At 50.2% G+C, this 71,571-nt stretch overlaps 1 long non-coding RNA gene across 5 annotated transcripts; it reads right to left on the bottom strand.

Moving 5' to 3' along the window:
• Window positions 1–22,454: 22,454 nt before the first annotated feature.
• LOC114015409 (uncharacterized) lies at window positions 22,455–50,492 on the bottom strand. 5 transcript variants are annotated; one of them, XR_008733314.1, is made up of 8 exons: window positions 50,310–50,492; window positions 41,935–42,101; window positions 34,571–36,083; window positions 33,523–33,656; window positions 33,406–33,437; window positions 32,796–32,928; window positions 31,908–32,226; window positions 22,455–31,811 (listed from the first exon to the last, which is right to left on the bottom strand). It is a non-coding gene; the product is annotated as an uncharacterized LOC114015409 (long non-coding RNA). The 5 variants fall into 5 exon arrangements; XR_008733310.1 differs by having other exon boundaries at window positions 22,455–32,226; XR_008733311.1 differs by having other exon boundaries at window positions 22,455–32,226; window positions 33,528–33,656.
• Window positions 50,493–71,571: the final 21,079 nt, after the last annotated feature.

Below are 71,571 nucleotides of genomic sequence, written 5' to 3'. Positions count from 1 at the left end.
CTAAGCTGGGGAAATCCGTCACATTCCTCGAGGTGAAACTAAAGTCCATGAAGCTTTCCACCATCACAAACCTTCCCAAAGGGCATCTCCTCCGATCTCCTGAGCCTGGCCACCACCACAGTCCCCAAGTGCAAGCCAGCCCTTGCTGGGGGATAACGCTTACCCCCAGACAGGGAGGATGGAGTGGACATCTCCAGGGGCATCACCCTCAGCAGCTCGGGGCTCCTTTTCCAGCCTTCCCGTGCTCCCACAGTTGCAGCCGGGTTGGATTTGTGGGCAGTGAAGATCTTCACCCAGGAGCCCAGGGAGAGATGTGCTCTGCACAGGGTGGGCAGAGGCTCCGAAGTATCCATTAGCTGCTGGGGAAAAAAAAAAAAAAGGCGTTAAAGTTTTCTTTGGGAAGTAGGGAGGGGTTTTCTCTGGTGTATTCCCACTGGGAGGCATGGAAGCAGCCATGGGTGCACGGTTGGGTCTGACCGGGCTGCCTGCACCCGGCCGCGCAGGGGAGGCACCCCAGTCACAGCCAGCTAGCAAAGTCCTGCAGGAGGCTTGGTACCTTCATAGCATTGCTCTTTTGATTTCCACAAGGTAAAACCAAACGTTTCCCCCACCCCCATTCCCCTCCACCAAGGCACCGGAATCATTAATCACAACCAGCATTGCAGCACCCAGGGACTGAACACCCCCAGCCAGCCCTCCCCGGCCCTGTTACCCCCAGCAGCCAAATAACACCTGAAAATAACACAAACCCACTATTCCCATGGGTAAATTATATTTTTTAAATTATTGTTAAATGTTAATGCAAGCATCGAGGGTTTCCCTGACCAGAAGAGGTGACCCCAGGTGGCTCAGCTGTCCCAGCATCAGCAGATGGCAGCCTCGGCAGCCTAAAAACCACCCACCCTTGTCTCGCATCCCTGCAGCATCGGCTGGGGGGTCTCAGTATCCCCCCTGGGGGTCTTACCCCCTCCAAGGGGTCCCAGTACCGCCCCCCCCGCCGCGGTCCCAGCCTGGCACACATGCAGGGTACCCTGCAGGCTTCACTCATGGATGGCAGGAGATGGAATTAATTAGGAAGGCAGAGTGGATAATAACATGTTTTTTAAAGCATGTTGTTTGCAGCAGACTTCTCTGGAGTGGGTTATTTATAGGATGTGTCTATAACCTAAATAAAGCAGCTGCATTTTGCCACGCTGCTCCGGGGGATGATGCTGGCTGGGTCCCGAGGGGGTGCAGACCCTCCCACTGATGCTCCCCAGGCACCCCCAGCCCCTCCGTGGGTGCAGTAGCACGTTTCAAAGCAAGTCACCAGCTTGAGGACCCTGAGCATCTCCCTCTCAGCAGTAACACTGGTGAAATGAGCCGGTTTAACCAGCAGACCCTCATTAGGGTACTGTGGCCCCCTATGCCTCATCCCCCCCCCTTGGGACCCTGAGGAGGAGGATGCAATGCTCACTGCAGGCTGGACCAGCTGCTTCACTGTGGCTTCATCCCAGCCCTGGGCTGCTGCAAACAGGGAGCAGGAGCCAGAGCCATATCCTGAGCAGGGCAGAGACAGGGCAAAGCTGTCCCACAGCCCCAGTGGTCCCAGCCACAGCCCAGATGGGAACCGGGGCAGTCTCAGATACCTCAGCCCCAGCTCACCCCAAGGGACCCTCACATCATCTGGCAGGGATGCTACAGCCACATCCTCACACCAGGAGCAATGAACCTCCTGCCACAACCCTCTCTGGGGTGGTGGTGCCACCTCCTTCTTCTCCTTCCTCCTTCTCCTCACCCTTTATTCCTTCTGGCTGCCCTCAGGTTTTAATATGTCCCCCAGGTTTAACCCATCGCTGCCCTCCTGCCTGCATCTGCTCTGGCTCCCCTGGGCAGGCTGGGACAGCGGTGGCAGCTGCCACCAGCAGATGATTGTCCCTAAACCTTGCCAGAAGGGCACATGCTTGCAATGGTGTCCCCCAAAACTCTCATTTAATTCACCAGACACAGTCAATAGTGGGGTTGTGACCATGCTCCCCTGTGCCTCAGTTTCCCCCCTTGCCTGGGAGAGGCTCCAAGCCACCAGTGGGAAGCTTGAGCTGATGGCAGGGAGGATAAATAAACCCCAACATGTCCCTTGTCTTTCCTACAGCTGCTTTAAAAGGAGAAACACCACCCACAGCTGTGACAAATGTCTTTGTCTGGCTCACAAGTGGAATAGCTAACACCCAAAGAGCGGTGGCTGCTTATGTTCTGGAGTGGTAGGTGTATAAATATATAGTGAATAAAATGAATAGTTTTGTTTGTTCTGCTCTTATCTAATTTAATAGCTTCTGGGTGAGCAATTACTCTCTGTAACAAGAGCAAATAAGCAGCATTAGCGTAATTGGTTGAATATTACCTTGCTTTATGCTATATAATGCAACATTAGGACCTTAGCACTTACACTTAAAAGAAGGTTTTCTGCTCCAGTCAAGGCTGGAGAGATGCTCAGTGTGAGTTAGCCCTGTTTTCACCCCCAAACTAGCTCCTTTTTGCCATTTCTGGCTAGGAAGAACTGCTTGCTTTCCTTGCTATCTGCTGCAGAAGGTCTGCAGCATGAAATCTCTCCTGGAGGAAGGGATGAGAGATCTTGGTACGGGTCTGGATGCATCTCACCATGATGCTCATCCTCTCCCTCCACCAAAACATGACTGAAGCTGGCCTGGGCAGCCTGAAAACCTCAGCCCTGCTTGTGGCTGGGTTTAAAAGAGAAGGAAAAAAAAAATATCTGTCAGAAAAGCAAGAGAAATCAGCCCATCATCCTGGGCTGGACCAACTATGTACACAGGTTTAAATGGTCATTAATGCATCTCTTCTCGCTTGAAATCATATCTGGGTTAATGTCCTCGCCCGCATGCTCCATGATGGACATCTCCATTAGGAGCAATTGAGAAAGTGACAAGAACTGTCTGGGGAAAAAAAGAGAAATTGGCTTTTGAGTTGGGGAGAGGTGGAAATTTCATATAAATCTGCTTATTTGCTTTGTTGCTGATGAGTAAATGGAAGCAGCAGCTCTGGATCCAGGTGTGTGCCTAGAAGGAACTGGGACATGGTAGCTAAAAAACCCAAATCAGAACAGTTTTGGGATTTTGCTGGAGTGAGAACAAGCACCGTATATTCTCCAACAACCCCAAATGCTTCTCCCCACACCCCTCAGGAGCTGCCACATCTCTGCCCCATGGAGGAGGTGTTCATCCCTGGGAAGCAGAAGTAAAGCCCAATTCTTCCAGGTGCCCCTGTTCCCCTTTGAAAAAGTCCCAGCAGCTCCCAGTCTTTCCAGTTGCTTCACTGGTCTTGGAAGAAGGAACTGGAAAGCTGAAGGGCTCTTGTTCTGGCTGCGCCTCAGTTTCCCTCCCTGTGGGAAAGAAAGAGGGAGGAAAAGTGGACATGTAGACACCTTGAGTTTACCCAGAAGGACAGGGATGTAGCATCCATCCTGTCCCTTTGTCCACACACCACCTCTGGGTGTGGAGCACCCTCAGCCACTCTCATCTCATCTTATCCCATCATCTCTGCTCATTTCACCTCAGCATCCCATCCCATCCCATCCCACCCCACCCCAGGGACCCACTTCCCTGCGCAGGGATGGGCTGAGCCTGGCTGTATGCCTGGTGTCACCCCTGGAGAGAAGGAACCAAGACAATCTCTGTGCCCCCCAGCCAGCCTTGCCCCTCATCAAGGAGGCAGCAGCCAGCTGGGGGAAATAAAACAGAGGATGAGGAGGAGCTGGGAAGGCTGGTTTAACCCCATCAATGTCCATCTGCAGGAAGGGTGGCTTGTCCCCGGGTCCTACGGCAAGAGAGAGATCGCTTGTAAGCAGATATATTGGTCTGCTAAGGGCAGTGTGGAGTGAACTGGTGCAAACTGGTCCCCAGCAGCATTTGACACAGCCCTGAAGATGCAGAGCTCAAGTGTGAGCAGTTAGTTGCTGGAGCGAGGTGTTGGATATCTCTCAGGTGCAAAGAAACATGAAGCTGTGGCTCCTGTTACCTGCGCTGGGAGCAGGTGGGGTGGCTCAAAGAAAGCCATCACCCCCCACCTCTCCAAAAAAAACCCTGCACCTCACAAAAAGGCCTTTTGCAGGCAAAACACTTGTCCCCTTTAAACGTTTAGCAGGGTTACCTCCCAGCTGGTACAAGGCTGATTATCAATACACTTTCATTTATCCTGCAAAAGCCGCCTCATGCCGTGAAGCCACACGTCCGCCCGTGCCACGGCATCTAAACCTGGCCCAGAATAGCATCAAGCCCAAATCGGCTCACACTAATTGACTAACCTTGTTAATCTTACCGAGAAAAAAAAACACAAACCAGCCTAGTAGGTTGGAGAATTCCTGCTGCAAGCCCAAAGCCAGCTTCATTTCGATAAAAGCAATTTATACTCTGCTAAATACCCAGAAGCATCCAATGAGGTGGGCAGAAAGAGGTTTGAAACAGCCAGAACGGTGAGGTGGGGTTTGCTGGGTGGGATGCTGTGGGCACAGCCAGGTTGATGCAGCTCCATCATGGACTAGATGGATGCAGAAATCACTTCATTCAAGATAAGAAATGCAAGATTTGCAGAGAGAGGGGTGGGGGTAGCTGAAGAATGGATACAACAGGGGAAAACACATAATCCAGAGCAAGAAAGTGAGGTTTCAGGTATGGAGCAAGTGCTTCAGCAGCAAACTTCTGGCAAGGAGATGGGTCATGAGCACCCCACACCTGGGATAATGCTTCTACAAACAGAGAGCTTCCCCTTCGGTGCTGTGTTTGTCTGGATGCTGAGGTTCCACAATGGTGCCAAATCACCCCAAAACGTGGCCAGCACCTCATTACCCACGTGGCAGAGCCCACCATCTCTTGGGGCTTTCCCAGAGCAACCTGTCTGCCCCGTCTCATGCTGGAGCAAAGCACCATCATGACCTTCTCCACCTACAAACCCCATCCATCCCACCCTGCTCCTTCCCCTCCATCCCACCCCAGCTGTGGGTGCTTCCCCCGCCACGGCATGTGGGCTCCTCACCGCTGCCACCCCAGAGAAATCAAGGCAGCTGTTTTCTCCATCGCTGCACGAACACAGTCAATCACTTGCAGCACATGAACATTAAAATGCCTCTCAGCGCTGGAGAAAAACCTGCTGCCAAGATGTTTTTGATCTCCCCCAACAAGTTCCCAGCTCCAGCTGAGGTTTTGCTCCTTTCCAAGCACAACGATGCCTCCTCTTGCATCTGCCCATGCCAGGAGGCTGCACAGGGTGGGACAGCAAGCACAGGCACAGGGAGAACCCAAACCAACTCAGTGCCACCCTGGAGAGTCTCAGGTCAGGGCTTGGGCCATTGAGATGGATCAGCATCCTTCTCGGGAATCAGATGAGAAAGGACCAGCAGCCTCCATCCCTCCTGCCCAGCACAGAGGGAATTTGCTTCCGCAGCAGAAAAAAAGCCACCAAACACCAGCTCCACCTCTACAGAGCAGGTCCCACTACCATCTCCAGTGGGTTCCACCTTCCCACCCTCGTGGTGAAACCAGAGGCAGCACTGCCCAGGGAAAAGCAACCTCTTGAGCCCAGTACAGGAGCTGAAGCATGGTCCAGGGAAGGGCAATTCCCCAGGGACTCATTTGCCCAAGCCTCAGCCTGGGGTGACATCCCCCATGATGGAACTGCTGCTGCTGTTCCCTCCCTCCTCACCAGCATCCTGGCGGGGGGTGGGGGGGGGGGAAGAAAAACAACCCCAAAACCAAATCCTGCTGCATGCAATGTGGTTTGAAAAGGGAAGGAAAGAGGAGGAGGAGAAAGTGAAGCAGTGAGTCTTGGGAAGCATAATCTTGTTAAAAATCTCAGCAGGGATGCAGTGTAATTAATCCTAACAAATTCATCGCAGAATGATCCCTCGGTCAGTTTGGCATAAATTGGGAGCTGGCTCCTATGGCGTCATCACGAGGAGGTAGCAGGTACCTCTGGGTACTTTACAGCAAGTGAAGCAGGATGAATCCTTCCCTTTCTGCTGCTGCTGGGGCTGCTCTCACTGCCGAAGAGGTGGCTGCTTGCTCAGAAGGGTTTTTGCCAGGTTATCAGGTGGCAACAGGGACAGGGACCCTGCGGGCTCCCGGGTACCCAAATCCCCCCAAACAGAAATGGGGAGTGGGATGGGGATGCTCAAGCGGGCACAGCCAGTCCTTCTCCTCTGCAATTACATTTAGGAAAACAAGGCTAGGATGTTCCCAGATTTTAGCGGCAGAGTGAAATGAATTGAGTAAATAAATACATGTTGATTTGCTCTGGATTTCTGCAGGAATAGCCTTTTGTCCCTCATTTTGCAGAGGCACCATCACAAACTAAGCCAGCACTGACACGACTGCACTGCTCGACCTCCCCACCTCCTCTCACCCTCAGCAGAAGCAATGGATACCCTCTGTCAGACAAGTTTTGCCCTAATAAATGCCCCATCCATCTAAAATAAGAAGCATTAAAAATCTCTCCTGTTTCAGCTGGAAAACAATGTTTGGCTTAAAATATACAGGGATAAATGTGCTTTGATGTCTCATGAAGACAGAGAGGGACGTCTGTGCTTCATCATCATGTGCTGTCTTGTAAGATGTCCCAGGCCAATGAAATAATAAAGAAACACCCTCAACTTGCTGGAGCCAGGGAACCACTGCTTTTAGCATTCCGTTCAGCCCTGGACTGGGATGTTGGGTTTTGGGTATCACCGGCACCCCAACGCCCTTGTACTACCCTTCCCAGCGTGGGAGGGCTTTCCTCCCCAGAGGCTTTCCCAGCTTTCTTCTCCTCCTCCCCACCTCGCCTTATCTCCTAAACGAAGTATGTCAGGCAGCATTAGCTCATCCTTCCCCTGATCCCTGCCCAGGGAGCATCCCCTGCAAAACAAATAGCTCCGTGTCAGCAGAAGTGTCTGGAGTGATAAAAGCCATTCAGCGGCGGCAGGCAGCTCCGTATGACCAACCACTGGACACTCCCAAACTTATTAGGACCTTGAGTATATCGGCAGGTTTTCTGCCTCACCCCTCCAGCCTGGCTGAGGATGAATGAATTCCTCACTAGCTGAAGTCTCTTGCTTCTTCTTTAACCCTCATGGAGATTTACATTTCTTCGGGCTTTCATCTTTCTGGGGAGATGACAAAGTCCGATGCTTCCTTGTTCCACAGCAAGGTGCACGGTGGCTGCTTGCCTCAGTTTCCCCCTCTGTAAAAAAAAAAAAAATAAATTGGTAATTTTTAGCAGTTTTGAATCTGTTTATCTGTTGCCGACATCCTTGGTGCTGGCATGACATGCTTGACTGCAAGAAGACAGAAAAAGCAGGAGGGTCCTGGGAGATGCTGCCCAGCGTCGTGTAGGGTGAGGTACCTGGATGGCTTCAAGCCAGGGGGCTGACACGTGGGCAGCACACGGAGCTCCCCTCTGAGACAAGCATCTCCCTCTGAGGCATCAGGCACGGTTCAGCACATCACCATGCTCTGTTTCAGGAGCAATTTTCCTCCCTGTGCTTGTTTAGTTTGTTGTGAACTTGTCTGGTGATGGGGAAGGTAAGCCCATCCAGCTCTTTGCAATGTGAAGCAGAAGGGCTTCCCTCCCACCACCACATTTTTCCCTCCCCCCTCCCTTTTTTTTTTCCCTTTTTTCTCCCTTCTTTTCCTTCCCCCTCCCCCCACCCCCGGCCCTTCCTTGCCCCCCCCCCCCCCCACACACCCCCTTTTCCCTCTCCTGCCACTCACTGTCAGGATGTTGTTCCTGCTCCTGTTCTCCCATGGGACCTGCTCCCATACCACCAAGGCCACAAGCATGTAGGAATTTTATTTTGGTAGGGCTTCCCCAACAGGACAGCCTGGGGGGGCAGGTGGGAGAGGGGCACGGAGGGAGTTAACATCAGGGGAAGCCTGCAGGCAAAATCTCCAAACCCAGATAACCAGACCCTCAAATATGATGGGTTAAACTCCCTGATAAGCTACAGAATAAAGCAACAAACCAAATTCCTTGATGTTCCTTCTGAAAAGACCCCAAATTTATCCCCTGCATTATGGTTGAGGGTCTTACAGACCTGGGACAGACCACAATGGTCGGAGGGACACACATAACACCCATGCACACAGGTAGGTTTGGGCGCCCCATGTTTTGGTTTTGGTGTTTGCCTCCCCCTGCCAAAGAAAAAACAAAAAACCAAAAAAAGCAATTTATGGTTCAGGGACCTCCTGAGTCATGGGTGCCTCTGAAGAGGTGATCCCCAAGCAGCCAGAGGATAATGAGAACAAACACATGCCACATGGGCTTCACCAAGACAGAAAGAGTCTGTGCAAATATTAATTTGAGATAATCAAAGCTACCAGGAAGTGGGGCCAAAGGATGAGCTGCAAGGAGAAAGACCTCTCTCCTTCCCATGGACCAGGAGCTGCTGATACGTGGGGCTGGCTGGATTGATGCAGGGTGCTTGGGGTGCCTGGACAGATGGATGCAGGATGCTTGGGGTGCCTGGACAAATGGATGCAGGATGCTTGGAGTGTCTGGACAGATGGATGCAGGATGCTCAGGGTACCTGGGCAGACAGATGCAGGATGCTCAAGTTGCCTGGGCAGATGCAGGACAGGTAGGGATGACCAAGGATGGGATCTTAACACACACTCACCTCCCACAGCCTCCAGATATTGTCAAAGGAGTTGAACATTTGCTGGAAGGAGAAGCAAAAGCAGGGGACCAATGAGTGAATAACTTGAAGGCCTTTTCCTTCTGAAGATGAGAAAAGCAAACCCTAGGGCAGAAACAACGCTGTATTTTAAGGGCAAACAGGAGCAGCTGAGAGCCATGGAGATGGGAGGTAAAAGCCAATGTGGCCAGCGAAAATCAGGCTGTTAAACCTGGAGGAGAAGGAACATTTTCCACCCAAGCAGCATAAGGACTGGCCCATGGCAGGACAGCTCGGGAGAGGTCTACAGCTGCAGCTTCGTCTCCTTCTTCATGCAGCTCACAGGGTAAAGGAGATAAATTCAGAGGAGTGAGTGTAAAGGGCTAAGGGCTTCCAGAGTCTTGCCATGGAGCCATCTCAGGAGAGCCAAGACACATAACCCCTGCTCGGTGGCCTTGACCCATGCCCTCAGCATATTTAGCAGGTTTAGGTGACACCAATTGCTGTGCAAATATTTAAATCCTTTGCTGGCCCCCTCCCTAAATGCTGCTGCTGGATAAGAACATATGGGGGTGTTTCCCGCTGGATCTGTGGAGGTGCTGACAGGTTTGGGACTCACCCAGGGGTTTTGCAAAGGTGGGATCCGTAAATCCAACCAAAGTCTTCAGCATGATGAAGCTCTTCCCCATACCTATGTTCATCACACACCTGTGCTTCTGGTGGACAGGGAAAGCAGGAACCCAGGGCAGGGAAAGCTCCTGTGGCCCAGCTTGTCCATAGCCATAAAGGCCCCATAAGAGAGGATTCAGCCCCTTTTTACCAAAATTCCATCCCCTACAGGAATCAGCACTGCCTGGGCAAGGTGGATGAAGGCCACCCCAAAGTGATGCTCACGGAGAGGTGGCCGGGAGGAGGGACCTGGCCTGGGGGGGTGGGGGGGTGGCAGCAAAGGTGAGCTGAAGGCTGTAGGTGGCTGTTTCATCCACAGTGGGAGGACATCAGGCCAGGAGCAGTGATGGACTTTCACCACCTGGTCTGTTTGATCCAAGGAAAAAGCACCCAGAAACTTATTGTTTCCTGGAGGAAGAACTGGAAGAGCCAATAGAGCCCATGATCCCTCTTGACCAGGAGATGGAAGAGCAGGAACATCTCACTAAAGCCTTGCTGGTACACTGCCAATGGAGGGGCCATCCAGACACGCTTGATATACCAGGGGGCAGAGATGAGATTGTCACCACTGGATACCAACGGGAAAGGTACTCCCCGAAAAAGCCCCTTGGGGCCACGTGGGACATGCTGCCCCCCTGCCTGCTCTCCGTCCTCTGCATTGCACACACAGCTCAGCAAAAAGGTCTTCTCCAGCTGCTGCTTCTCCACCACACTTCGGCCTCATCTCATGTATAGTCTCTGCAGGTCCAAGCCCGGAGGGAGAGACATCCACCCACGCTGGACATTTGGAGTGGGGTGTTCATACCAGGCTGTTCACACCATCACATCCTGCACACATAAATACCTTGGGGAAAAAACTTCATGGGCAAAACAAGCCTGAGAGAGGGCAAAGCTAATTTCCTTACCTGGAGGACTCAAGGGGGCTCCAAGACAGCTTTCCTACCCTGATTTTGACCACAGTTTTCCTCCTGATCCAGGAGTCCCACCATTCCTGCTGCCCCAAGTTTTGCCTGCACTCTTGCCTACATCCACAAGAAGTTTGAGCTCTGAGCAATGTGTGTAACCTCCAGCAGCTCTCTAAGCAGTCCACACAGAAGGTTGGAGAGTGATTCCTTCTTCACCCAGCCATGGGAAAGAAAGGGAGCAGAAAGATGTATCTGGCTGAAGGTGTGACAATTTTTCTAAGATCTTCTCCAGCTGGATGCAGCACCTTTCATTTCTAAAGCAACTTTGTCACAGCAAGGCACTTGGAAGAAAAAAACCCAAACCTTACCTTCTTGCTTTGGCTGGGTTGATTTATGCAGGTTACATTGATTTGTAACATAAATTTTGCAAGATCATTTAATATTCCTTTTGTTGTACAACTTGGAGAAGCCTAAATGGGAATCTGAATATAATAACACGTTCCACTGAAGTAAGATCCTTTCATCCACCAAAAAAAAATGGACCCAGAGGTTCTTCCTTGGCTCCCAGCTTTGCTCTAATGACATCTCTATATCCTGTCTTTCTATATATAATTCCCTTTCTCTGGGTCACTCGACCCATTGCTGCAAAGCTGATGGCTCCAGGTGATGCAGTAGCAGGTGCCAGATCCAGCAGTCAAATGCTGCAGCTCACAGTGAGAAAAATGGTAGAAAAATTCCATGAACTGGAGAGGCTGTGGGGATTTTGAGGTGTTCAGAAACATAATGACGTGATGGGGCTGGGGCAGCCAGGGGGTAGCACAGGTGGTTGCCATCCCTCCCTCTGTCACCACCATGGGGCAAAGACACTCAGCCTGTTATTTCAGCTGGGTAAAAATCCAGCATAGATAGCCACAGTCCTGCTGCAGCTGATGAAGAGGAGGGAGGGTTTCATCGCAGCCTCCCCCCCAAGCCCCAGCACACAATTTCAAAATCATCTTAAGGTGATGCAAGATCTTCGCATGGTCTTTGGTGGCATTGACCCCATCCCTCCCGCAAGGACTAGTTGCCAGCCAGATTAGGGATCTGATCAGGCTTGCAGCTAGCTCTGTGCACATCTGCAGGGTTAGTTACCCTGCAGGGAGCTGGACACTGACATTCAAGTCACCGTAACCTCACTGGGGACCCCACGTTCCCCTCCCCACTGCCATCAGAACTTACCAATGAAGCTGTGGACATAGGAGAAACCCCTGTGCTGTGTCTCCAGAAGCAGTTGGATCTTGTCGTACATCTTGTACAGCCTCTCCTAATCCTGCCTGCTAGGAGGGGCATGGCTGAAAAACTACCCCAGGGTTTGGATCAGAATGGGATTTTTTATTATTTTACCCCAGTTTGGATCCAGAGGGCTGTGCAGGATCGGGGAACGGGCTGGCAGACAGACGTATCTCCACGTACTGTCAACCACAAGCATCTCATGAACTTCCCAGTGAGACATTTCCACACCTGTGGCTGCGTGAAGGATGCCAGAACCTGGGGATGACAACCTGGCACCTCAGGCACCCCATCCATGCCCCCAGGAGTGGCTTTGTGGCCATTGTCTGCTTTTGTGGCCAAACAGACCCTTGTGAAGGTGGCAATGTCCCAAACCATGCTACTTGGGCAAGCAGTTTCAGGGTTTCCTGCTAAAGCAGTCCCAGTTTACAAGCTCATTTAAACCTAAACAGCTCAGCAGAAGATCCCAGATTTAGTCATTCCCAGATGCACTGGGGCTCCCTGGTGTCAGGAGAAGGGAGAGGGCTCAGGGGATGCTGCAGGGGCACGGATGGCAGCTACACCCCCTTGTACGGGGGGGATGCCTGGCACTTTTGCAAGATCAACCACATGTCATGACCCCTCTTGGACCACACAACTCCATTTCCAAGGAGGCAGAGGCATCCTCTCCCTCACCTCCCCATCCCTGGGTCCCAGAGCTGTAGGTCTGTACACCAGCTGGACAGATTCTGAGAAGTCACTCGGCCAAAAAGCACTGTCCCCAGCCTCCACGCCACCACCAAGCCAGCCCTGAACACCCCAGCTGCTTCCCAGACTCTGCTTTTAATCCCAGACAGGAAAATTTCTCACTACCAGCCCAGCAAGAGGGAAGCAGATTGTTTTTGCAGCTTTCTGCAAGTGTGACAAGGTGTCTGGGTTCATCTCGGAGCTCTTCCCGACTGCTTTCAGAGGAATGAAAAGCTGTTTTTAGAGGCTTAAGAAAAGGAGGGAATTAAAAAAAAAGGTGTTTCACTGTAAGAATCAATTCTCCCTCACTGGGCAAAGCTGACTAATTTGTAAACTGTGAGAAAAGAATAAAAAGAAGCCAGCGAGCAGGAAACGCCAGATGAGGATAAGTGCAGAGCATCTCTAGGCAAAGGGATGCCGGTTCCTCAAGGACTTATCCTCCTAGAAAAACAGGGAGGAAAAAGTAAACTTTCTGTGGTGGTTTCCCCTTCAGATGGCACCTAGGTGGGCCTCCCAGTGAGGTTGGGGACCCCCTGGAGCCACCCTCTCTGCTGTGCAGCTTGCTTACCCTGTTGATGGGTACCTTCTTGGCTCTCTACAAGCAAGAGGAGAGTAGTGCCAGCCAGGGAAGGGTAGCAAAGGCTCCCCTGGCTCAACACCATCCTAAAGGTCATAAACTACATCAGCAACCTGCTTGGCTCCAGCACAGCTCCTATTGATCATGTACCCCAACTCCCTTGGTGGGAAAATGCAGCCCCAAGCCTACATCACTGCATTTAATTCCAGTCCAAGCCCACTTTTAGAGGATAAAAGGCAAGTGCAGTGTGGGTTAGCATCACTAATTAGAAACAACCAGAGAGGAGGAATTAAGGAGATGAAAACCAGGGGTGGAAATGGTATTGGAATCTGAAATTTCTGCATCCAGCAGAAGAAACACTTAATGACACGACTCCTGGGGTCCAAAGGCAGGTCCTGAAGGAGGGGCTGTGCAGACCGCAAGGCATGGGAACACCACCGATGCTGCTGCCCAGCTCTCTGAAGGGAAGGGGAGCAGGGAAATTCGCTTTTTCTTAAACCCAGCACCAAACCAAAGGGAAGCAAGAGTGAATTTGTGCTCCTTGTGCTTCTGCTCCCTCCTTACAAAAGAGTGGGCTTCAGCAGAAGTGTGGCCATCCTGGGAACAGACAGGCCATGTCACCATCACCAGCACCCACGTAGCAGTTCTGCCACCTTGGGGCTATGGGACTGGAGAAATGGTGCAGAAAACCTGGGCTGGCTCTGGGTGAGCCAGGTCAAGGTGTATTCCCAAACCAGGAGACCTAAACTGGAACATGCCCCAGGTCCTGAGTGATGCCAGCTCAGCCAGTGCTTATTGAGGCACAAGTCCGAGACGACCGACCTTTCAGATCCTGTCTCCGAAACATCTTTATGGCTCCTTTCAATCACCCTGTGTACATACAGTTGGACTTTCACCTCCCAAAGAAATCCCCTGGGCTGGAAACAGCATCTGGAGAGAGTTATGAAGAGGTACGGTGTAGGCTTGCCCGGTTTTTACTCCTCTCCAAGTGGAGTAACAGACAGGGACCAGGAGAGCTGCCCAGACCTGGGGAGCCCCATGTACCAGCAGGGAGAAAAAGGAGAGTCTGAGCTGAGGGATGTTGGTTTGGGAGGAGGCACTCTGCAGCGATGCTGATGCATCACCCACTTATAAGAGGAGAAGAGGGGAGGGGATCACAAGCCTGCAGGGCAGAGATGTGCTGATGGATGCTGTGAGGTCACAGGGACAGGAGTTTGCTGAGATACGAGGTCACGCGGCATTTTCAGCCAGCAACTCCTCTCCAATCCGAATCCGAGCCCCTCAGCAAAGAGCTAAAGGTGCCCAAGTCATTTAGCATCTCTTGGGTTTGCTGATGACCCATTTACAATGGCTTTGGTAGATCTCAGTCTACATCCCATGTATAATGTGATTACAAGGCTGTATAATTGCTGCATAATTGTCCTTCTTCCTGAGGCTGGTGCACCCTGGGGTTCCAGCTTCTCAATCTTAATTAAAAAGAATAAATCTTAATCAATCTCAATCGTAATTTCAGAGCCGGGAGGGGTGGGGGGGGGTAGGGGGAGCATCCCCCAGCATACAACCAACCTTTGGGATGAAAGGGGAACATGAACCCATGTGCAGAAATCAACCTGACAAAGGTCTCAGAGGTGCCATGCCCCATCATTAGGGGTCTAATTGAGGACTCTCTTCAACAGTGCTTTAACTCCTCAGTGGCTGCTCATTTGGCAGAGCAAAGCCTCAGGAAGATCCACCTCCCAGCTACAGAGCATTTCCAAGCAGCCAGGTATCCTCTTCCCTGCATTTTACAGGGAAGGAAAGCAGGGCATAAGCAGAGCTGCCTGCCATCCTCCGACTACTGGGAGGCAGGATGGAGCAGATCAGCCTCTTCATGTCCTTGAATCAAAGGGAGTGATGCCACATCTCATTTTTCTCAACAGAAGTTTGCAACAGGAGCTTGAGACTTCCAGTTCCCCTTTCACCCATCTACTGACAGCCCTTTTGGTTGCAGAAATGCACTGACCTGTGGGGCCAGGTCCTGCCTGCCAAGCAAGAAGCCACGTTAGTGATGGGGCAGAGCTAATAAAGGCTTGCCAGGATGTGGCTGCCAAGGTGCTGGGACCCAGGGAACCCGGGGATGAGGAGAAAGGGCTTTCCAAGAGAAGGGTTTTCCAGGGCAGGAATCTGGAAAGAACTGCTGAAGGGGAAGGTAGGAGTGAAGGCAGAACTTAAGGGCAGTGTGATGGGGAGGAAGCCACCCCAAAGGCTTTGCAGACGCCTGCTGAACATGAGCTGCCCCATGCAGAGAGCCTGCTCCTGGAAACAAAGCCTGTGCCTTGGCCTCATACCTGCTGAAGCGGTGGGTCAGACATCCCGATGATGGCTGGGGTAGTTGAACAAAAAAACAGGGAGAAAACAAACAGGAACTAGGGTAAGAGAAGCAAAAAGGAAAAGGAAAACAACTAGAAAGGCAGATAGACATAGTTAGGGTCTGTCTCCTCCAGTGCAGACCCTGGGTACGTGGCGGGAGCCTGCAATGCCTGGCTGGCTCAGCTGCAGACAGCTGTAAATCAACCTGTCAGCCCCCGTTATTGCAAGCGAACCACCAGTCACCTGAGAAACACAGCTGCTAACAGCCAGGAGGGCATGAGAGAGATGCTCGGGCAAGTACCGCTCAGGGGAAGGTGTGCCCGCAGCCCCCACCGTGCTCCTGCATCCTCCTATCCAGGGCCAGGAAAGCGGCACCATTAGCCCTGATGCTTTGAGAGGAAAGCCACCCAGAGAGCAGGGTTTGCACTTGGAGGGCTGTCATGGTGTTAGATGATGCAGCACACAAAAGAAGAGAGGTCTAGATATGCAGAAATGTTCTCTCAGAACTGTCTCATCGAGGAGTAACTGGGCCAGCTCTCATCTCCTGTATTAACTACTTTGCCTTCGCTTCTGTCTGAGACCAGCAAGGATCTGCCCCACTTGGTGTCCAGGGAAACCTCAGTAAGCTGCAAAAGGGCTAAGACAGAGTGAAATGAGAGGAAAAGAAAAAAAGAGAGATCCCAAGAAGCTTTGGAAAGAGCTGATAGAGGAGGAGAACTCAGCTAATTACATCCTCAAAAACCTCGCTGCTTCCAAATGAATTTTTAATGAAAAAAATAATTCTCTTTTACAGTTATTTAACATAGAAAGGAAAATCTCTGGAGATTGCCACACCATCCCCCAATATCTACTGCATCTGGGCATCTCAAGACTACATGGACTGGTGAACTAGAGCCGTTTCCAGACAGATCCTGACCTTGGGAGGCAGGACCAGATATTAATCCAGTCTCACACAGACTGAGAAAATGCTCTTTAAAGTAGAGGCAGGGAGATGGGAACTCACCGGGGTTGGGTGGCGATGACAGCCCTGGAAGGAGACTTCCTACAGAGGCCCCACTTGGAGGCTGAAGTAGAGTTTTCTATTTAGCACAGAATGCACCTCAGTTCCCCAGGGCTCTGAAAGCAGCGATAAAGTCCTGCCTAGGACAGGACTGCAGGAAGGTAGATGATGCCACAAACCGAGAGCAGCCAGTACCCCAAAACACCTCCTCCATTCCTCAGGGGAACCCCCAGGATGGACTTCATCTCCACACCCATGTCACGCACTGGCATGGCATGGAGAGGGGCATTAAGCATCACAGTACATGGCTTCTACCTCCCTGCAGCCTGCCCTCACGGTCTGACCTCCCCCTCTGAACCAGTGCTTTATTCCGAGGACAGGGTACCACAGCTGGGGTCTCAGCATTGCAGTTCAGCTCCTTCCCAAGCCCTGAGCGAGGTCTGCCTGGAGCCAGACGAGGAGATAATCCCTCATGAGCCATAAGCCATGAAAAACTTTGCTCCCCTTTGGAGATAAAGCGAAAACTGAGTATAGATACAGTGAGCAAACCCCACTGTGATTGGTTCAAAAAGGTGGAAAGAAATTCTAAAACTCCAGCTTCAAGAGGGAATCATTCCACACCATTTCAAAACATCTGGACCCATCATCACCGGGTCCTGGCTGAGATGCTGCTCCTCTGTGTTAATGCAATGGACCTGAATGAGGGGTTGTGCAAATAAATCCTGTCTTTGTTTTAAAACTTCTTTCAGCTGATGTCTTCTGCTTCTCACCTTGTGAAGAAGAGCAATCATTCCCTGCCGCTCAGGTTTTTATAGACCTCTGTCACCAACCCCATCCGTCATCCCTTCCCTGTGCCAATGAGAGTTGGCTTATTTAAGCTTTCCTCACACATAAGCAGTTCCACCCTGCTGGTCTCCCTCACACCCCTCACAACTGCTGCCTAAGGGGCTCCGACTCCCCCACAGCAGCTAGGAGCCATGAGACACACCTGAGAGGGGTGCAGGCACTGTGGTACACCTGGGTGGAACCTCTAAAAATAAAAATGTGATTCTTTCCACCTTAACCATCTCACATCCACTTAAGACCACTTTCAAGCAGCATTCAGACCCATGATCTGGAAGCCTGATGTCCTAAATTGCGTGTCTGCAGTCACTGAGCAACTCCTAACTACTCTGCCTGGTGAGTTCAGCTCAGCCGTTGTGCCCTCTGGTCTTCTGGTTCCCAGCAGCCATAAAATTTTAAGGGGAAAAAAAACATTAATAAGAATTTATAAGGGATTTCCAAGAAGCTCTTGTCTCCTTCTTGAGTGGGTCAAAGGTGGACCCTCAGAAACGAGCAGGGAAAGGAGGGGAGCTGTTCTTTGACCGAGCCAAGATCTCACTAAGCAAGATAGTCTTGAAAGACACTGAAGGCAGGGGAACTTTGTGAGGCAGAACAGGGCAGTGGGATGGAGGAGCCCCTTTGGGCAGCAAAGCCACCATCAGGCAAACAGCTGTTTAGCTTCTCTGACAGCATCTTCCAATGACCCATTCATCTTTTATGGATGGAGGGCTGCAAACTCTCCCTCTCTGTCCCCAGTTTTGTTCTTAAAAACTGTTCTATCAAAGAGATCTATGAAAGGCTCCGCTCCCAGCTGACAAGCTATCTATTTAAAGTTTATATGCCCGGGAACATTCACAAAGACTTATTAATGGGAAACTGCTGAAGGGAGCAAGCCCACATGCAGCCACTACACAAATATGTCTCCATTATCATTTAATGCTCCCCAGACTGGCGAAGCAGCACGTTCTCACTTCTCATCCCATCCTCTCCCTGCTTCAGTAATTGGGACTCATTCACCACCAGCAAGAGCAGGTAGCTCCGAGGGTCTGACAGAGTGGGACCAGATGGCACATGGAGGTCCACCTCACTGAGAGGGTGAAGCTGGACACAACCTGCCCCAGTGTCCCAGCTGCAATGACAAGAAGGAGCCTCCTCTAGGAGGTGCCTGCAGTGGATGGCTGCCATTGAGGACTGCATCTCCATCATGGACCACGTTGCTTCAGTCTGTGTGGAAGGAGAGTGGCGGCCATGGGAATGACAAAGTCACATCTCCTGGGGATCAAAGCAGCAGGCAAGTTTAAGATGAGACAAGATGAAACCATCTCCAACACATGCTGACAACTTAGAGTATTATAACCCTTTCTGCCGAGATCCCAGAAGACATATGGGGGGTCTGGGTGGAGAAGGAGGTTTGGGGTAGAAAGGGCTGGGGGCTTGCAGAGCCAGGGGCTCCCCGCTGCCCCAGGAGGCTGCTGCAGGGCGTCCTGCACCTCAAGGTCAAGGCCCACGGGGAAAGTCCAGGCACCTTGCTGCCATTGTGTGGCATGGGGAAGAAGAAAGCAGCAGAAAGGTTGAGTTGTGGCCCGTGCCTCCTCTCAGGGCTGCTTGCTGAGCTAATCACAAAGAAATGCCCTTGCTCTGGCAGCTCCACAAACCTAGAGAGGGTCCTTTCACCCCTTCTGAGCACTTGCTGCCTGGGGAAGACCACCTTCTCCAACACTGGCTTCATTCAAGCTAGGAAAAGAAAGAAATGAAATAAAAGTGTCCTTCCCAACCAACCCATATCAGCTAAGAAATGTGATTGCATTCATGTATGCGTGCCCTGGGTGGTGTTTTCCTCCAGGCATGCTGAGAAGCAGAGCATGACCTTGGCTTCTTGAAATCAAAGATTTATCAGCAAACGCCTGCAAAGCTCATCAAACCAGGCAAGGAGTGGAGCAGAGATGAATGGACAATAAGGGCATCACTCTTTCCTCTTCCCAACGCACATGTAAATAAATACAGGGTTTCCAGCCAGGCGATGACATATCAAATGTGGCCGATCCAAGGTAATTGCTTGTGCTTTTTCTGGCTTAAGATTTCCAGCCTTGGGGTTTTCCACCTGGAAGAAATGCCCCGCTCTTTTGATAAATACCTCTGGCCATGCAGCTGGTGTTTAGTTTGACAAGAAGACAAACCAATAAAGGTCTTGAAATGAGGAGCTAAAAAATGGATACTAAGCATGAGAAGAATTCCTTTGTGGTGAAGGACGGAAAATCCTGGGGCTGTGAAGCCCAGGTTGCTGAGACTGATGGAGATAGAACAACGTATGTTGGAGAGGGTCAGTAGGGAGCTGCCGGTCCCCCTATCTCTGACCACGACCTTATGCTGAGCTCCCTCCACAGACCAACATCACCAAGAACATTTCACCCTGACATCTCCATCACTCCTGCTTGCTGCAGGCTCTTCATTCCTGCATCACCCATGACCATTTCCAAGATGGTCCAAATGCCCCCGTGCCTATCTCCAAGCACCTGGTAGATGTTCTGAAGCAATGAGGCAGCAGAGACCGGAATTTCTGCTCTTATCCTTATTCAGACTTGCACCGCTGCTCTGAGCATTTCCATCTCAGAGGATGGAGCCACACACCTCTCCTGGCAGCAAGAGAGATGCTTTTGTAGGCAGACGAAAGCTCTGCTATAGGCAGGCAGTGCCTGAGGTGGTGCTTAAACCCATCTCTAAGCCTGTGAAGAGGCTATATAAATGGACAGCAATGCCAAACCTCCTTCTTCCCCCGCAGCCAGGTGGTAAAGGCCATCACAGCTAGAAAAAGGCATTCCCCAATGCCCACAAATCCAACTAATGCAGCAGCCTCACATATTGATCACCTGATGTGGCCAAATTAAGCAGCTGCTGGGAATTCCCACCTAAATTTACAGATGCTGCTTTGCGGCACATGGATTTTTGTGAGGACACAAAGGATGTCATTTTTGTTATCATTCCATTTGTTCATGATATTACTTCTTTTTAGAGGTCCAATAAATTTTTAAAAAAGCACTTTTATTGAGCCATTTCCTAATGAACAACGCTGCCAACTGGCTTCTTGAAAGAAGTCAAGGTAATATTGACACTTTATGTCAATGTAGTAAAAAGCAAAATAATGTTGTTAACTCCTCAAAGCTCACAGGTCCTAACCTGCGTGGAAATGCCTTGAGACACAAAGAATAGATCTACCATAAATATATTATCATGAGGCACTTAATACTGCATACCAGCACCTTCTATGGAGCCCAGGCTTGGATTTCGGTGGGAATTAGCCTTATATATAAGCTCAGCCCAGCATTTACTGCAAGGTTCCCCATCTATTGGGAAAGGTTTCTGCTGTCTCAGGCTCTGTGGACAGGTTGGGTGTTGTGTTGGGGCATCTCAGCCTGGAGGTCACTACAGGGAGAAGGGATCAGTGCTGGTTCTCACCTAAAGGCAACCTGAAGAAGCAAGCAGGCCTGGAGAAGGAGGGCCAGATTTCATGAGGACCAAAGGAAGAGATGCAAAATGGGGTCAGGCATAGCAAGCGCGGATCAAAAACCAGCAGGAGAGAGTGGAAAAGGAGAGTCAGAGAGGCAGACAGCCTTCCAATTTCGTTGCTTCACCTTGCAGCATCGCCGACAGACAGCCCATCTGGCTCAGCCCCCGGCGACGGGGCTGGGAGAAGATGCTCCAGTCCAGAAAAGCAGTCAGGGACTGGGAATAGACAAGAACAACTGTCCTCAGTTCGGCTTACGAGCTCAAAAATAGCCACCCACTGCAATTAAATCATTGGCAGGTTATTCACCAACATTGCAAGCCCAGCACAGACTCCTCGTTTGGAGGTTTCAGTCATTGGAAATAAGGTTTGTTCGGGGTGAGCTGGAAAATTACAGGGGGCAAGGAGACAAATCACACTGAGATCACCTATCCTGTTGTTTGCTCGGAGTGAATTACACTGGTTTAAATTCAGACATGAGGTTATACCCAGGACATATTTCCTAGATAAATAAGCCACTAGCCTTTTCTACTTGTAACCAGGCAACATGCAGACATGTGGGTGTAGGACGCCAATGAATGTTTATATTGGGTATTATAACCTTTATTTACTGTTGGACCGTCTCTATTCTCTCATTCTGAAGAAGAAAGGAAGGTTTATTGCCAAGCTGAGTGGATATGGACTCCTGCCTTATAGTCAAGCCCTACATGGGGAAAAAAAAAAAAAAAAAAAAAAAAGGTATTAGACCTCCATCCTTCCCCAAGCATCAGAACAAGGGTCCTGCCACAGCTCCTGGCATGGGGAGCAGCTCTTTAAACATTTAACATGCTAAAAATCAGCAGCGAGTGAGATGGAAAAATAAAAAAAAACCACCCCGAGCAGCTTAATTTTCAGCCTTTAGAGACATAGAGTCATTAAGCTTTCATGTCCACCCTTCACCGCCTCCCTGCCTGGCCCCGATCTGCTTTAGCAAACACACGGTCCCAAGGACCGGGGCCTGCTTTAAGGTGAGGGACGGAAGGTAGGGCACCAGCACCTGGACACGGGATACTGAAACACAGCATCCTCAGGGAAAGGTGGTTTCTAGGGTTAGTCTGTCCAGGATGACTTTCTTTCTGTGCCCAGAGATCTCCCTTCCACCAACCCTGCAAGACTGCCAGGGATACAGGGGACATCCCTGGTGGTATTAGAAAGGTAACCAGTATGGGCATATATATATATATATATATATATACACATATAAAATATATAAATGTATAAACAAAAATATAGTAAAAATTTATTAAATATATATATAACACATATCCTTTTCTATTTTAGTGAAGTTTTCTCAAAAGGATCTCATGGGAATGATTAATAATAAACTTCTTATGAAGCTAGACACTGCAATAATACAAAACATATCAAGGAAAAAAAATAATCTCCAGAATGGTTCAAATTAAGGTCCTGTACTTTTTTCCTCCCCCATGCCTTGTGTTATGCGGAAGCTGTCCCAAATTCCCCATTTCACCCAGGTTTCTGACACAGGACAGCAAATTCAGGCTTTCCCTTCTGTGGAGTAAACCCACATGAGATGAGCAGATATGTTTTCTGTAGGTTTACACCAACCAGCAGTGTGACCGGGTCACCCACGTGAAACAGGAACCCCCAAAGCCATGCTGCTGGCTGTCCTCTCTGCTCCACACCCCATCGATGCACGGCAGCCTTGGGCTTCTGTGCACTCGTACAACAAACCCAAGGTCATTTAAGCCCTTAACAAGGTGGGGGTCTCCTGTCCCCAGCACCCATGGGCATCCTGGCCCATGACAGAGAGCCTGAGAGGTGCAGAATGGTGCCCAAAGGGGAATGCATGCTGGATGCGGACTTTCAACATGCTGAGGTCCACCTCCACACACACCCCCCCACCCCACCCCCCAACCCCCCCACCCCCCCCCGACACTGTCCCTCCCTTTTACTCCATCTTAGTTAAAAAGCGTCTTTGGGGATTTTTCTCCACTCCAGGAAAAAAACCCCGAACAATTCCCATATGAGCAATTCCAAGCAAAACAAGGCCAAACTATCCAGCAAAATTTATTTCCAGATGAAGTGATGGCTTTATGGTAAACAAGGTGCCTCCAGCCCCTGGCGCAACCTGATCTCCAGGTCCCACCACGAGAAGGATGCTCCCCCCATCACTGCAGGGGTAACCCCCAGACACTATAGCAGGTACCAGCACCCCCACCTCTGCACAGCATCACTGCAAAACCCAGGTCTTGGCCATGCTGGGACCCACAAGGAGATACTCCTGTGCACAAGTATTCACCGTGGTCGGAAAGTGACACCCCCACTGCTCCTCCTGACCCAGCTGAGCCACCAAGCAGGTGTTAACCACCAGTCTCAAGCTGCTGACAGCCCACTATGGCATCCATGCAATAAATCCATAGATATAGTTGTATACTGAAGCATTAGTGAAGTCCTCAAGCTGCCCAGCTGGTGGGGACAATGCGCACCAGCTCACCCATGGTTCTTCCCTTTCCACAGCAGCACAGCTGCTCCGTGCCCTGGTGACACCACACTGGGATGACCACAGCATCAGGCTCCACACTTGGAAACGGCTGTCACATGTGTGCTGCCCCCATCTCATACCTGATTTTTTTGTGCAGCGTAGCAAGCCTGTAAACACGGGAATCCCTCCTGAAGCAGCAAACAGACAGGAGATGGAGATGCTGATGGCACCAGCAACAAATCCAGGGGAGGTTTCAGCATCTCCCAGTCAGATGGGTACTGCCATAGGATGCCCTCTTAGGGTGATGCCCTTCAAACAGATGATCCTCATGAACACCAATCAAGCATCTTTACATGCTGATGGGGAAGACCTGCCAGCCCAGCTACCCAGGGGGAGCATTTGGAGGATGGATAGGAACAAACCCATACTCAGAGGATCTCCTGGAGCCCTGCAGTCTCTGCAGGCAGGCTGGGGACAGCTAGGGTGGAGATCATGTACCCAATGCATTTATAGCAGCTTTAAGGGGTTTAATTTTGTACCACCTTGACTCAAAATTTTGGTTCATTTCTTCGCCTGCTGTTTATCCACTTTAAATATGTTTGGTCTGCTTCTGCAGAGACCTTTCTGGGACACTTTCCAACCTTCTGTCTCTGTTTATCTTGCACCCTTGATAGAGAAAGGGAAAAGAAACCACAACCCAACCTCCAGGCAGGCAATCTGGTCTCTTCACTGCACACCGCTTCTTCCTTCCCTTTCTTGCTGACCTGCTCTTGTCTTTATTCCCCCTCCCCTCCCCTTTGTCCCTTAATCTGCTCTAATAGAAACTAGTCTTTGGGAGACTGAGGGAAGAGATGGATTCATTTTGCTGCAGCCCTGAAAGACAATCTACCTGTCTTTAGTCCACTTAGATGTACTGCTTGACCTCTGCGGCATCCTCTGCCCAATTAATATTAGGCTAAAAATTGCTGTGTGTGCGTATTTGGAAAAAAATAAGTAGCATTTTTTTGTAGGAAGGATTTGCTTTCAGCCAGGGATGCAAATTAGGGTGGTGATGCAGGGAGAGAAACTGCTTTATGCTCGGACCAATTGTTTTTTCCCCCTGTTGTTTCTGACAGTCCAGAGATCAAACTTCTTCCAGTTCTTCCAAATTCCATGATTTTTTTTGGATGTCAAAATGGGTTTGCTGCAAGAAGTTGATGTCTCCCTTCAAAGCGTTCAAGAACAAGTGAAAAAAAAAAATCCCTTTTTTTCGAAAAGGAAATGTCAAAATAATGGACATTGATGAGCACAAGACACTCTGCTCCTGGGTGTTTCCATCCCAAGGGTGCAGCTCACCAGCAAGCTGCAAAGCTCGAGGGTGCCCAAGGACCCCAAAAACACTGGGTAGGGAGCAGGGCAGCAGACCCCAGCCCACAGTGGTGGGTCACAGGCTGTTTGCCTTCCTTCAGAGGCTGTTTTCCATCTGATAGCTCTGCAGAGAGATGCAAAAAACAGAGCAGAGTCTTGCCAAAGTCTGTCTGGGAAGGGATGGAGCCATGTGCCAGGCGGCGAGGGGGGGACCGTCTCACCAAGGGGACATCCCATTTTGGGGATAGGGACTATAAGTAATCCCCAAAACAAGAGGAACTAACTTATTTATGCTTGAATTTAATACTTCAAAAGCAATCGCCCTGCAAATTCACAGGGTGGGCAGCCCCGTGCAGAGGAAGAGCTCTGGGGGCTGCAGCAATGCCCTGAGGGGTCACAGGGGCATCTCTTACCACCGGCAGCTGCCTGCGCCTCTGCCCAGGGAATTGCCCAGAGCTGGGGACTTGCAGAGCTGTTCCCACTCCTGCCTATCCCGCTTCTTCCCTGGGCACAGAGCTAAACCAGAGCCTCTTGGGCTGGCATGGCAGAGGGGAGCAGGAGAGGGGAAATAGCAACACAAAGAAGACAGGGGGATAAATAGCATCAAAGGAGCACAAATAACATCGCCCAGGCCACCAGGTACAGGGGACAGGGAGGGTTTCCACCTTGGCGTGTCCCTCAGGGACATCAGAGGCACAGGGTGACACAGGGAGGTGGGGCAGCTCCATCCCTCAGGGATTATTCAGAGGCAACTCACAACATCACCCCAGGATGAAGCAGCAGCTCATGGTGAAACCTCCATTGACCAAGGGAGCTCCCAGCAACCTGTCCCGACAGGGGGTAAACACCTCCTCTACTTGCATGACCCCCTGCTGCCTAAACACCTCCCTCTCTCCACTCCTTGTTATCTAATTTATTGAAGTAATTAAGCTGAGCCTGAAGGAACTGCTGCTTTGGTACTGGGAGGGACCCTGGGTGATAAAACAGGCTCAGAGACAAGAAGCTTATGAAGTACAATGCTCAAAGCTAAGTTGCCTTCTGTAGGGTTCAGAGTGAACAACTTATGCCATCACAAAAAAAAAAAAAAAAATCTCCAGGAAAAGGGGTGCCATATCCCAAAATGAAGATGTCTCTTAGCTTAGCACTGCTGGAATGCATTTTAGGTCCTGTAGGAAATTCCAAAAGGGAATTTAATTTTGATAAATAACAACATTCCACTGGGATAACATCTGAACAGTGTAATGCAACATATAATATGAAGCTCACATATAAGTGAAACCAGTAGAAAAGTCCTTATGAAATTGAAGTGATAACATCTCAATGAAACATTCTGCCTATCAAAGTGAAATGAGATTGAAAAGATCCATTACAACACTTGCAATAATGGGATTGGGGTTTTTTTTAGTATTCATATGCTTCTAGGAATTTTTCCAGTTCAATAAAACTGCATGTTCTGCAAGAAAACTCCTGTAGCAGCAACACTGCAGAGTTCCCCTTGGGGAGATTCCCTGAATATCCTAGAGGCTTAGGGATTATTTTCATTCCTCCAGGGAGTACTGGCACAGCCAGCCTGGCACAGCCCTGGCACTGGTGAGGGATTCATCAGCTCATCCCAGGGCCACAGCCTCCTTCCCCACCCCAGGGCTCCCCAGCTGGGCCAGGCATGCTGGGCTTCACTGCCCTGGAGAAAGAAAAGTGAGAGGGGGAATATATATCCCAAGAGCCCTCCCAGAAACAGGGAGGAAAGTGGGATTTTTGAGAAGAGGCAAGAGATTTTCTGGGTGCAGACATGGGCAGGAGAGATGCTGGGCTGTGCTGAGCCCATGCCTATAGCTCCCTTTTGTCCATCTGTCCATCGTCATGGCCTCATCAGGTCTGTTATGGCAGTGGGAAGCCCTCCCTAGGGACAAACACAGAGAAAAGAAATACATCCATCCAAATGCATCTGGCCAGTGGACATGTGGCACCAGCTCACCAAGATGCCCCCCAGCTGGTGATGCTCCTCTGCCTGCCAAGTGGTCCCCACTGCTTGAGCACACCGTAATTTATCCAAGCTCCAAGGGCATGGAAAGAAGGGGGGAACAAAAAGAGTGAGAAATCCCTGATGTATTTATTAAAGATCATTTTGGTCATAGCAGAAAATTGCTGGCAGCTCCAGCCCCATCATCTCAGCAGCTGCCATGTGGCCTCCAACCCTTCCCTGCTGGAAGCCAGCCTGGAAATGAGCTGGCCTCAGTACCAGAGTCCTACCCAAAGGATGGGAGATTTGTTCCTTGAAATCAAACCCAGTGAATATCCTGCCTGACTTTACATGGGGAAATTGATGCACACAGGGTGTCCCAGACAGGGAGCAGAGTCCTTCGGGGCCAGCCTGAGCTTGCACAGCTATCCTCAAGGGCATCAGGGTCCTCTGGCAGGGCGAGGACATGCTGGAGGAACAAGAGAAAAAACAGCATGCCTAGTGCAATTGTACCAGCCTGGAAACATGGAGGAAGCATCATCTGGTGCATGGTCCCTGCAAACGAGCACAGCAACAAGAGCCAAGGTGGGAGAGGATCGCCTCTTCCATCCTCACCATCTGTCCAGCCCGACCTTCCGCTGCACCCCACCAGAGAAGAAACCAGCAGCCAGAGCTCAAGTGATGCCCAAATGCTTCCCAATGCTTCAAGGCATCACACTCATCAAAGACAAATGACCTGGATGGCTGCAAAATTGTTATGCAAATGGTCAAGCCAGAGCTGCCAGCCTCCCATTGGCGCCCGGGCAGAGGGAAGGGTTGGGGTACATCTGCCTGGGCTAAGCCCCTGGTCTCCATGGTGGCATGGTGGCTCCCCATGGGAGCCTTGTAGCTGGCTCGGCGCTAACCAGCGTGGGCAGCATCACCGTCCTGCTTCATCCCCAGCACCTGTCAACATCATCAGCAGCACTGGCAATGCGGCAAGATGCCACAACCCAGCTGGAGCTGTGTCCCCTGCCCCTCAGCCACCAAACTCCCCCTCTGCTCCCTGGCTCCATCAGCCAAGGGTGGCCCTGGGGAAGGGGCACCTTGTAGACCCAACCTGTGCTCTGCCATCCTGCTCCTGCCCTGGAGCCCCAGCCAGGGGACATGCTGGCCGGTGTGCAGCAGGACAGATGCCCTGAGCCTGTAGCACCGGCACTGTCAAGGTAAGTCTCACGCAGATGGTGCAGTGAACCATCTCCCAGCAGGAAACCTTCGTCTTTCATCAGACCAGCTCCCAGGGATGACTTTCAAAGGAAAAGCGAGCCTACACCACAGAATTCAAGATCCCTCTTTCACAGTAGGAGACACGACAGTCTCCCTCCCTCTCCCTGCCTTCCTCCTTCACCTCCACCTCGCTAAAACAAAATTTAAAAGTCACGGCGTGCCAGCCTGCTATCCCAAGGGGGAGGTGAGGAGCAATTTCCTCTCCTTCGCACACTTCAAAGGTGCTCGTGATCTGAGAGCGTCTCCCTCTGGTTCCCTTCCCCTGCAGCTTGTTTCCTTGTCTGGCAGGCTCTGTACTCCCAGCTCCTCTTGCTCTCTCCCTCACCCACGTAGCTGGAAGAGAGCTGCACACGAATGGCAGCTCCGTTCAGCTTTCAGAGGCGCCAGGTTAGCAACCCTTAAGGACTTTCCTTTAATTTTTCTCCATTTTTTCTCTTTTTTTGAGCTTCTTCCCCTCCTGTTAACTCATTTCAGCTCCAACAGGCTGGACGTGTGCCTAGCTAATGCCTGGAGAAGACGAATCCCTGCTGGGTACCACATAAATGGTGGATCCTTTATGATTTGTCATAGGAGCATATGGATTCAGGCTTCAGTCTCCACCTGTTTCTGCAAGGAGACCACATCCCGTTCCCCAAGGACCGGATGAGGCCCAAGGTCAGGCAGGGACGTCATTGCACGCCGACCCCAAGAAGATGCACTGAAGCTGGAGGTGAAGCAGAACATCTCCCTAGGGCCCTATCCCCCAACATCACAGGAGAACCAGTTCAGATCTACCTCACAGAGGGGATCTAACAAAGAGACAAACTTGGATGTCCCACACCCAGAAGGCAGTTTGGAGTGAGGTGCACCTTGGGGGCAAGTTTGGGCTGAGGACAAGTGATTGCTCCTCAGACTGCTCTCATGCCCTGGAGCCCAACCAGCAGGAAACTTTACTTATATGTTTGTGGTCATTTTTGAGTCCAAATTGGATGAAATGGAAACGGTGAAAAAACAGTGGTCCACCGTCTGACAAAACTGCTTCTCCTATTTCTTCTGGCAGGGGGATAACGGGTGCAGGCGCAGCCCAGGGAGGGGGACCGCCTCAAAGAACCCCAGCATGGGCAGCCCATGACTTTCTAAAGAGTGCCCTCCTTGCTGGCACAGGTTTCTGGCAGAGGGATGAAATATTTGACAAAAGGTGCATTCCAGCATCAACAGGGCTATTAATCAGCTTGCAGAGAAACTAAATCCTTTCCTGGTGGCAGGAGGGAGGTATGTGTCCTACCACCCTGGGGAAGACTGATGGGAGAGGAAACCACCCAAAACTAGTGGGATCAGAACAAGTTTGGTTCCCCAGCTCATCCTGGAATTTCCTTCTATGTCAGGACCGAACAACTTGTCCTGCCGCTGTCTTTCATCCCTCCAGACTGTGTTAACCAATGGACTAGGTTAAATCTCGTGCATTAACTGAAAAAGGTAGGAATCAAAAAGCCAAATAAATCATAGATGCAGATTGATTTATATGGTCTAAATAAAGCCTTTAAAATGGAGACATTATCCACTGGAAACTCTTAATGAAAAGTTAGCAATGTTCTCAGAAGCAGAAATATTCTCAGCATGAAGGCAGGACATCTATTAAAGCCAGTAAAATTAGATGAATGGCGCTCAAAGCTAGTGATTTTTAATACACCAGTTGGACACTGTGAATTTAAGGTAATGCCATTTGGAATTAGTTCTGCTCCCAAGGTATTTCAAAGAGTAATTTAGCAGATATTTGAGGGATTAGGAGGTGCTGAAGTTACAGCAGATGATATTTTAATTTGGACTGTGGAACCTCAACGAACGTCATGAAAGACAGAGGTGACTTCTGCAGACAAGTGAGAGGAAGAAAGTCATATCTGCATGTTTAAGAAGTTCAGATGCCATGGGTATAATTGGCCTCAGGTGAATCGTGTTAGCTGTGGTGTTCTCCAGAATAAACGCCAAGTGACTGATGAAATGACCTTCAAAACTATTTGAACACCAAGGCCAAGATGCTGTAAGTCAGCAGTCAGCAAGCTGGGCACTGAAGACTTCTGGAAAGGTGCCCTTCATGTGCTGCCCAAATAGCCTTTGGAGATTCAGCTACTGGAAACTCTCTGCCAAGGCTGCTTCAGCCTCTCTTCCCGAGATCTCCTCAACCCTGATGGGCACATTGAGCCATGACGTGATTTCTAAATCCAAACATGTTTCTTAGAGGCATTAAGATTAAAAAATGAGTCATAAATTTAAAAGGTCAGTGGGAAGAAGCTGGAGAAACCACTTGCAATAAGACATGTGCCCATGCTGGTGTCCCCATAGAGTGTCCTTAAAGCAACCTCCAAAACATAAATGAGCTGAACGGCATTGGAGGGCTCTCAGCTGCTATGGAAATACTCCATGCCATTATATGTGAGGTTCCCATTAAAAGAAAAGCTTTAATAAGTCTAAACTTTAACATTTCCAATAACCATTCACCCTCCACGGAGCCACTGAGCCATGTCACCTACCTGAGAGCCCAGGGCTGAAGACAGCCATGGCCACCTCCAACCCACCTGGCTGGAGGGCTGTAGAGAGCATCAGCAGGGACAGGGGACAAGCCCCACAGGAAGACTGAAATGTCCCCACTGAGCAGTGACACTAACAGCTGCTGTTTTTCTTTTGCTGCTTACCAAAAAAAGAAAGAAAAAGGAGAAAAAAAAGTATTTGCCCTGTTTATAATATTGCTCTGGATCAACATATTAATTATTGATACAACTAGAGATGAAAACAGTCTCCAGACACCTCCCATTGCATCAAACTCATGTGAGAGGTTTCTATACATCAAAATCTTAGGAAGGAAACGGCTTAAGAGCAACTCTTCGGGTGGAGAAAGCAAAGGGAGCAGGCAGACCACCCTGCCAGGAGAGCAGTCCCAATGCCCAAACCAACTTCAGGAGCAACAGAGCAAGGAGCTGCTCCTCTGAGACTGACCGCGGGACACGACTTTGAGGGAGGGGTGAAACGACCCTCTCCATGGGCACATGCAAATTAATATGGGGGGTTGAAGGTGACGATATAGATACAGGCTCCCGATGGCTGCAGTAAATCGGCTCTGCAGCAGGTGTCCCAGAACCAGGCAGGGTGCTGCTCCGAGAGAGGCTGGCTATGAATTAATAATTCACGCTCAAATGCTGAGCCACACGCCTTGATGCGAGTTTGCAGCCTCCCTCCCTGAGCCAGGTGGGACGGACAACCTGGTGCCACCCTGGCCACCACACCTCCTCCTTGGAGAGGTGCCTGGGCTGGGAAAAGAAGGAAAACCTCCCATGGCAAATAGGAAAAAAACCCCAACAACTCATTTTTAAGCCAGGGGGGCACTGCGGTAGGGGGATCTAGTGTTTCCTCCCAGAGTCACTCAGACAAGGAGGGGAAGCAAGGAACACCGATCCTGACAGAAACTCCAGGGAAGGAGCAGGGAGACATTGCTCCATGGCACAATTACCCACACTGGACTGCAGCCAGGACGCAGCCCAATACCAGCACCGGGTCCAGCTGTGCAGCTTCATTACAGCTGGAGCACAGCCGTGGCATTTCGCTCATCCCTTCCTTTGAGGGCAATGAAAGGCCAATTTGAGCAGTGGGGTGAGAAAGTGCCAGAGCAATTCTCATGCTCGAGAGCAGCCGTGCCATAGTAGTTGGACGGGAAGGGCCCACACCACAGGAGCTCTCTGCTCACCATCGTGTGACTGGGGCTGCTGCTCCCTCCTGCCTGCACATCCCCCGGTGCAGCAGACCCCAAGCATCAGTGGTGATGAGGCTCATCCCAGACCAGCTTTGTGGTGGTGGTGGGAAGGGGGGCCACATCACCCCAGGATGGCTGTGCAGGGGGCACAGGGATACCTTATCTGTCTGTTAAGCTTAAGAGCATGCCACCAGCAAAGCAGACAAGAAATGTTTTGTTTTCCACAGTACAGTTGGAGAACTGAGCACGCATGGGTGTCGCAGCTCATGCCGCAAGGAACGAGGCAGGCAGAAGATGTGCTGTTTTGTCTTGTCCATTCAGAGGCAGCAGCCCACGTGCTGCTCTGATACCCAGCCACCCTCTCCCCAGGGACAAGATGCCTCAGTTTCCTTTCATCACTGGTGATGGGGAGGCAGGCAGAGCACACTGCAGTCAGGTGCTGCCCTCGTTCCACTGACTCCCAGTGGGGCTGGATTGGATCCTGTTATCCCACCTCTTGTGAGATCTTTACCCAATCCTTGGTGCCTCCAGATCTAGATACTGCAGCCCCATGAGTCCAAACCTTCCTTTGTCACCTGGAAACAAACCAGCTCGCATTTAGTAAATGCAGCCAAAAAAATTGTGAAAATAGGTAGACAACTCCAAGGCATCCAATCGGTTTTGGTAGTTACCTCCCAGGGTCTGAGAGGCATTTTTCAGTGCTTGGGGTGGCCAGGCTTTCTCGTTTGCCTCCAGCTGCAGAACTCTGGACAAAAACTGTCCAAACTTTTCTGATGGATGTTGGCGAAGTGCTTGTAACCATTGAAGTGATGAAGGGCTTCTTATGGTCATTCAAGAGGCTCCCTGAATCTGGGGTGGCATGCTCACTCCAGAGAGGGGTTGTCTTTGCAACTGCATGGGGCTGGCCAGGAGGTCTCACCACTTTCTCGGAGAGGAGGTGGCATCTGCCCATGGCTGTAAGACCGGTGGGTCCATCAGCTGTGAAGGGATCTGACACCACCGAACCACCAAGGACCAAGGGAGGAAACCAGAAGCAGAGGGGGAAGGTTAAGTAAGATTAAGTAAGGGAAGAAAGGCAAAGGTGTCTTCCCCATGGTGTGAAGCTTTTCAGTTGAGATTTTCATTAGAAAGGGCTCCTGCACCCTGAGGACCTCCAAGCAGAGGGCCCATGTGGGGAGGATCTCCATGAGATTGAGAAGAGGCTTCCTCCTGCAAAGAGCTCTCCCGCATACAAGCAAAGAGCTTTGCAGGGAGGAGCTGTATGGGGGCAGGGGAAGCAACTGGGGAAGGACATGCCACAAGGGGAGATGTCCTCCTGTGAGGGTCCCCCTCGGTGCAAGCAAGGCTGCAGGCACAGCCTTGCACATAGGAGCAACCAGCTTGGCTGGCTCCTCCCAGGTTGCAGCCTTGATCATGAGGACCTGGAGACCCTCCTTTTCTTTCCAACCAACTCTATGAAAGACATAATTACCTCCCCGCCCGCCCCCCACCCAAAACCCCCAAAAAACCAAACCACCAAACAACCAAACCAACCCCAAAGCTAAAAGACCTGAACTCACCCAGACATCCAGGTTTCCCCTGCAACCTCACCCAGTGGCCTTGGCCAAAGGGACACAGGCAGGTTTGGGTGACTGGTGCTTGGCTACGGGCTGTTTTTATCTAATGGTGCTGAGGATGACTGCAGGATACCTCCTGACAGAAGAAAGGTTTAATCAGCCTCATTCCACCAAAAAGCCCAGGTCCCATGCTAATTCACAGGGGACTCTCTACCTTCGGGGTTTGTACCATCACTGAATCTTTAATAGCTTGTCCTCACCCAACCTAACTTTTTTTTATCCCAGTCTGGAAGCTTCCTCTCCTGCTCATCAGCAAATCAAATTTCCTAATAGCAAAGTGAAATAACCTGAGAAGTAATGGAAAAAAGGTAAGGATTAAGTTTTCCCAGGGACCTTGATCTCTTTTATCATCTCATTGTCTTCAGAGGGGTGGTTTTCTTTCAATCTAATTATCTAGTGGATATTTGTTGCTGGCTCTCTTATGCACCCTGGCTTCCATCAAAACAAAAAACAAATTAAAAAAACCAACAAAAAAATAATCCCCTGTTATTGTTTTTTGATGAGAAATTCATGCCAATAACTTACCTACGGGAAATAATTTCAGTGACTTTACCTTGCTTTCCTGTGAGGTGTCCCACGGGAGCTCTGCAATGGAAGAAATGGCCATGAGGAAGAGACAGCTGTTGATAAGTAGAAAGGGATATGCATGCCCAACCGCTTCCTGACGGACCTGACCTGGGTGTTCAACAGCTGCAATCCACGTGAGGCTTTCCATGGCTGCTGGGCACTTTTGGGGAGGACTTCCAGTAAGCAGGGTCCAGACAAACTCCTTCTGCACTTGGCCATGAAATGGAGAGGGGACAACTGTAAAAAAGGGGAAGGATCGCTGAAGGCACGAGGAGGGTATCAGGGAAGAGTTGCCTGGGACCATGGAGGGAGCAACAGTGCAAGACGATGACGCTGCAGCAAGATGTGAAGGGGACAAGATTGGAGGTATCTGCCCTTGAGAAAGGAGATGGGGACCCCAACACAGGAGATGAGGGTATGCATGGCCAGAGACAAGGCAGGCCAAGAGATGGTCCTGCTGGAGAAGGTGGACCCAGGTGGAAAGCAATGGGAAGGGGCAGCCATGGTGTCCTGTCCTGTCCTGCCCAGGGATTTAGAGGCAGCAGCGTATAATTACGTGGCTGAGTTTCCCCCTCCAGGAAAAGCTCAACATCTCTCCTCAAGCCTGACAGTATCAGGGTGATGCAGGTAAACTAGGGACGTATTCGATTGTCTGTAGGAAACACTGAGTTTCTCTCTCAGGTGGTACCATGATTCAGGCAACCGGGGATTTCAGAAAAAAACACCAGGATCACAAAAATATAGGAGGAAGGGGAAACCTCCAGACACAAACACCCTGCAGAGCTTATCCCCCTTGAACCGAGCTCCTTTACTGTCCCAGTGCAGCATGTGTGAGAGCATCCATATCATGAGAACACCAAGGTACCTCCTGGTGGGTTAATTTGCACTCACCTCACGCTGATCAAGTGGAGGAGAAGAAGCCCTCTTTTGTTTTTCTGTCTCCCAAAGGCTCGAATAATTGCCATCAGTGCCAGCCATCTTCTACATGACCAACACAATACCAGCAACATACCCAAGAGGTGCTCCATCACTGAACTTATTAGAGGAGGAAGGGGCGTCTTCTCTTCTTGATGGCTACTTGTTGCTAATTTTAATACAATAACTAGACACTAGTGTGTTAAATCAAACATATTAGTGCCTTTTGACCATACCTGTGGCTTTTGGAGATGAGCCTCTTGCACTCAAGCCCTCTCTCCCTGGCATGAGGAGCAAAGCAGGCTTCTTGGAGAACTAAATTTAAGCAGCATCACCTGCAAAGGTGGAAAGAGTGTTGAGTGTCTGTGTCCAAAGAAGGCACCTGGTGCTTGGAACGGGTTGATTCACCCTCCCCAGAAGGAAGGAGCGCTGAGCTGGACTAGCAGAGGAGACAGTGTCCTGCTCCAGGCTGAACATGCTGGCATCAGGAATGTTAAACATCAGCAGGATGGGGGGGACAAGACCTCAGCACAAAACCAAGATACGCTGAGAATAAAATTAATCAAGGGCACCACAGGATGTGGTGTGAAAAAATTATTTAACTGCCTGTCCACCAATCCCTGCAGCCTGGTAATGCACAAACAGCCCTGAGCTGCTCATTTATAAATGAGCATTTGACCCGGTCAGCGCTGCTGAGAGGTGGTGGGAAGCCGTACCTGCCAGGAATGCCAAGCTGGCTCTGAGTTGTACTGGCAGAAGTGAAAGATGGAGAAGGGACATGGCTTGAAAGCAACCCAACTTGATGTTTGCAACTCCAATGATAGCCTGGAGAGAAGGGCTTATTCCTTCCCCAGGACCATGAAGGCCCAGTGACATCTCCCCAGGGCTTCACACACTTCCTTGTCACCAGTGTTCCTTCATCACAGTCCATTGCAGGGATGTGCTCCAGCTCCACATCACATCCCCAAATGCCTAACATGCATAATCAATCAAATCCCTTGCTACTGACACATTTTCTTAAAATATTCTGTTCAAGAAGAGTGGTGGCTGTGGTTAGGAAAAGCTGTAGCATGCAACAAGTAGAGTAAGAAACAGAAATAGTCCAAACCCCAAAATTTATTTGAAGATGGAAAGCACGGAAGCGATCTTATAATTAGATTGATGGTGGTTCATAAGGGCAAGAGAGATAATGCAGAAGGGAAAGGCATAGATTTATATTGAAAGATATTCCAGATAAACAGGAGACAGATAGATGAATAGACATAAGTGGATTAGATAAATAGACTGTAGGAAGGGGAAGGGAAAAAAAAAAAGAACGAATATATGGAGAGCTTTATTTCCCAAATAAATCCTGATTTCCCATTTCAGCCTTTGGTTTGCAGACATAAAACACACCTCCTTTGACAGATGGGTGAGAGAAATGATAAAAACTTCCTCACCTGTTCTCAGCCTGAGGCAATCAGGCTTCCAAGGCAACGTTCACTCCTGACCCGCAGGGAGCTCCGAGCACGCCCCTAACTCCAAAGCCCCCCCAAACCAGAGCAAACACTGCTGCTTCCCCCTGATAGGCATCCCATGAGGAGAGGTGCTGGAGCTCCAGGGTGTGCAGGGAAAGGGGTCTCTCCATCCTCCATTTGACCTGGACAAGGGGCCACCCGTACATGTGCTCTGTCCTGGAGACAGTACCATCCCTGCTGAACACCTGTAAGGCCACGGATGGTGGGCTTCCCATCTGCTGCTGCTTCATTCCTAGGCCAGGGGAAAAGGAATAAAGGAAGGTAATTTGCTTGTAAAAGGTGGAAACATTATAGGAAGATGAAAATCCTATTTGATGTCATGATTTAGCCTATTTTCTTGCTAGTACATTCTATCCATCACGTTCACTGCTCTCAGGAAGAAGAGATGGGGCTCAGCAGGCCTCTGAGATGCCTTCAACCTTTGCTGGCACCATTTCTGTGCTCACCAGGAGTGGAAGTCTCACTGGAGCCCCAGAGACTACTCAAGTTGTGGCTCAGTCTTGCACGAAGCTGAGGGTAAGAGCCCTCCCAGCCCGGCAAAGCTCGGGATGATGGGGAGAGCGAGGACATGTTGTGGCTGTCACAGACCTCTCACAGCGTGTGTGAGGGGCAACAGCCACAAAGGAGAAAACACCTTCCTGCTTAAAACAGGTGGAGAGAGACAAAACCCAGGAAGAGATGGATGGGTAGAGAGCAGGGTTTGGGGACCATGTGCCCAGTGGGTGCCATCACCCTGCCACAAGCCAGGTGTGCAGCATACAAGCATGCAGCTTTTGGCATCAGCTCAAGCAAAACCACCTCGAGTCATGTTGCATATGCTAGAGGGCTGGAGCACACACATGTATCTGGAGGGGAAAAAATTCCTTTTTTCCTAACACAAGCCTTGAGGGATAAAGCGAGCACAAGCTGCTTCAGGCGGGGCACAACCAGCTCAGGGACCATCACTGAGATCAAGGGGTCTGCAAAGGAAGAGTTATTGAGAGATACCAGGCAACAAAATCTATCAGGAGTGATGGATAGACAGTCTGGGGAGGGTTCAGACGTGTGCTGCAGGGTTTCTGATCTGCATGTGAGATGTGAGGTGCAATGGGGGAGGGTCCCTGAAAGCACTCACTACCTTGGGGGCTTTGCTGGCACTGCTGGCACAGGAGCGCAGCTTCTGAAAGAGACCCCAAGGCTTAACCATCACAGCAAAAAATTAAATCCTGCCTCCCCACTCAAAATCACCTGCGAGGGATTTAGTCTAAATATATCTCCTCCATCACAGCTTGTACTTCGAGCGGTGCATTAATATGAGCAGCGGGACGCTGGTGGAGGTGGGCGGGGGGAGACATGGGCTGGAGCATTGCGGGCAGCCACGGGCTGTCCCCAGAATCCCCACAGGACCCCCCCTCCAGGGGAGAGATGGAGTGCAGGGGACATCAGCGCAGGAGGCGGGGGGGAGAATGGGAGAGAGCAGGCGTGGGGGTTCTGGAGCACAGGAGGGGGTGTCAGTGTGGAGCTGGAGGTATATTTAGGCGCTTGGGGGTGGGAAGGGAGAGGGGTGTGCAGCGGGGGCGGCTGTGTGTGAGTCATGGCCCGTGACGGTATGTATGTGAGCTGGGGAGGGGAGGGGGGGTGGAAAGCTGGGGATGTCCCCTGGGTGGGTGATACCTGGGCAGGGGGGTGTGAGCATCCTAGGCAGATGCACCGGGCATCCCTCCAGGACAGGATTGTTCTGGTGAGCCAGAGCCACTATCACCCCGTGGTCCCTCTCTGCCAGGCCATGCAGGGAATGGGGCAGGGACTAGAGCATCTGTGATCCGTGCTTCTCACAGACAGTGATCCCCATTTATTCCCTCCCATGGAGCATCACCACACCACAACATAGGTGAGATGATGCACCCCAAAGTGGTCTTGGCTTGCCCTGCTGGCATCACATCTAGGACCTCCAGAGATGCAAGCTTGCCCCTGCAAAGCCTTGGGACCAATGAGGTGACTATCACTGCTGTCAGGGTACGGCAGCCAGGCTCTGATCCCATCACCCCATATCAAGTGCAAAATAACCTCCTGCATCCTTCAAAGGCTCATGGAGATGTCCACAGTGGTCTTTGGTGCTCACCTTCCATCTACCCAGCAGGAGCATCTGAGAGGTGCCCCCACCGAAGCAGAAGAGCATCAGCATCTGTCCACAGGGTCTGGCCAAAGACAGGCAACCACACATCGCCCCAGCCATCCAGGAGAGATGAGCTACCTGAGCACCTTACAAGCAGACTTTTGCTATTTTGCCCAGAATATTTTCCAGAGCAGCCCCAGAGACCTGTGCACCCTGGAGATTCGCATGTGGGCAATTGCCAGGTGTGCCTTCCTCCTAATGACCACCAAAGCTGTCCATGCAGCCTGCCAAAACCCAGAGTGGAAAAAAGACAGAAGGCAGCCAGGGGAATGTGCATCAACAATTAAGTTGTATGGAAATCCCCAGCTTTTGTACAGTTGCTGAGTTTCAATGAATCTTGACAGCTACTGCAGGATGGGACCAACCCATCCCCTGCATCTGTACGTCAAGTTTCTGACACAGCTTCAAAGAAACAAGAGGTTTGTGTTTTCTTTCCTTCCAAAGGGTGGCAGGACACAACCACTTCTTTGTCCAACTTTGCTGGAGTCAAAATTCACCTAGAGTGGGATTTCAGCAGATGCACCTGCATTTGCGTGGTGTTGGTGCTGCAGCATCTCATGGGGGTATCACTCCCAGCTTCAGCTGCCTGGGGCTCACACAGCACCACTCCCTCAGGCCTGATCGTGCATGGCCAGGAGGGTCAGCAGCACCTTTACACAAACTGATGGCCTCCTTGACTTCATGACATGTTGACAGAGCAATATTGAGAGACTCACCAAGCCAAACATTGGCAGCGAGGATCTCCACACCACCACCACCAAGCACACAGCTCCTCCAGCCTAGCATCAGATTTATATCCAAAGTGTGTTTTCTGAAGGATGCTCTAGCCCCCTTGCAAGGCAAACCCCTCTTGCCACTGGAGTCCTCCACTTCTAGCTCTGACCGTGATGGACATGCAACTAAGCTCCTACCTGGTTAATCCAGCATTGTTCCCACAGAGGAGGCTACAAAGAGCATCAGCTGGGGAGGGCTTTTCACTCCCCAAAATAACAAGTGGTAGAGATGGCTCCAGGGTTTCAATTCCTGCTCCAAGCAAAACCCATCCTTGGCAAGTGCCAGCCTGGAGCTCCCAGGGGCTGCTTGCAACCACCCAACAAGAGGACACCTGCTTCCAGCCCACTCCTACCCATGCCTGAGCCCTTTTTCAAGGTCCTGTGACACTCTAGGTTAAATGCCTAGGATACATCAGACACCATCAGTGGTGCTTGGAGGAGCTCAGAACCTTCCCCACAGCTCCAACACCCCTCGGCCAGCTGCATTGCTGCATCTAACACTGGCGGCTTCAAGCATCAGGCAGGGTAACAACACTCTTTGTATTGATCGAAGGGCAACTTAGAAATTTTTGAAGAGCTTCTGTCGATGGCGATAGAGATCAAGGGCTGCAAGCAACACTGATCCATTGCAGACAAAACTGAGTTTGTCAGTGTTTTGCAAATGCTGGCTTGATGTCGCTGCAGTTGCAATGATGCCAAGTGCTCCCTTGTCCCATATTCCCCATGGCCCTGCCACCCTGCCTGCCCACAGGAATTACTGCAGGGATACAGCTACAACTGCATCCTTTTGCCATGCATATTAGAAAGAGGAGGTCCTGGGCTGCAGATGGCGATGCAGGAGCAATATATTGGCTTGTTGTAGCTCATTTTGACCCCAGCCACACATACATAGGTATGAGAGATGCCTATATGCATGCTCACATGGGGGTTATTGCTTCCTTGGTTTTCTTCTGCAAGAAAATGAAAGCTCATGGAAAATTTGGAAAAACAGGAAAAAACCCTGATTTTTGGAAGCATTTTGGCATTGACAGGGCTTCATCTTCCAGCAGGATGCCTCCACCAAAACATCTTCAACCCACCCTTTTCTATATATAGCCCCATCACCTACATGTTTTCAAAGGCATCTCAGGTGCTGGCACAGTCCCACTACATGCACCGTGGGGAGGATACCTGGATGTGGCCCTGCTGGGAGCAGGGAGGTGCAGAGGGTGACGGGGGGCAGCAGCATCCCACAGCTCAACTCTCCTGCACTATAAATATTTATTTATATCCTTCCTGGGATAGAAATGCATATAAAATTATATATGACATGATATAATTTTATATAAAATTCATAGAAATTTATAACCCTCTGGAGATATAAGTATGTTCTGCAGTGGGGTGTGCTCAGGAGCTCGAACCAGCAGCACCAGGATCAGCAGGATTAAGCTGACACCCCCTTACTGACCTGTTTGGAGTTCAATCTGGTGGGGTGCAAATTTCTGGGACTATGTGCTCACATAAGACGTCAGCAGTGCTGGATGAGACCAGGAGATGGATACTCCCCTCCCTCAGCCCTCTTCTTGAGCAAACACCCTGTGAGCTCAGCCACTGCACAAATCCAGATACCCCCTCTGCCAGCACAGTCAGCTTTGGGTTTTTTGTTTAACAATTTCACAGACACTTCTGGGATGACCAAAACAGCTCTTTCCCTGTAAATACCCTGTCCCCTTCCCCTCCTTCCCCCTCTAACAACTCAAAATGCACAAAGTCAACTTGCATGCTGGGGCACCCTGGAGGATGCTCCAGGCAGGTCCATGCTCCAACAGCCAGCAAGCCAGGGCCACATCCTGCCGCCCCCCCTTACCCTCAGCCTAATTAAATTCAAGACAGTCTCTTACCAGAGATGGAGGAGGCTGGGGGTTGATCTGCTCCTGCTGAGCTGTTGCCTTTATGAAGATCCTCTGTGGTTTTTTGGGCTTGGCCACCGAAGAGCAGAGCTGAAGAAGATGCCTGCATGACCAGGGACTGGCTTGTGGCTTTTCCACAGTCCCCTTCCCAACCCTTTCTACCTGGAAAGCATCAGCTTAAAGCAATAAATGTGTCTTCAATTAAGGAAGGATGGAAAAAACGCTGAAAACTACCCAGACTGAATCAAGTGGTAATTTGGCTTTTGGTTGCCCATGGATGGGCCCACCACATTGGGCTCCCATGTGTCAGGCAGGAGAGACCCTAGAGCCACCTCCCCAAGAAATTTTAATTTAGTTACTTTTATCAATTTCTCTTAAAGGTCTAATTTTAACTCACTGTTGCTGAAGGAAGTCTTGCAGTATTAGAAAGGCCCCTGCTAATTTAAAACCAGCTCTGCTCACCTGCACTGAACCATTCCCCTGCCCCACTGTAGGCTTTGGCACATCCCTACAACCCAGTGGCAATGCTGAGTGATCCCAAACAAGTGTCCCTTGGCAAAATAACACACTAAGCACGAGACCAAGGCTTGGATAAGTGGGACTAGGTCCTGCCCTATATCCTCACACAGCTCCACTGTGGAGGGGAGTACAGCAGTGGTGCCTCATGACGGCAGCGCATCCCCAGATTTATTTTCCCTTTTGTGTATGAAACACTTTTACTTAAAAAGAAAAATAAAGCAGAAGCCATCTTCAGAGCAATGCAAATCTTGCAGGAGCAAGGAGGAACTCAAAGCGAGTCTGAGGCTACCATGCCCCAGCACCTGCAAGAAAATATATTGCATAATCCCACTCCTAAATGGATTAAATCCCTTCTTAAAACCAGATGGCCCCAGCTGTCCTCAAAATCCCTCCAGAAACTCTCCTGACAGCCAAAAACCTTCTGCTAATTTTTTAAGCGCCTACATCCTAATTGGCTATACTACTCATTGCAGTGACTGTGCATTTCGTTTCATCTGCAGAAACAACAAATACACACACCATTCAATTCCCTCCAACTTAAAAGCTGCTTTATAGCCCATAGAGGAAAAGATTACCACTTACACTGCAAACATGCAACACAGAAGCCTCAAACGTTGTACTTTCAAATGCACTCACGCATTTTAAAATCCCCTTTTTTCGCTGTTTTAAATCAGAGCTAAAGTTTGCTTGTGTATATTGACTACATTTTGGTATAATCAAAAACACAGAGTTTGAGATTGCACTTACTTCCATAGTGGCTTCACTTAAATCAGCAAAGTAGGGCTGGAAATGCCACATGCTCAGCAAGGAATTCAGCTTCAGGTGGCAGGGGACCGATGGCTGGAAGGATGCCCGATGGCAGCACATCAATGAGCATCCTCTTCCTTTTTGCACCTGCCTTTCTATTTCTACACCTATCAGGGAAGAGCATAATTATTAGCAATTAAAAGAATTAACAGGGTAATCAGAGCAGGGCAACTGCTGGATCCTGAGCACCCTCACTGAAGACCCTGGAGCTGCAGCTATATGCAGAGAGTGGGGCCCTTCCTTAAACGTTTGGCGCTTGCACCCTGTTTCCATGATAATGAAGGGGAAGCAAGCAAGAATCAAACGAAGTTCAAGATTTTTGTGGTTTCTGACTTTTTATCCACATTAAAACATTTGGTCTAGACTCACAGGACATAGAAAGGGACCCCAAACCCATCCTGAGCCATGGGGTGTGGATGGGTACTCCAATCATATCCCAAATCCCAAAGCCACAGGACATGGATGGGAGCCCCAAACTCATCCCAAGCCCAGAACGACAGGGCATGAATGGGGACCCCAAACCCATACTAGATCCCAGAGCCACGGGGCATGGATGGGGACCCCAAACCCATCCCAAGCCCCAGAGCCACAGGGCACACCCAGGAGCAATTTCAGCTGTTGGGGTGATCCCTTTTCTGACCCGAACCTCTTTTTCTCTTTGCCAGCCAGGACAGCCAGCACGGTACTTTTCCTCCTCCTCCTCCTCCCCTCTGCTGTTTCAGCTGCCTGCTGATTTCCATTTTAAGCGACAATCATATCCCCATCAGAGCTGCCTTTCCTGGGAAGCAGGCTGAGGCAGGGAATATTCACTCCTGGCAAATTGCCCAGCATGAGATGGGTGAGGACTGGCATGCATGGGCAGACGGCCCATGCCCAGCAGCCCGGTGGCTGGCTCCAACATGGGCTTCCCCTCCACCGCTCCGGGTCCCTCCAGGCTGGTTGTACCATGTGCAATACATCAAAGGCTCTGGCAGCTCGCGGGCAGGGCAGGCAGCAGCAGCATCCTCAACAAGCCCAGCCAGCCAGTGATGAATGAAGCATTTTAGGATCTGCGGTAACCCTATAACCTGCCTCACTGCCTTGCCAGCTCTCTCCCCACCCCAGGCAAGTGGCTCCATGAAGCCAGGAGGAGACACCAGCCCACCATGCAGCCAGGCTCATCCTGTTTTCAATAAGGCGCTTGTTATTCTTGCTATGCACCCTAAGGAGTGGCTCTGCTCCCACCGCAGGAGCCAGGCGTCCCCTAAGCAGCACAGCCATGGGAGCCCAGCTGGGACCAGCAGGGTCACAGAGCAGCCCCCAGGACACCTCCGCTCCTCACAGCCAGGCCACCTTATTGACCGTGCTGTTCCTCCACAATTTCTTTTTCCTTTAATTAAATCAGTGATTTTCAACAAGGAAAGAAAAGCAACCAAGTGTTTCCTCCTGAGAAGTTTTCCCCACCCCACAAACCTCTAGTAGCTGCAGTTGCTCTCCTCCAGCCCCAGGACCTGCCCCAGCCCTCCAAACCATCACCACTATTAAAACACAGGAGCTCCTCTCTGAGCCCTCTCCATCCTCTGTCACATTACCCCATCACCCACCCATCAAGCTGCACTTCATGTTTGCCTCAAAGGCAAAGGAAATTCAGTTTATTTGATACTTAAACTCTTGAGGTTCAATTTTGCAACAGCTGGAGACAAAGATATATCCCTCGCCAAAACCAGGTACAAGCCCTTGTAGCAGCACTGGCCAGCAGCAAGGGATTTTTCTGAATGGGAAGGAAATAAAAACAAGCTTATGTTACTTCTGCAAAGGCAGGGAGGGCAGGGGGAATACCTTTTCCTGCTGCTGGCATGCTGCTTTGATCTTTACTTTGTAGTTACCATAGTGACAAATAAAAAAGGCATAGGTGGAATAAATTGCTGAAAGTTGGTGATGTTCTATATCTGTTTCTCCAGCGCACATGAGTGCAGCCTGCAAACATCACCCAGCTGCTGCGGCATACGCTCAGCTTTGGTGTGTGGCTCACAGGGAGTATTGACACTCTGCCTTAGGTTGAGTGGCATTTAGGCACATCTCAGGCATAGAAAGTTCCATCACTGGTGTTTCATGGGCTGGAGGAAAGAGGGTTTGTCTTGTCTGCGAAACTAAGTGGTAACATTGCAACTTGGTGGACCATCATCATCCTCGTCTGTGACTAGAAAGGACTTGGGTGCTGAGGATGGGGGAGCAATAGAAGGGGTATAAAACAGCAGAGGAGGAGAGCAGGGAGGGAGCCTGCAGCTGATGGTCAATTCAAGAAAATCATCATCCAATAAAACCTTTTTCCAGCTGCTCTGAGGTCTGTAGTAATACACTACCAGGCTAAAAAAAAACCTAAATACAAATGTACAAAGCCATTTTTACCAGATAGTTATGTCCCAGATTGCTTTGCTTTCCCCTGGATTGTTCACCCTGAGGATCAAGCTTTAGGATAGAAAGTTGCTGCCAGCTTCCCAAAAGCCAGAGATTTCCATTTCTCCTAGAAACCACCCAAAACCCACAGGATTTAACAGTCTGGACAACCTTTATCCCGGCCACTTTCAACATTTAACTGGGGCGACCTAACCTGGGGGTACCTGTTTCCCCCCCCCGCCCAGCCAACATCCACCACTGCCTTAATACTTCTTTTTATACTAAAAAAGAAGCAAAACGCTATTAGTATCAATTCCCTCCTGTGGAGAGGTTCATTGCAGATTTGGATGGATCAAAGAATTCCCAGCAAGAAACTGGGACGTGCTCCCATGCTGGGATGGCCCCTCAGACTGGCCAGTCCCTGTCCTGTGAAGCAAGGGGATGGATGGCTGCAAGAAGCAATGAGATGCTGTCACAGGCTCCGATGATCCTGCTTTCCTCATGTACCAGCAGTTGAAAATCACTAACTCATGTTCTCATTGATGGAGCAGCCCAAGTGCTTGCAGGGTGCTGAGCCCCAGTGGCTGCATAAAGGCGCAGAGCAAACAGTGATGATACTGGCCCCCCATCGCACATACATGGAATAAAATGTAATAGAAAACCGAGGAGCAAGGCCAGTATTAGCACAGTGGAGGAACTTTGAGGGCTGAAAAAAAGCTGGGGCAAAAAGAGTTACCACCTGGAGGGACAAGGCAAAGGCAGTGTGAGTTATTGCACCCATCCAGCAGTCAGGGAGGTGGGGGAAAACCCCAACTACCTCTTTCCAAAGTCCCACAGAAAAACTGTAGGAAATCCCAGCCACTCCTGAGCACCCTTCAAACCCAAAAACCCATGAGGACCGAGCCATGTCTGAGACATGCAACCAGCCTCAGGCTTCGCCAACCCCTGCCTTGCTTCGATGCTGTTGATACACAGCTCTTAAGTCAATCCGTGCACAACTAATATGCTACATCTGCTGTGTATTTTGCTCAGCATTTGTTTGCTTTAGTTCTGTTGAATCTCTTCCCGCGCTCCCTGGTAAGCTCTAATGATGTGTGGCGGCTGCTGTTGTTGCACCATTACGCCACGATAATCTTTGGACAATTATTTGCTGGATTCACCCCTTTGCTGGATGAAACGGTGCTTTCACCAGCTGTCAGTTATACATTTCTCCAAGCCGAAGCCAGACCGCAGGGAACTGTCCTGGCAGTAAATTAAGAGTTGCCAATGCCAGGAACATCCTAGAGAAGCATCTCCAGCTTCAGATGCTCATTAGTGATTAGGCGTGCATTGGGTGAGGTTGGGTTCCGACACAGCAGGTGATGCCTATGAGTGATGGAAGCATCTGCACCCAAAGTGAAGGTAGGGATGGGTGCTGGGTGCTTGCACACTTGGCTCCTAAAGACACAATTTCTTCTTCAAATATCATTCCAGTTTTTATTTTCCCTTAACTCCTAGGAAAAGCAAGGCTTTTCTAAGCCAGACTCACACAAGAAAAGGCAGCAAGAGGCCACAGGCTGATTCCTCACTACGGTGTCTCCGACAAAGGTCACCATTCCCTGGCCCCCCTAGTCCATGCACTGCCCTGCCATGCTTGTGGAGCTCCCCAGGTGGAGCAGACAGGCCATAAATCCAAAACAAATTGTCACAGCAGAGGGGAAAACCCATGGAGCTGGTGGGTTGGAGGGTCTGGCCTCTGGGTCAAACTTGTAGGGGGGGAAATGATCCAGCAAAGCTCCAAGGGGAGCCTTGCAGGAGAGGGAGGGATGTTTCTGTACTGGGGAGGGCTGGGGAGATGGCTCAGGCCCTTGTGTTTAAAGCTTTTCATCTCAAAGATACAAAAAAAGGGATTTTTTTTTTCATGGCTTTTATTTTAAAACAAACCCTCAGAAGCTAATTTGGCTTGGGGGATCCTCCTAGAACATCTTGGAGGTAACTCGATTGCACATCAAAACACCTGGTACTTTACAGGGAGCTTTCATCTTCCCTCACCGCCTCTGCTGTTCCTGTAATTAGAGACAAAGGTCCTTTGTCTCCAGCTAAACCTCCCTTTTCCCTCTCTCTTCCAGAAGATACGAACTCCGACTGGGTTTGATTTTTGATGACCAGCCTTTTTTTTTTTTTTTAACAAGCTTACTCCTGTGTGCCCCATTAGCCTGGTTTCAAGCCATTATGGTTGGGGTTTTTTTGCAGCATCCTCTTCCCTGCATCATTAATGTTGTTACACATCAGGTCCTAAATACACTCCCTCAACCCATCCACAGGCGTGCTCAAGGCTCGGTGGCTTTCTAACTAACTGCTCTGGTTTAAGTGATGCCCTCCTAGGCCAGCAGCAAGCAGACATCCTTAGGAGCTCAGCATTTTTTTCACCCCTCCTCTTTTAAATAGGGTTTTCCCTTTCACTCCTCATCTCCAGGTCAGGAAGGAGAGAGGAGGCACTTCTCATGCAGCCCTGGAGCTATTTTGCCCTAGGACATGTATTAATGGATTACAGAGATAAGCAGCTGCTTACATCTGTTCTCCCATTAACTTCCCATCAATGATGCATGAACCCATCTCCACAGGCTCAACCTGTCCTCAAAAACCCAAATTAAGATTGGGATTAACAGCCCCCCCTGGACAGATATTACACCGTTTGCTTTCATTACTTGTGACTAAATGCATCACTCCACTAACCATCTCCAAAAGGGGATGGTAGGGCTGTGCTGAGCACGGGTCATGATGCTCTCAAACCCCAGCAGCAAGCACAGCCGGGAAAAAGAAACCAAGCCAGGATGTCATGCAGAAATATCTGATGGGATAATAAAATGGGAGTCCTGAAGGAGAAACCCAAGCTTGCTTTCAACAGCAGGCACTGGCCTTCAGATGGCCCAGTAGTTTGGGGAGCTTGCCCAGAGCCCCGTGACTCTGTAGTGATGGATGAGGGATGTATGTGGTACCCAAGCTCAGTACTCAGTGTTTTCCTTGAATACCCAATTATAGTGCTCATGGGATTTCCAGGGAGATGCTACTACCTCTGTTTTGTTCTCCATGGCTGGCAGCAAGCACTCCTGCCAGTGGTACCTCCCTTCCCATTTACACTCATTATATTGAGAAAGGAAATCAAATAACACAGGGTCTGGATGTGCTACAGCCAGTATCAGGACCTGGGTAACACACCGGGTACCCGCACACAAGGTCTGCTCTCTCAACGAAGGCTGAGCTGGAGCATCACCTTTATGAGCCTGAAAATAGGATGCTGCTTCGAACAATGCTGCCATGAGTCCAACCCCAAGGGTGCCAGGAGCTCCTTTCCCCTTCCTTAGCTATGGCCACAATGCAGATCAAAATCCTGAAGAACCCAAAAGCTCAGGAGCTGCCGGGGTATCCTTTGCATGCCCCACAAGCCCAAGCCTTATTTGTTCGTTAGGAAAGGATAATAGAAGAAATAGCTGGGAGAAAAACAAGCAGGGAGCAGCAGAAAACATCCAATATATTAAAACAATCAAGAAACCACCACAATTAAATCCACTATTACTCTCTGAGGGGCTCGTAACCCGCGTCCTCTTGCAATACACCAAACCACCCCAAAACCTGCACTGAGAGATTCCTACAGTTCTTGTGACCAGGGGAAAAGGGAAACAAGGTAAATACATTCACCCCTGGTCCAGTACAGTACAGGAGCTACACACAAGCCAGATGCTTTCTGGGTGTAAATACCACTGCTTCTGTACAACCGGCATTTGCTCCTGTCCTGTCTCCAGCAGGATAAGCCAAAGCCAGTAAAAACCAGGGAACAAAAGACCTTTTGGTTGTTGGCCTGGCTGCCTTTCTAGGAAAGGAGAAAATACAGCAGTGAGTTTCTGGAGCAGCAAGAGTTAAAAGGTTCTCCTCATCTGTCAGCACCATCCAGTCTCCTATGAAGTTCAGGAAGAAAAAGAAAGGGGGAAAAAAAACCAAACCCTGACATCAAATTAAAATGGCAGCCGTCCTTTTCTCCCATTACTTTAAACCATGAGCTCACACAGCATCCTGCTTTCAGGGAGAATCAAAGTGATTTTATTCCCCCGCAAAACAGATGCTCGAGAGTCCGGCATATGGCAGGAGGACATGGCCACAGCAGCATCCTTTGGGCAAGGCACCCTCACACAACATATCAAACAAGCATCACCATCAGCTGTCTCCATCCACAGTTAAATCAAACCCAATTATGACAGGTGCAATTTTATATCACCGTTTGGCTTTTATTGCCATCGTAAACGGTCCAGCTGGCACCAGGCTGGCGGTAGTTCATAGCGAGAGATGTGCTGAGACAAATAAAAGGAGGAGAGGGGGGTTTTCTTTCATGCTGTTCCTGAAATCCGTCCCTGCATGGCTCAGACCAACCCTGGGGCCAAGGCTGGCTGCTTCCCTGCTGGCTTGTCTTTCAGCACATGGGGACAGCCTTCTCCTGCACCTTGCAGATCTCCTTCTGAAAGGGTGACCAGCCTTCCTGGACCCCTTTGCCCTTCAGGGCTGCCTCCCAAGAGACTCTGTCAGCCTGGCTCCTCAAGCGGCCAAAGCCTGCCCTCCAGAAGCCCACGGTGGCAGTTCTGCTGATCCCACTCCTTACTTCTCCAAGAATCAAAAACTCTTATCATTTTGTAATCGCCATGCCCGAGACAGCCTCTAACTATCACATCACCCACAAGTCCTTCTCTGTTCACGAACAACAGGTCCAGTGGGGATCCAGGAGGTCCAGGATCAGCTAAAAACCCACCTGTCCCACCAGTCTTGAGGGGCACACCTTCTCCTGGGGGAGCATCACCAGGGATGGGAACAGCAGAGTTTTAAGAGCAAATAGCAAGGGCAGCTCCATAAACCAACTCCATGATCTCCCCACGGTGGGGAGGGACCCGGAGCACCCCAGCAGGAGATGTAGGGGACTTCGACCCTGTTTTAAATTAACTTGAGAGGTTTTAAGTTAACTCCAAGGGCTGGGAAAGGCCAGCTCACCCTCTCCCCAGCTATTTAGAGCCAGTTCAAGGAAAAAAAATAAAAAGCAAACGTAGCAGGAATCGCCCTGTTTACCCAAGCGATCACACAGCTCCAAGTAAACCCCGGAGGAGGATGAAGTGTCTTGGCCGCTGCAGTAGAGCATCACAGCAGCTGGTGTGTGGAAAGGAGGAAGAGATTTACTATCCCTGGTGCGTGTGTTTCTCCTTCCCCACCTCCTCTTTTTTGTAATAATAATTGTAAAACGGGGAAAAAAAGAAATCTCCTGCACCTCCCCATGATGCTGCCTTATTAAAAAAAGTGACAATTAGTCATTTGAAGAAGCAACAAAGAGAGCCGTCGTCGGAGAGGCGCGATCTGAATTTCAATGTGCTATGGGAGGGATGGGGAGCTGAGGCTCTGGGAGGAGAGCTGCCAGTCTCCCTGTAAAACCCACAGCCACCCCTTTCCACCCCGGCTCATAGCTTGGGGGCTCAAATAGAGCTCACAGCAAGCACCCTGCTTCATCTCCCCCCAAATCCACCCTGACTTGCTCTCCTGGCTCAACTCTCTGCCAGATTTAAGCACAGGCGCTTTGCACAGGACACTGCGCAAGGGAGGGGATTAGCTCCCCTGCAAAGATGCTTTGCTACTAGACACCATGAGCAGAAGGACTGGGGGACCCAAAAGTCTCACCCCGAGGCAGCTGGACCCCAACAAGCCTGACCCAGCAGCCCTGAGCAGCTTTCTGGGTCTCACGTCCAGGGATGCAAGCTGGGGTGGGAAGGGTGGGAGCGTGGACAGATGGGTGCAGGCTGGGGTGGGAAGGATGCAGGGGTCCTCTTTCCCACACCTCTCCGTCTTTCCCCGTTCAATCCCTCCAGAGGGTTTTAATGGAAAATTAAGTTGAAGGGAGCTGGAGATTTAATATAAAAGCTGCATCTCACCTTGTATCTGATGAACGCATTCATGGTCTCACTGATTTCGTGCATCCCATGAACCCCTGGCTCTAATTTGCCAGGAAAAGCCCCAGAACATGACCCAGGATCACCCTGAAGACTCAGGATCAAACCGATGAAAACAGAAACCAAACACATTTCTGACCCCAACCAAACGCACCCAAGGGGGTTGTAAGGGGTTACATCCCCCCACAGCCAATGCCCCTGGCACAGGTAAGCCCCCAGACCCCATCTGCCCCAGGGAGGGTCCCAGCTGCTAGTCCTTCTTTTATAGCACATTTCATGTTTTACCCAGGACACGGCTCTGAATTCAGAGGCGGAGAGCCGCCAGACGGAGAGAATATTAATGCAGCCCCGCAGTCCAACAAATGAACAATATCTTTATTAGCATCTTCCTTTTATTATAGGTTATAGCGATACTTTTTTCCCTTCACTGCCTTTCTCTTCCTTCTTTTATTCGCACAAACTGTGACATTTATGGGACCAGACAGGCAGGATGTCTTTGCCCAGTACCCCCCAGGGAACATAAGGCCATCCTGGGGGCAATGGTCCCCCTTCAAGGAGGGCAGAATACAGGTGTGGTGAAGGAATTGCAATGTCTGAGAAGGGGCTGGAGCATTTCCCCCATCATCAGCAAAAAGGGGGGAAAAACAACCTCCCAAAGCTTTCACTTCCTGACGAAAACACTGAGCCGGGGGCTCACCACCCCGACGAGCCAGACATCGCAGATGGAGGAACAACAGGCAGAGCTAGACATGCTCCCCAGCGCCAAATATAGGAGACCCATCTTCTACCTCCTTGGAGTCAGCCCATTTACACTGCAAATAAAAACTCCCTGATTATCAAGCTGGAGCATCCCTTTGCCCGTGCATTCCTGACACCACGTCCCCTTGGGGACCTCCCATGTCCTCCAGCATCTTCAGCTGCCACAGTGAAAGCTCCCTCCCACCCATCCCCACAGGCTGCTCTTGGTACCCTGCATCCTGGGGGAGACAGAGATGCTCGGTGACGTGCTTAAAAGCAAGCTGACCTCTTTAGCCATGCATGGATGCTGCTGAACAGCCGGCGGGCCAGGGAAACATCTGTGGTTCCCCCTCCTAGGGGATGCAAACAGCCTCCGGGTGAGGCTGGGGGGCTCGGCAGGATCAGGCCCAGCACAGCTGCTGGAGGTTCAGGCAGGAGGGTCATGCTCAAGAAAAGGGTGCCTATATAATAATAAATATATCGACTATGTGGCCACGCTAGCAGAGCTGTGGGCTTCCTAAAACCTTCCCAACCTGCTGCTGAGATCCCCAACGAGCAACACAACTTGATTTGCAGAGGAGCAACCCCGCGGTTTAATCTCAGTCCATCCTCATGGAGTGAAAATGGATTTTTTTTTTTATTATTCTTTTTTTCTCCCATCCTGTAGGTGAGACTTTGCATTTAGAGGAAAGAGCAGATTGTAGCTTTTAATTAAAAACTCTAAGCCTTTTCCTGCTTTGAGTTGCACTAGAAGCAATCTCTACACCACGTTCAGCAGAGAGGAAACAGCACTGACTGCTGCTCTGCTTTAAAAAAAAATAATTAAAAAATAAAATAGCACAAGCCACAGAACAGGGAGTTCTTCCAACAATCTGTTTTCTGTACCCTGGAAAATAATAGCAACCCATATGGAAAGCCCACACAGCTATTTTCCAGGTGCTTTGTGCGACGTGAAATCCACGGAATAAATTACCTGTGTAACGGGGGGGGCGACGACACTGGGGCTGTGTTTATTTGCTGCATCTCATTCCCTTCAGATGCAAACATGCGGCATGGTGCAGGATTTCCTCCTCCATGGGAAATGTCACCCTAAATATCAGCAGCATGGGGCATCATCACAGCAGAGCCCTGTTTCCAGCCCAGCTGGGAGTAGTCAAGGAGGAGGAAAAAGAAAAAGGCTGAGAAATATGTTCCAGGTATATCTGATCACAGAACTGTCAAATGTAATGTTTTTCTCCATGTTGCTTATTTGAAGTGTTTATGGGGTGCCTGGATCCTGCAGCTGAGCTGGCATTGCTGGGTACCTTTATGGGGCTGGGGCGAGGGAGAAAACCTAGCACTAAAAGGGACACTGAGGCACTGTGACAGCAACAGATTTGCTTCAGGACGATGCTTAAGTCACATACATGAAGGAGACCAGAGCAGCCAAATAAGTGATGAAAATATTCCAGTTGTGGAGATGCCAGCAAGATTTTTGGCTGGTCCATGAACACGAACCTGAAGCCCCTTGCAGGCACGTTCTCACATCCAAAAAAGCCCCTCAGCACTCCCCTGCACAGCCAACCAGCCCTGCTATTCCATGAGGAGATGAAGGACGTGGGGACATGCTCCCAACGAGGATGCTCTCCTTGGCTGGACATTTCCCAAACACCTTGGAAAGCTATTTTCACTCAGAAAGCACCAAAAGGCATACGGTAATTCTGTTCTTCTGTCTCAGCTCTTAAACCATTGGGGTTTTTTTATTATTTTATTTCTTTCCTGGCCAAAACAACATAAGTTTGGGTACATGCTGAGGCTGTCTGAATCTCCCCTTCAAGGACATGCAGGACCTGCAGCAGGTCCTGGCATGGGGTCACCACCTTCTTACAGCATTGTGCACACCCTAAAAATCCTCTGCATCTCCCTTTGAGCCCCCTAAACTGCCTCTGAAAGGTGCAATCCCTTCTTCCTCCTGCTTTTAACCCAGAGCAAGCAGATCTCCATGGCTGGAGCCTCCAGGACAGGCTCTGCTCCAGGTCCTGGAATGATTTCATCTCCTGGACATCAGACATGTACGGCAAGGACAGAGCCAGGCTCCCACATCCCAAAAATTTATTAGGGTTACCCCCACAGAGACTGCTCCGGTGGGATGCAAAATATATGTAATTAAACGGGAAATCAAAGGCTTTTCAACCCAATGGGAAGAAAAATAAGCCTTGCTTTCTGCAGAGCAGGTGCCAGCATCTTCTCAGGTGAAGATAAATGAGATGGTTTGATTTCTTCCCTTTCCTTGAAAGCAAAGCACCCAAGAGACATCTCAGCAAAGACCTGCACAAACTGAACACAGAGTCTTGAGCTCCCACTCCTCCTCCTGAACTGCATCGACATGTTTTTCCCACCTCCCCACCCTTAAGCCGCTTACTTACAGAAAGATGTAAGCAAATCCAGACAGAAAATGAAAATGCTGTAAAAAAAAAAGTAAGACTAATTAAAGCTACAATCATTCCACGCTGCAAAATCATTTCAGGTTTTCCTAGCCGATAAATCAGAGGGGGATGGTGCCTGGGATGCTCGTCCACCTGGTTGAGCTCTTAGAGCCATTTACCAAGCATTGCAAAGAGATTATGTGATTAGGAGGGAATAATTAGGAAGCTGGACCATAAACTTTTATAATTTATGAGCTCTTTTCCTCCCTTCATGTCTGCTTCTACCTCAAAGGCATCGCCCAGTGCTACCTTTGATCCCATCTCCTCAAGCCCTGGATTTTTCTTTTAAACTCTCTACCCCTGGCCTGATAATCCATCCTTGCACCGTGTCAGCTCCGTTCTCACCCTCTGCTGTTCTTTCAAGCCTTCCTAAACTGCAGGCAGAAGAGCGGAGCAGGTGGTTTTGTCCCTCCTTCCCCTCCTCATAGGATATCACAGTCCCTGCCAGGGCTAAAATGGGGGGGGGGGGGCATGCGCAGCTCCAGCATGTCCCTCGGGCCATGCTTTTGGGGAGCCCTATCTCATTGTAAGGTCTACAGGGAATTAACAAATCCTCCAAAACCTGGCCAGCAAGGAGGGTGTTCTGCCTCAAAATGGGGGCAACTATGGGTACCCCAGTTTGTTGCAGCAGGATGCTTATGGGTAGGATGCCAAGCTCAGCCCAAGCCAGCCTGGTCCCTCACCCCCATGCTGCCTGCGAGCGGGTCCTGCCCCATCGTGTCCACCCTCCCTAGATCCTTCCTGCCACAGAGGCACAGCACCCAGCACCATGAGGAGCATCCCTGCAGAGCTGGCACAGGGCAGCATCACCCTGCTCTGTGCCCACCCTGACTATCTCAGCCCAGCAGGCACCTGCTTAAGCAGGGACCCCACTCCCACAGATCCAAATTTGGGGTCCAGTTCCCATGTCCCAGTCAGGAAAGCCATGCCCCAGAAGTACTAATAAGCCCCCGTGCCTGGCAGCAGCCACGTGTGGGGGATGTTCATCCCCAGCCTGCTCCCCAGGGAGATGTTAGTAACACTAAAGGGCTCTCTAAGGTCTTCAGACCCCCCCAGACAGTAAGAAAAGCAGGTTACAAGGTCAGCCCACACCCAGATGGAAGAGCAGGGCGTTCCAATGCATCAGGGTTTCCCCCCACCCCAGAGGAAGGGATGCACAGCAGCATCAGGACAAGCCACAGAGGGGGACATCCCATTCCAGGGTAGGGCTACTATCGGGGATGCCCAGCAGCCTACAACCCACCACCACCCCCAACCCAACATGTCCCGGCACCCCACAACAGCCAGCACCAGCCCTGCCCCCCACCACCTACACCACACTCACCACATGATGTCCTGGCTTTAGGGGATTGGTGATGGCACATGGGGGGTGGGGGGTGGTCCCTGCAAGGACACACACTCCTGAGGTCACCATAGCACTACAGTTCCTCCAAAAATACAGCTGCCCCCAACTTCCCCAGCCCTCTAATTAAGCCTCAGCAGCACCCACAGGTGCCAACAGTTGTGGTCCTGCCTCAAGCCCACCCCAGATGCCCTACCAACAGCAGCAATTAGAAAACCCCAATTAGAAAACTCGATTTCAGGGTATTAAGCACACCAACAGGGATGTGGTGGCAGTGGGAAGAGCCTGGGTCTGCATCCAGAGAGGCAAAGCTGAGGGATGCTGAAAGCCCTTGCACGAGCCAAGGACCAGACCAGAGGATGGACAAAGACTAAGTTTTCTTTCTACTAAAGTGACTTTTTCTGTTCTTGATGAATTGAAAATGTGTGAGTGCTGGTTTTTTAAACACAGGCAAGAGCCTGTACCAGCCCTGAATCCATGTGGAAAAGGCTCAGGTGCATCATTTTGGGCACCACCCCTCCCCGAAATGTCTTCCTTTGGAGCCATCCTGCTGTGAATAAGCAGCACCCAAGAGCCATTTCTCCCTGAGATACCAGCTTCTCTCCTAAATTTGATTAAAATCAGGCAGTTGAATAACCTCCCAGATGGGAGGATGGGACAGACAGATGGATGTATGCAGAGCACCCTATTTCTTCCAGAAGTCCCCCAAAAAAGCCACTAAGCAGCCCCTGCTCCCATCACCTCACTGGGGACAGACCAGCACGTATCTTCAGGGTTAATATTATTCCCATTTTTGGGTGCTGGCTACCAAAAACACATTGTTTGAGCCTGGGGGGACCCTCCAAGCCCTCGCCATGAGCAGACCCTAGGGAAGACGCTCATCTCCAAGTTGCCTGTCAGCCTCAGCACCGAATTTACAGAATAAAACCTGCCCAGGGTGTGAAGAACTGAATAATACAAGCTGTTGGATGACAAAGCCTGGAGAGTAATATCCATATTATGGTTATTATTAACTCAGAGAACTTCCTATGTTTTGTCCTGCCTGTAATTTAAACAGATCCTTGGTTATATTTGGGTCCTTTCACAGGGGAAAAAGCCACGAGTTATACCCAAGGAACCACTAGAAGTGTCTGATGAGCAAAATTTCTCTTTCTAGACCAAAATCTAAATATGAAAAAAATGTATTTAAAATATTATATAGGTTTTTTGCAACCTCCTAGCACTGGCAAAGGCTTTGCCACCACCTTGCTGGGTGTCCTTGGCCTGGCAAAGCAGGCATGTCCCCATGTCCCCATGCAATGGGACATCTCACGTGGGGAGCGGACAGTTTCACCAGGGGTTCCCCTGAGACATTTCAGTTCTCATCTGATGGAATTTCTTTCCTTTTTTTCTGTCCTTTCAATGTCCCTGCTTATTTGCTCAGCTGTTGCTCCTGAGTTCTAATGGCTGGCAGCATTTGATGAATGCCACAGAGCTCCTTCCTCATTAAAATCCGAAGTTCTAAAGTTTAGTACCAAGGAAAGAAAAAAAAAAGAAAGAAAGAAAGAAAGAAAGAAAGAAAGAAAGAAAAAACCCACCTCACCGATTCCCCCAACTTCAAAGCGCTTTTGAAGATCAGTCGGGAGAGCACCAGTGGAGTTACAGCCTCTCCCATCAGCCTTCCCTCCTGGGAAGCAGTCAGTCCACAGAGCCGGTGGATGATGGAGCCGGATCGGGGGGTGCTCTGCAAGGGCCACAGGGTGCGGGTTGGGCTGGATAACATCACGCGACAGAGCCTGAAGTCCACACTTGGCATTTGCAAGGGCTTCGTGGCTGGCTGTGTTTAACTGTACCTATTTCACCTTCTCCAGTACCAAGGATGCTGCTTCTCATGGAGGGTGCTGCTGCAAGGAGCTGGTCCCCAGCACTTTGCTTTCCCTGAGCGGAAAAGCACTCTAAAATTCAGTATTCCATGCAAATACTGTGCAAAGACTGCAAGGAAAAGGGAAGTTTTCTTTCTGGATCACTGGAAATACCTCACTCACCAGGCCTGATGAGGAGTTGACGGCCGCTGGCTGCAACGGTGCAAATGCCTGAGTTGGGCAGCTGACCAGGCTGGCCCGGCGTTCCAAGCCAAGGGTCAACACCATTCCAAGTCAAGGGTCAACACCATGCGCTCTGGCGGTGCTGAGTTAGCAAAGCAGTGCTGAATTAGCAAAGTGGTGCTGAGTTAGCAAAGCCGGGCTCAGGGCAGAGGCCACAACTCGGCACAGGAGCCGGTGTGACAACAGCATGACTGTGGCCAGGGCTATTTATAGAAAAGCTGAACTTGGCTCTTCCCTGGGCAATTTTGCAGAGGGGAAATAACTTCTTGGCTTCGCTGCCGGGTTTTTCATGGGGAATATCAAACAGTGATGTGACAGCTGGGTCGGAAACGGGGCTGGTGGTTCTGTGCTGAAGCAAGCTGCTGCAGGGGACCACAAGTGAAATGAATTGTGTTGGGTCCATGCGATTCCCAGCACTGGATCGCCTGTCCCGCTAGACCCTGGGGCTTTCACACCCCTTTGGGGGAGTGGAGCCCTGGGGCTGGACCGTCCCCAGTGTCAGGGCTGGGTTGTTCCCACTGGGATGTCTGAGACAGCACAGACCAGGTGCCACCCGACCTCCGTGGTGACCGAGGTGCTCCTGGCCTCGTGCTTCAGTTTCCCCTTCTGCTGCAATGGTGCAAGCAATGGAGGGAGTCGTTGATACAGGAGCTCAGCTAAGCAGGAACCATACCAGGGGAATGATGCCTGCCTCTACACACACCAAAATAAACCTTAAAACACAAGAGGGGACCTAAATAAAATTAAATGGAGATGCTGCATGATGAAACCAGGTGAAATGCCCAGCTAGGGTCCTTGGGCAGACTGAGAGCCAAAGCTAATGGAGCCCTTGGGCTGGCTCCAAGGCTCTCTGAAGGGACTGGAGAAAAGCAAACAACTCCCCTCGAATCCCTACACAGCACTTTGCAGGATCAAACTACCCTCCGGAGCCAGGCCTGCCTCTCTGTAAAACACTCAGCTCTCTCAGCCCACCAAATTTAAAAGAAGAAAAGAAAATATGTTTCCCAGTAGGTGAAAATGAGTTTGCTTCTGGGAGGTAGGAATCACCTTTTCCTGGTAATTATGAACAAAGAGCATCATTTACTAAATGCCTGCAAGGTGGTTAATTAGCAGAGAAGTGAGTGTCTAGCAATTAAGAGGCATTTTTCCAACGATTCAGGGTGGCAGGGTCAGGAAACAAGAGAAGCAGAGTATCAGAGAGAGCACTTGGCTTCAGCATTCACAGCTGTGCAGGGACATGGAAAGCTCAGCCCCAGGGGCAGCCCTGGATCCACACTCCAAAAAAAATAAAAAGCAGAGTTATTGCATGATTTTGGGTTGGAGAAACCATCTCCATGCAGTCCTTATGCTGCGGGGCTGCCCTGTGCCTCAGTTTCCCCACCAGCACCGATAACAGGTATAGATGCTGGGGACATGATGTGTTGGTGCTGGTCCTGACTGAAGACCATCTGCTTTGAGATATCCCCTTCCCCTCCCTGTGAGCACCTCCAGCCTGACTAATCCCCCCCCACCGAGGCTCTTCCCTGGGGACACAGATGTCACATCCTCTCCTGTTTGTCCACAGCATCCCTGGGGCTGCCTCGGTAGTTCAACAGCAGATGGATTTCGGCAAAGCCCCAGCTCTCCACACCACTGGGGCCATCCCTATTTAACGGGTTATTTGCTTCCCCTTTCTGCTTCACCACATTTCAGCATCTGCAAATATGTCCAGCACTTATTTTATATCGTTTTTCAGCTCAGTGACAAATATAGCAAAGAGCAAGAAGAGCAACACTGACGATCTCTCCATTAACCGGCTTTTAAACCATTTAACACAGGCTGCACAGGGCTGGTGCAGTGCTGGATTTTTATCAGACTGGGATGCATGATTAAGTCAAATGCCTCACAGAAGTCAAAGTGCATTAAGTCAAGTTATCTTTATCAGCTGACCTGATGATCTAATAAAAAAAATAGTCTCGAGGTTGCTTGGCAAAAGCAGGCTCCAGCATTGCTGCAGGTTTGAGGTAGCAATAACCCTCCGTCCTCCCTGCTCTGGGATGGAGAAACATGTGCTATACCCTTGCCTTCATCCCATGATGTGTTCTTGTCATTCAGCAGCATCACTTTAGCACATGGAGAGGATTTAAATAACCCTCTGGGGAGAAAGGAGCCTTGGAAAGGGAACTCCTTCGGCCCCATGGACCAGGGATTGTTGAGCCAAGGAGGTCCAGGATGCTGGGAGAGGGCAGCATCCCTGGGGGAGCCCAGGAGGGGACCAGATCCCCTCTCCTCAAAGCCATACAGGCTGGGGACAAAAGGTGGGTGGCAGATGGGGACACCTTGGGTACAAGAGGAGGGCACAGTGCTGGCGGGAGCTGCTGGGGACGTTCTGCAAACACCATGGGTCAGGATGCTGTGCTGCCCATTTGGGATCTCCGAGGATGTGTAAGGGGTACCGGTGAGCACACGAGGGGGGCCGTGGCTGCAATTAGAGCTGACTGTGGGGGCACTACCTTCCCTCCAGCCTCCCCATCCTTGCTGGAGCAAATTGAGGCCAATTCTTATGGAGGATCCCACAGCACCTGCCCGTGAGTCACTGGTTGCCAGTCTGTGAGTCACCACATCCCCAGAGTCAGCAGCCACCCATTTCCAGGGATGCACAAGGATCCATTTCCAGGGTCACAAGGGTGACCATACCAGCCTTGCATCCCCCTCAGGAGCCTCCAGGTGTGGCTGCCCAAAGGGCCTCATCAGCTCTAAACCATTCTGACTGCCAGGACTCTCCTTCCCCAGGCTTCCCAAGCCCTGAGGATGGCCAGAGCAAGGAGAAGGGGAGGGATGAGAGAGAGGGCAGGCTATGGAGGAGAAAGCAGGTTTATCCTGTTGGATAAAGCTGGGAATGATGAATATTCAGACAGGAGATGGGGACACCTTCCCATCCCAGAAGGCTAAGGTTTCTGCTCTGCCCTAAGAAAACAACACCAAAATGTGTTGTTCTGGGTGGTTTGAAAGTATTAAAATTATGAATAAACCCAGGATGCACCAAAGAAAAGAGGAACAGCAAAACCCATGCACTCTCAGTCACGTTTCTCCAGCTTCATCTCATTCCTATGTCATCGCTGATACCCTCCCTGAAGTCCTCCAATCCCCAGGACAGAGCAAGGACCAAATCCCTAAATCCCTTTTTTGCATTTGTCATCTCAGTCCTGCCCAAGCACCCCCAGCTCCCTCCAAGCACATTTTTGCTGGTTTTGACTTTTTTTGTTTACTTTTTCATAAGCTCAGTGCAGAGTTTAAGCTCAGACTGTCAAGAGCAGGAATTAGGGGGGAAGGTAGGTACCCTAGCAGCCCTACCTCGGATGGCATTCTTATCTGATCATAATAATTTGAAACAGATAAAAGTTGATGCTTGGAGTGTGACAATGACCCTCTGAATGATTTTTTTTCCCCTTCCCTTTTTAAATATTCCACTTTAAGGAAACATGTGTGCATAATGAAATCAAAACAGCTCTGCCTGCCCATTGATGCTGCGATGTAGCTGTTCAGCTGCAACCGGACTTGCTCCGATGGGCCTCTCCAGGGCTGGGTACCACAGCAGCGGATTTGGGCATCTCTGTGTTGGGTGGTCTGGACTACTCTGGGTCCTGTTTTCTATCTGAGAAATGGGGACAGCATTAATTTTTCACTCTGTTATGGGGGAAAAATTGGTTAGCCTGCTGTTTCCAAAGTGCTTGCACGGCTGGGTGCCTCCACGTGCTAAAGGATGCTCAATCATCGTACGATGCAAGCAGTGCTTTGAAGACCATCAACATGCAGCCAGCATCAACCTCTGAACCAGCTTTTAGTTCTTTCTTCCTTCACCAGCCAGATTTTCTGTTCTCAAGAGCCCATCACGAACCAGAGAAGGTCTCACGCTGGTCCAGCATCAGCAGAGAAACCCGATTGCAACCACTGGCAGCAAACAAGCCGCTCCTTCAACCCCAGCAACCCTGGCTGAGATTCAGAGTCTATTTCCCCTTGCTTGGTCCTTGCAAGAGCATGGTGTGGGACTCTGCACAGACCTACCTCAGCAGACATAGCCTCCTAGGTGCTCCTATGGCTTGCGGTGGCTCTGATGCAGACGATGGATGGATAGTGGGAGCTTGAAGAGCAGAGTTTGAACATGCAGCATGGTGGGATGCACAGTTGTTCTTCATGTTGTTCAGCTGGGTGACAAAAGAGAGAAAGTACCAGTGAAGGTCTGTGTCTGCCCCTACATGGAGCAGGTAACAGCGTGGAGAGTTAATTCAGGGAACAAAGCAAAAACTTGAGAAAAAAAATATTTAGGTTAGTGCAAAACAGAAACTTTTGTAGAAAGCTTCAGCAAAATCAAAGAGAAAAAAAAATGGTTTGAGGACAAGCAGAGATATTTTCTTTGCCTTGGAACAACGTGTGCTTTTTGCCCCAGCATGGCATGTGTTGTTTCAGGCTTTTATATCCTCTATCTAGATCCATTTTTAAATTTAAAAAAACCCACCAAAATTTAAAAGGCAAAAGTCAAACCAGTTGTTTTGGTTTTTTTAATTAGCAGCGTGCCAGGATGCCTGAAACAAAGATATTTCATTAAAAAGAAAACAAAAAGGCAAAGTGAAAGATCTCAGAAGTTCCTCCTTCACTTCCCCAAGGGGGAAGGTGGACCCAGTGCTCCCCACACTCCTGAAACACCAGTGCCCACCTACCATACTCATGGAAAAGCTGCATGGATGGCCACATACAGGCTTTTCTGAGCATCCATCCCCGGGGTGGGACCTGGCTGGGGGGACCACTGCGAGGATGGGCACCCAAGCGGCTCCCAGATCCTGCTCCTTGGTCCATATGGTTCTTCTAAATTGTGCCACCTCCATCCAGGCTCAGGTTTGCAGGATCCTCATCCGAGCAACATCCAGGCCCCCTTGGGAAGGGCCCAGGACATCACCTCTGCTTGGTTTTGGGGTAAACCTGGAGGAAGCCCCTGCCCTGGAGCAGGGACTGACTCCTCCGCTGGAGGCCTGGCAGCTGGGAGGGACCTCACCCCTCACAGGGACGGCATCTGCATCTCACCAGCTCCCTTGTTTATCGGTGAGTTTATTGCGGGAAATCTAATCACCATTTTGGAGTTAATCCCTCTAACAAACCCTTGCAAATCCTTTCATCCAGAAGTTTATTAATATTAGCTCCTCTCGAGCAGAAGTGAATTAAGCGCCTTTACCTCCCGTTTGGCTTTTTGTTCCTTTTCTCCTCGCCTCTGTTAACGGGAGCAATTCAATTAAGGAACAAACGATTTCCCAATAAAAATCCCTCCTTGCCGCCTCCTTCCTCCTTTTGCTCAAAGACTAATAATGTTTAATTGGGGAAATGAGCTTGGCTGATGGTGCTGGTGGGGGTGAGGACAAGCCCCGGCAAGTGCAGCCCCCGCAGGCTCTGGGCATGGGGCAGAGGGGCTCAGCTCATCCCAGGGAAGGGGAAACACCTAAAACCCCATCATTTGCAAAAGAAAGATCTCCCAGCCCCAGAGAGGCTCTCACAGTGCCCAGCTGATGCCAGCCTGCTTGAACACGATGGTTCATGGAGAGGAAAACACTTGAAAGCCGAAGAAAATTGGGACTGAGGATGGCAAGCAATGCTCTCCAGCTGCCCAGCATCTCACTGGTGTTCAAAAAAGCCCTGAGATTTCCTCCACTTTGATGTAAAACCCCGTCCATCTCAGCAGGCACTGCTGCAGGTCCACTGGGATGCAGGTGTGAACCCAGCACCGGTTGAGCTCACTGCAGTGGGGGGCTCAAGACCCACGTCCAGCACTGAGCAAATGGGGAAAGGGGATAAAAGCAGCAACAAGGCTTGAAAAGGGGACAACAAGGTATGGGTGTAGTTTGCACCCTGTATGCAAAAGTACAAGCCCCATCCAAGGGGGGCTCCAAGGGGTTCCAAGCCCCCCTCCAAGGGGTCCAAGCCTGCCTTTGCTGACTCCATCTCCAAGCATCATGCCACTGCAGGCACGGTCCCTGCCGAGCAGCGCTGGAAGAGGAGGCTCAGCCTGCCCAGGGAGTCGTGCCGCCCGTCAGCTCAGCTCCATCGCAAAGGCCACGGCATTTCCCGGCTGTCAGAAAGGATTTGTTCAGCACTGCACACTCCCTCCTCCACCTCCTGCAGTAACAGAGTGGCTCGTCCCTCAGACCTTTGCATTTGAGAAGGTTTGGGAAGGCAGGTTGCATCTCTCTGTCCAGCCCAGGCTCCTTCCATGCATTCGGCTTGTACCCATCTGCATCAGTGGCAGGAGGACAGGATGGACCAGAGATGCTCAGCCACAAGCTGAGGTACCACCTGCAAGAAGACACTTGTAAGCAGGGACACGAAGCAGATCCATGGCACAGAAAATGCATCAGCCTGGGAGAGCTGGCTTGGGGGGAAACATTAAACACCAGCTCCACTGATATATACCCATCATCTCCCTAGACCTCCTGCTGAAGCTGAGGACAGCCAGACCCAGTGACCCCCCTCCCTTTTGGGCTGCCTCTGCCAGGCCCACTCCAACTGAGACCCAGGAGGCTGTACCACACCTTCGCCAGGACTGAAGCTTTTTAATGAACTGATGTGAGAAAAGTCATGGCATGGTCTGGGGTGACCTCTTGATGTGCTCCACTCACACATCACCCCAGGGCCTGCCTAGCAACCCAGCAATGGAGACCATCCCCACGCTTTCATCCACATTTTCCCTTGGTTTTCCTTCCAAATTATCCCCTTTCCCACCCTTCTGAGTCATTCATCACAATGCTTTCTTACCTTGCCCAGGGATGTGTTGAGCAGCATCCCCCTGCCCTGACTGCCAGCAAGGGAGGATGAGGGACGGGCACCCAGCCTCACTGGTGGCCACGGTTCAGCAGCAGCAGCTGAAGTGATCCAGGAATCCCTTTGGGAAGAAACGTGCTACTGAAATGTCAGTGGCAGTTATCCTAATGGGGGAGATGGGTCTGTGGCCAGAGGAAGGTTCAGACCAGGATAGATACCTGTGGGGTTTTGACAAGGGCGTTTCAACCCAAGCAAAGATCTGGTCCCAGTCTCGGGGCTGGTGGCCCTGCACCCTTACCAGTGGACTTTGGGCTGGCAGAGATGGTACTGCCAGCAAGGAAAGGGCCATGGGATGCTCTGGCAAGGGTCGCGTCACCTGGACTGAGCCATCTTTAGGCAGGAAGACAAGCAGAGCTGCACAGCTCCACCTCCAGCTTAATCTTGTTGACCAGGGACCCTGCCTCTTCTTGGAGCTGCTGGAAAGCCTCCAAGACTGGGCTGCAGCAAGGACAGAGCTGCTTTAAGAAGATGATTTCCATGAAGCAAAGTGGATTGAGCATACTAGTGGTGAAAGAGGTTTCATTTCCCCTCCCTGCTTCTTTAGATTCCCCAGAAGTCACATTCACAGTGGTCACATCATCACCAGGATCTGCACCTGGGTCTCCCCCAGACCCACGTTCCTTCCAGACTATTAAGTTTGGACACCAGAGTTACCCACACAGAGAGGGTCCCATCCTTATTCCATCAGGGTTGTTGCATCCAGCCCAACCCTCCAGTAAATTGGGTCGGTCTCACCTTAGCATGGTCAAAGTGATGGAGTAGCAAGTGTGCTCATCCAGGAACGCCTGCACAAGGGTCATCATCTGAACAACAACAGAAGCTTGAGATTAATACGCCACCAAGCATACAATGGCATCCTTGGGGGGATGGGAAAAGGGACTATCCCACCTCCTGAGGCTGAAAACAGTAAAAAAAGCCCCAGGGATGAAGCTCTCTGCAGGGACATTTTTTTTCTCCCATGCAAGTAGAAGACACCAAGCTGCTCCACAGGGCAGGTAATACAGCTAACAGCCCCCCCTTGCCCCTCCTCGGGCTTTGCTGAAGGGATAGCTGCTCATTAGTGAGTGGCATTAAGAGGAATGAACCTAATTTGCAAGAGTGGAGCGAAGAGCCTCCACCTGTTCTCCTTTGCACCTGGAAGCAGCTTTGCAGGGGATTATTCAGCCACTGCACCATGCTGAGGGCAGTAAATGCTGGACACAAGTATGTCCCACCTAGGGTGAAACAGCTCCTCTGGGGCACACAGGCACTCGCAGACCCAGATCACAGGAGTTTCAGCAGAAAACAGACTTTTTTTTTTTTTAATAACACTCACAGAAAAGCACAGTTGAAAGTCTTTCCAAACCTTGATGTGCCTGCCTTTGATTTCTTCAAAACAAAATGAGGTTTCCACAAATAAATTAATTTCTTTTAAACAAAGAGTTTCTTGTCAGGTCCTCTGACACCTGCTGACCCAAAATGTAAACTCTAAAAAATGTTTTTTCCCCCAAAAAAGATTCAGTTCACATTGACCCAGATTTGGAGCTTATTATTAATTTTTACTCTGGACAGTGAATGGAAGCATCCAGCACTCTCCCATCACCAGAGGACACCCAGCTGATGGTATCAAGCATTATGAGAACAGGAATGTTATAAAACTTCCAGGTGGGATCAGTAATTCCCACCTCCAAAGAAGACCAAGAGGAGATGTGGAAGCTTGCAAGCAGCAAAACAAGTGTGCAGAGATGTTCTTCCTGGATTTGGACACTCATTTCTGGCTTTTAGCATGCCCTGGGCACAGGGATGCCAGAGGCTGAACACAGACAGTGCTTAAAAGCCCCTTGAAACCTCTTCTCACAAGCTGGCAAAGCCCATTTTGTCCTCCGGAACATCCTGCAGCAAGGAGTCCCACAAGTGAACATCCCATTGCAATGAAATGGTATGAAAAATCAGGTGATTTGGATTTTCTTTTAAATTAAATTAAAAGACAAACCAAGTTATATAGGACAAGCTCAACCTTGGACCTGCCAGGGAGCTTGGCAAGACCTGGCTTGCAGATGCAAATGGGGAAGGAGGAGAAAGCTGAGCCACCAGCGGTTCCTTGAAGCTCTAGATTTCACCTTTAATGTATTTCAGTGCATGATTCAAGCACATTATCTGCATGAAATGCTGCATTAGCATCAAAATGAGGGGAGTTCTGTTCAATATATTAAAGTGTCTCTGATGGGTTTGAAGGTAGCTTAGCGCAAGAGAGGCATTAAGGAAGTAAATGCCACATTTGTATTCAAAAGAGCTTTCTTTTTTTCATTTAAAGCCATTGATGTAAGAAGTGGTGCTTAAGATGGGCTTATAAAAGCAAGAGTGCATCTTTGCTATGAGACAAAAAGCTGTGTTTATGGCAAATGGTAAAGGAAAGCAAATAGCCCATTTAGAAAATATATTTCTTTGGAGTTTTGTCACATCAGCTGGAGGAGGGAGGGTTGGCAGGGACAGGGCCTTCAGGTGGCATCTCTGCCTAGAGCCGTTTTCTTCCCTGCTATCTCCTGTGATGGCTTTTTTTGGTTTGAGCTTGGATTTAGAAATGGCTTGTCCAGGCTGGCCACCGCCACCATCCTTTTTCCTGGAAGGAAAAAAAAAAAAAAAAAAAAGAGATTTATTGACCCAACTTCCTGGCAAACACCCAGTTTGCCTTTTTCTGCTAAATTTCAAACAAAACAAAAAATAGGGCCTATTTAGGCATTTTATTATTTTTTTTAGGATGGCTTTCTGCTTGAAAAAACAGTTTCAAACTTTTCATTTGAACATTAGAAATTGAAGTCCCGTCAATGCAAACAGCATATCAACTAGGACAATTTCAGTGGTGTTGTTCATCAAGAATTTTAACAAAATAATGTTAATTCTGCTTCAGAATATTCTTTATATCTTTATGCCACTGAACTAAAAAAAAGTCTATATTGCAACCAGCTCTGAGAAAAGCAGGTTTTGCTCCCCCACCCCTCAAATAAAAATAAAATAGATTAAAAATGTCAGACTCCACACCACAGTCCTGCTTAGACCACAAGGAATCTTTACTTGCTCTTAGTGCTAGATAAGGAGAATTTTAGCTAAAACCACCAGGATTTCTGCTAAGTTTGGGGGATCAAACTGGTTTAGTTTCATTATCTGAAGCAAACAGAAACTGTACTGAAAGCTCAGGGCAAGCGTTAACTGGCTTCATCCATCTTTGCCACCTCCAAGGGCAATTAATAATCCCTTGTCTTTCCAAATGGAGAAAGTGAGGGGTTAAATTAATTGCTTCTGACCACTTAATGAGTCAGGGAGAGACCCTGAGAAGCTTGTCTTGCCACTGCCTGCAAATCGGCCGGAGGAAAAATATACTTCTCTTGGCCGAGGAGCATCACCTATAGAAATATTTATGCCTTGGAGCTGGCACAGGCGCTATCACCCCCCAGACATGGGTCTGCTGGAGGTCGTCACCCTGTGAAATTCAACCACATGTGGCTTCCCTGGCCCTCGAGGTGAACTGAATAAATCAGAATATTTGTTCTGAGGGGAGCTGTGAGCAGCACGGCTGGGGAAAGCTGCTGGCACTGTGAGATTTTGGGGTTGTCCAGCCTAGAACACACCTGAGGCTGGATACCCACCAGGACCTCCAATGACCACGCTACCAAACCTGTCACCAATGTCATCCCTCCCTGGAGAGCCATGCCAAGAGGAAAACATACCGAAAAAAAAAGCTGGACATCTTGCAAGTCTTAATAAATTAACAGCCCCTTCCTGCCAACGGCACTAAATCACAGCCTGGAGGATGGTTGGTTTTAATCACTCAGCCTCCAGCATTCCTCCCTGCACCCATCCCTCCCATTCCTCCATCATCCTACAAAGCAAAACTAGGTGTCTGGGGGACATCTCAGCACTCCCCACCTTTCCATCCAGCTCCCCCAAACCACAAGCTGTCCCAGTGGATACCCAGCCCATGGAGCATCCCCCGAGCCCACCCATGAGGATGGGCTGTTAGCTGGAAAAGCATCACCCAGTCTGGGAGGCAGACCCTGCTCCCACTCAGGAATCTCCCACTCCCAACTTTCTTTCCCATCACAGCTCATTTTCTCCCTCCTCCCCACAGCAGATTGACATGTCGCAGAAGAAGGGACGGAAACAATGCAGAGAAAATTGATAAGCATGGCTTGAAACCCAGAGAAAGGGAACATTTGCCTGGGAGAAGCTGTGATTAGATCCGTGTGTGTGTGTGTGTGTGTCCTTTGCCAGCACTCCTAAAAATAGAGCTTGGCTGCACAGACTGTCACACGCATGCAGACATGCTCCCGCTGCAGCTATATTTACCAGTCTCAGAGACAGCCAGATTCCCATATATGAGCCGTACATCCCCCCCAGGACTGTCATGCAGGGTTCACGCAGCCAGGCAGAGACCACAGTGGTGGTAAGGGACGTCCCCGAGCATCCCTGGGAGTGTGGGGACACAAAGAGAAGTGAGGTGGAGAGCACAGGAGTGGAGAAATTAAATTTCTGGAAGGTCCTCAAGACCATCTAGAAAAGCAAAGATCTCAATTTGGAGTCACGCATGTGGGGCAAACACCAGAAGCCACCCAGATGGCCAGCATGCTGGTCTTACCCCTCTGCAGAACTCCCAAGGAAGCAGCCCCCAAGAGAGGCACCTATACCCCAACCCATCTTGCCATATCTGCCCAAAAGCCAGCACTCATGGCCCAAAAGCCAGTGCTCGTGGCCAAGCCCTCCAAGCCTGTTCTCTGGACAGCACAAATATCTACAGCCGTGGGCTGAGGAAGGTTCCGTGAGCTCCACCGCTTCTCCAGTTCATGCTGCCGCTGCTCGGTGCCATCAGGCACGGTGCTGCATCCCCGGGTCGGGGACTGAATAGGTTTGGAAAGAAGAAGGTCCCACAGCTGCTTACTGGAGAAAGAAAAACTGGAGCACGACCTACATCGCCTGCTGGAAACCAGCTTCTCCGCCCACCACCACGCTCATTAGCCTCGTGATAAAGCAGGGAGTGTTTAAAGGGACAAAAATGATGCATTTTAGTTATATTCATGAGTTCCGAAGAGGATATTTGAAGACCAAGGTATTATTAACTACATATGTCTTCACAGAGGTTGTGTGCAATTAACATTATTCAGAGATGTGCAATTAGCATTATCCAGAGATATGTATTTTGGGTGGGAAAATAATTGGGTTTCTTCCTGAACTTGTTTTGTGCTCAGTTTTCTCAGCTCCAAGCATTTTGGTTCAATTGGAAAAGTGCCAGCTGACCCAGCTTGCCCCTGGAAACAGCCACCAGCAGCAGAGGATGGTCCTGTGACTGTGGCTTTTGCTTAACTAGTGAATTTTGGACAAGCTCAAAGTGCCTGCAGATCCAGTGGGCACCTACGCTACAGATTGGCCCAATGCCACCTGCAGCATCATCCCCTGGTGACCAGCACCACATCCCCAGTAGCTTTGCTCCCCATCCTGCCCAGTGCAGAGCATCTGCCCCAGTCCTGTGCTGTCTCCGGGAAAATGAGTCTCATCTTCAGATCAAGGACCCGAGTCATGGTTTTGGTCATGACCCCCACCCTCTGGGGGTGATGCTTGGGTGGACCTGGGCTGCAGGTGGGTCCCCATGGGGGGAGCAGGAATGGCAGCTCCAAGGGTGGGTTCATATTCATGGCCTCTTACCAAAATAAAACGATCTTCCCACACACAGAGAGCAGCAGATGCCTTCTGGGACTCATCTCCAATTTTCAATTCAAATATCCTCTGTTTAATCAGATGGTTGTAATATCATCTCGTGAAATGTTGTTAGCAGAGGGTGAGAGGTGAGCTCCATCCTGTTGTTGAAATGCGGCCATGGAGGGGTGGCTCGTCCTGAGCACACAGGTGTGGGTGCCTGGGGCAGGTGTGGGTGCCTGTGGGCACAGGGAGAACGTCTCCCCACCAGCCTCACAGCACAGCACTGAAGGTGGCAGCAGAAGAGACTCTCCAACAGGGAAAGATCGACTAGGTTCACTGTGCTAACAGCCACTGGGTTTGATAGCGAGCTGCAGTACCCTAAATCATAACAATAAACACTAAAACAACAAAAAAAAAAATCAGCTTTGATTTAGCTTGGTGAAGATCTGAGCTGTATATAAAGAAGCATTGTGTAAATCAGGAATTTGAGGGTCATTTGGTGAGGACAGCTCCATAAATCTAGTCTTTTCCCCCCCTCTAGCTTTACATTTCAAAGCCTAGGCAAGGGCAAGGTCTAGACCTACCCAGATACTCCCAGCACAACTTCACCACTTGCAGGAGTTGTCCTTGACACGAGGGCTCCGGACAATCACTCACTCCCAACCAGGCTACAGACACCACCTGTCTCACCTCAGGTAGGTCCTTCCTCCATCACTGACAGTTTGGTCCCTCTGAACTGCCAGCTGGAGATGTTAGTGCCCTCAGGAGCTGACTGACCCCGGCAAGTGATGTTTCACAGAGCTTTTTTGGGTGCCTGCCTTAAAATTGCTTGAAGGGACCAGTCACTTGGACATAGCAGAGTACCTTGATATATAGCAGGTGGCTTGAGATGGGACTGCAGAGCACAGCCCAGGAGCACCCCCCGTCACAGCCACGCAAGGCTGTGGGAGAACTCATTCCCAAATCCTCCCCCCATCCTCCTGGGAGGCGGGTTAGCCTGACGACACAAGCAGAGAGAAACCGCAAGGTTAGACATGGGCTGATGGCCAAGCCAAGAGCAGACCCCAATGCCCTGACCCCACCACGAGCTCTGAGAGCAGCCAGGTGCCACTGCACATCCAGCCCTGCTTCTCAGCTCCAAGGGACCACCACACAGTCCTGGTTTTCATTTCAGAAAGAGCCCAGCCCTGCAAAAACACCTCATTTGTCACCAGCAGTGCTTGCTACAGGGCATCCCATGCCAGGTGGCTGCATACTGTGCTGGTCCCCAGTGACACTCCCTGCTCTCCCTCACTGCAGCCAAGGACCTTTACAAATAAATAATGTTCCACTCCAATCTGTTTGAACAAGCTGGCCTCCTCGATGCCACCGGGGAGGGTAGCAGATGAGAAAGAGTGGAGAAGCTGCATGAAAAACACCTGCCTATTGCCCAGAAATGCTTGTAAAAAGCAAACAGGCTGCCTGGGTGCTCTAAAAATATCAGAAATTAGGAAATCTTGACATTGCATATATTGGCGTTGCAACCAGCACCAGCTTCCAAAACTTCGCGGCAACCCCAAGAAAGACGCCAAAGAGCCCACAGCCTCCTGCTAAGGGCATGAAGGCTTTCCAAGGGCTGGTGGCTCAGGGTGAGGGGTTGCTCGCAGTGGCTGGTGGCCAGAGGCAAGCGCCAGGATGAGTTCAGCCCTGCTGCAGAAGGAACTGTTCACTCAAGGCAGCTCCAGGCTGGGCAGGCGCTCGCTCGGTTGAGCACAGATGGCTTTGCATCCATCCTCAGGGCTGATAAACCCCTTCATTTCCCCAGCAAGAGCATCACTTAAGTGTAAGCTACTAGCAAAGCCACAAGTGGGCTCTGGAGCTAATGCACAAATTATATTTTGAAAGCACTTCTCCCCAACACCAACTATGTAATACAGGGAAATTGCTGTAATAAAAAGCCATGCTCTCTAGATGCAAAAGGGGGCAAGAGGGGAAGGAGGGAGCAGGGGCCTCACTTGCAGGGCCAGCAGCAGGGCAGTCCTTTGGAATGGGATTACAAAGCATCCTTCACCTCCAAGTACCAGGTGATGCTCCCCCCCAGGCACATGGCCAGCACAGGGCTTTCC

This window comes from Falco cherrug, chromosome 7 (genome assembly GCF_023634085.1).
Source record: "Falco cherrug isolate bFalChe1 chromosome 7, bFalChe1.pri, whole genome shotgun sequence".
NCBI classification, from domain to species: domain Eukaryota; kingdom Metazoa; phylum Chordata; class Aves; order Falconiformes; family Falconidae; genus Falco; species Falco cherrug.
Note: the sequence above shows the minus strand (reverse complement) of the source record. Positions and strands in the feature narration are given on the sequence as shown.